The sequence below is a fragment of the Esox lucius genome, chromosome 21 (assembly GCF_011004845.1).
Source record: "Esox lucius isolate fEsoLuc1 chromosome 21, fEsoLuc1.pri, whole genome shotgun sequence".
Classification (NCBI taxonomy): Eukaryota; Metazoa; Chordata; class Actinopteri; order Esociformes; family Esocidae; genus Esox; species Esox lucius.
This window is the reverse complement of record NC_047589.1, coordinates 7,457,372-7,529,078: the sequence shown is the minus strand read 5'-3', so window position 1 is coordinate 7,529,078 and position 71,707 is coordinate 7,457,372. Positions and strand designations below refer to the sequence as shown.

Sequence of the window (71,707 nt, the reverse complement as noted above, 5' to 3'; positions counted from 1 at the left end):
GAGACAAAACATGTATAGTACTAGGGGACTTTACAAAAGAGGCAGAGACATTTGCAAGAGAAGAGAAACCGGCAAACACACCAATGAGGATTGGCTGTTATGGTGAACATAATTCTGATGAAGGAAAGTACACTACGATTGTGTGGTGCTTTTTGCAGGCTAAAAGGGAACTCTGTGGCAATGTGTTCCCGTAATAGGGATGGAGGACTTCCACTGTGAGAGGACTATGTGTTGTCTCAGTGTCTTCTTATTTCCTTCTTGTTCCAACTTGTTCTTTTTTTAGCCCCCCCTCCTCTTCCCCAACTCCCCACGCCCTAAACCTGGACCATGGCACTTTGAGAATGTAAAGAATCTTTACATATGTCACTTTTTACAGATTTTATAACAGAATATATTGTATGATTTTTCTATTCTATTACCAAAAAGTGCAGTGAATGTGTAAGATTATACTGTACTTCATTGTTACATATCACATATTTTCTTTTCCTTGCTAGGCTATGATTCATATTCACAAAATGAAAACAAAGTGTGAGTTTGTACAAATGCTAATATTCCTTGGGGTAAAAATGAATAAAGAAAAAGAGGGAAAGAAATATGTTTTAAGAGATGATTTCAAGTGAGCATGGACATGTATGTTGTGTTCGTGTAAAAAAAGATGTATGTTGTGTTCGTGTGAATATATGTAAACTGTTTACATTTTTACTGCATCCAAATTTGTTTCTTCAGATCCCTCTCCCATCCTCGTTCAGCCTGTGATGGTGTTGTATGGCTGGGTTGACCAGGCTCCATGTTGGGCTCCCCACAATGGGTCTCCTCAGTCCGGTCAGCCCCCACACCTGCAGTGCCCCATAATTACTCTTGGGTGGTTATAGTCTGTTTCTACCCTCATCCCTTTCTTTTCCTTGTCATTAAGACACCAACAGGTTCTTTATGATCAATCTAAATAAAAGAAAAGCAATTTTTCTGTCCATTACAATAACATAAAATGTATCAGAAATACAGTGCAGACTATCTTAATGTTATATATGACAATTGTATCTGGAAACAGCTGATTTTTTTATGGAATTTAGTGTACAGTACAGAGGCCCATAATCAGCGACAAACACTCCTGTGTTCAAAAGGCAAGTTGGGTTTGCTAATACAAGCGTATCATTTTAAAAGTCTAATTGAAAACACTTTTTCACGTATTTTAGCACACCTGAAAAATGTTGTGCTGATTAAAGAAGCAATAAAACTGGCCTCTAGACTAATTGAGTATTTGGAGCATCAGCAATTGTTGGTTAGATTACAGGCTCAAAATGGCCACAAACAAAGGACGTTCTTCTGAAATGTGTCAGTCTATTTTGTTCTGAGAAATAAAGGCTATTCCATGAGAGAAATTGCCAAGAAATTGAAGATCTCATACAACACTGTGCACTAGTCTATTCAGAGAACAGTGCAAACTGGCTCTTACTGAAATAGAAAGAGGAGTGGAAGACCCCAGAGAGCAAATTAGCAATACATTTGTGTCTAGTTTGAGAAACAGACACCTCACAAGTCCCCAGAGTTGCAAAGAAAAAAACATATGTCAGATTAACACGGGCAAAAGAACACAGACACTGGACAGAGGAAGATTGGGAAAAAAGTGCTACAGACAGACAAATCTAAGTTTGAGGTGTTCGGATCACAAAGAACAACACTGGTGAATTGCAGACCAAATGAAAAGATGCTGGAAGCGTGCTTGACGCCATTTGTCAAGCATGGTGATGGTTTAGGGGTGCTTTGGTGGTGGTGAAGTGGGAGATTTGAACAGGGTTAAAGGGATCTTGAAGAAGGAAGGCTATCACTCCATTTTGCAATGCCATGCCATACCCGGATGGCGCTTGATTGGAGCCCATTTCCTCCTGCAACTGGACAATGACGCAAAGTGCAGTTCCAAACTATGCAAGAACTATTAAGGGAAGAAACAGTCAGCTGGTATTCTGTCTATAATGGAGTGGCCAGTACAGTCACCGGATCTCAATTCTTTTGAGCTGTTCTTGAAGCTGCTTGACCGTATGGTACGTAAGAAATGCCCATCAAGTGAATCCAACATATGGGAGCTGCCAACAAATTGACAGCTAGAGGGCCAACGGTCTGCAAATTGCTACGATTGCTGAAAATGGAGGACTCTTTGCTGGAAGTTTGAAGGACACAATTATTATTTCAATTAATAATAATTATCTCTAACCTTTTCAATAAATATATTTCCAGTTAATTTTGCTATATTTCCTATTGAAACTAATTTAATGTATGTTCTCAAGGAAAACAAGGACATAAGTGAAAACAAGGACATAAGTGACATGAGTGAAAACAAGGACATAAGTGACATAAGTGAAAACAAGGACATAAGTGACATAAGTGAAAACAAGGACATAAGTGACTGTTCTAAGTGACTCCAACCTATCTGTCAATTACTCAATCGCCTGTCTGTCTGTCTTTCTGCCTGTCCATCTATCTTCTGTCTGTCATAGAGGCAAATGTTTACTAAGGTCATGTGGAGGTTAGAATAAGCGCAGTGCATTCCTGTCCTCAGACAATATAAATGTTTACAACATCTCTTGCCTCATACATTTTCACTACCACTCTTGCCTAAAGCATGACTAGCTTTCTGTTGGTGTATCATTCTGTACTTACTGGTCTCTCTATAATAAATTATTTTGACATAACTGTCAATTTTGTGAAATAACTTGATGATCCATAAGATCTTAATTAAGCAAGTAGTCACTGCTTTCCAAAAAGAAATTGTACTACATACTCTGTATAGGTCTAACAAATTGTTCAAAGAGTTGCAATGAAAGTCGTCCCTAGTCCAGTTGGATTTAATTTGTTGAAATTAGCCCTGCGGATAAGATGTCTTGTGACTTTATGATGGAATTAACTAGCTTGATACACTAACATTAAATACATGCCTTAATAAGGAACATTAAAAAGATATTAGGTAGCCAAGAAGGCATTAGTAGGAACATGGCTTCAAGCTACATCTTTTCTTTTATAACCTTCTTAGAGATTTTATAACAGGTTATAAACCAGGTTTTTGAATCCTGAATGTGGATTGGCTAAAAGCTGTAGCATATGAGATTGTGTTCAGCCAGTGATGGTGCAACGTGGCTGGGGAGACAGGGCTTCTCATGATAGGTCTGCACAGTCTGGTTGGTTCACCCTTCCTATTGCAGGAAGCAGGATATCCTCTTTTTTCCTGTCCTGGATTCTCTTCTCTGGATTGCCCTCCATCCATCCCTGCCCCACTAATCCACATAACCAGCAGAATGTGTTGGTGGAGAACACCTATTCCTATCACCATTATTTTCCCTGACCCTGCCAACTACTGTATGTACCTTACTCTTAGCTCTTTGTACATTGCCTTTTGCCAATTTGAGTAGCCACATTTGGAAGTAAAAGCAGATTCTTGGGCATTTGGCAGAGAGACATGTTGACAAGCAAATAAGTAGGCAGAGTTCTGGCTTTGGGAGTACCCAAGCCATGGATGATATTTGTACCAAGAGTCATTGCATGCCCTCTTCCAGTTACCTTGCATAGTTCTTGGAAATCCCTTTAAATGCGGCTGCACTGGGCTCGATGCTCTGGATTGTGAAACATCTGCAAATAATACATTATCAAGATTAGTAAAGTACACCTGCCGGGATTAGTAAAGTACACCTGCTGGGAAAGTGGTTGTGTTGGGCGTAGTATAGAGAGAATGTGTTTGTGTGATTTGATTATTTGGTTCATTGTTTGTAATGTAGACTTTTATTCAAGCATTATCAAAAACAAATATAACAACAGCATACCATAAGGTCTAGATACGGTATTGGGTGATGTGAGGTTTGATCCAGGTGTAAGAGGCTCACTTTCACAGTCACCACCTAACTGATGTGTCCTGGTAAAGGGTTCCTGTTCTCATCATCTGCATGTTGCTGGTCACTGCTCCGTAAAGCATCTAAAGACAAAAATGCAATATGTTACTAGGACACCAGTAGGTGAACTTAAAGATATTGTATTAAAATTAATGTTAGAAATATGAAATGTGAGATGAAAACAATAAAAATGGAAAAGGCGTATGCTAGTTACAGTTTTTTTCAGTCGCTAACAAGCGTTTGTCCAAACAGTAGTCACATTTTCAAAACTCTAAACACAATTAGCACAGCATCGGTCTTTTGTGGCTATACCATTCACACATTTAATGTCGTTTTCACACAATATGCAGTCAGTGAACACATTTCCACAATGCTTACATTTTCTTAACAGACAAGCTATACCTCCCAACAAAATTATGGATTGTTTTTGTAGTATTTACAAATGTTAACACACAACATCCCACAATAGCAAAAACAATATTCCAAACCTTAAATACAGTATAAAAACCTCTGCTTCTGAAATGATATCAGTTCAAAAACAAAATATATCAAAAATATATCTCAGCTGATAATAAACAAACAATTGAATAATTGACACAGCTGATTTATGTTTGGTGAATTGGGCCAACCACAGCTGATTCCAGTCTGGCTTAGACTCAGTGGCAGGGGCTTATTTTTTCTATTACTATAAAAGGAGGACTTTAAGGGGTGATGTTTTTGGAAACAGTAACGGAAAAAGACAAACATTGTAATGTCTGGACGAGGAAGAGGAAGAGCAAGGGGCCCAGGGAGAAGACCAGGTCCAGTGAGAGATGCAGAAGGAGGTGCAGTGAGAGGTGGAAGTGCAGTAAGAGGTGCAGTGAGAGGAGCAGTAAGAGGTGCAGTGAGAGGAGCAGTAAGAGGTGCAGTGAGAGGAGCAGTAAGAGGTGCAGTGAGAGGTGGAGGTGCAGTGAGAGGAGCAGTAAGAGGTGCAGTGAGAGGTGGAGGTGCAGTGAGAGGAGCAGTAAGAGGTGCAGTGAGAGGAGCAGTGAGAGGTGCAGGTGCAGGCCCAAGGAGAGGGCAAGGTAGAGGTGTAAGAATGCGTGGTGGTGGCATTCCAAGGGCTGCAAGAACAGTAGTCAGTGATGAAATTCGTGCCACTATCATTGACCATGTAATCAACCACGGTCTCTCACTAAGAGAGGCTGGTGAAAGAGTCCAACCCAATTTGAGTCGGTCAACGGTTGCCTCCATTATTCGCATCTTTCAACAAACCAACAGGTAAGTATTGCATTTTACATGGTTTGTTTCTATTCTCATTTGACATGTCAATAAGGTCATACAGTAATGCATATGTTGATATTTTTATTTTTCTCTACAGAATGCAACGTCTTCCACCCTCTGGGGGAAGAGGAAAGCTCCTCAATAATGATCAAGAGCTTGCCATTGTAGAAATGGTTGTTGCAAATAATGCAATTAAACTGCATGAAATCAAAACTAGAATTGTGGAGGACCATGAGATATTTGCCAATATAGAAAGCATCAGCCTCACAACCATTACGCGGACATTGTCCAAACACCGAGTGCGGATGAAGCAGCTCTACACTGTTCCATTTGAAAGGAACAGTGAGAGAGTCAAGGAGCTACGACGACAATATGTCCAGGTATAGTGTATATTCAATTCAATGTCCAGTTATATAACCTTTGCACTTAGCAAGTAGGTTACCTACACAGTAATAGGTTACAGTACAGTATGGTAGACACAGTAATGACATGACTTAAACTTTGTTTCAGAGAGTTATGGAATTGGAAGCCAACCAGGCCCCTCATGAATTCATTTACATCGATGAGGCAGGATTCAATCTGTCCAAAAGGCGTCGACGTGGACGAAATATAATTGGAAAAAGGGCCACAGTTGATGTGCCAGGACAGAGAGGGGCAAACATTACTATGTGTGCAGCAATGGCAAATACAGGATTACTCCTTCACAGATGCCAGGTTGGACCTTATAATACTGAGCGCCTCCTTGCGTTTCTTAATGATCTCCACCAGCGCCTGGTACCAGAGCAGGGTCAGGAGGGTGAAAACTTGAGGACCTTTGTAATTACCTGGGACAATGTTGCTTTCCATCATTCACAAGCAATAACAGCATGGTTTGAAGTCCACCCAGTACTGGTGAGTCTCTTCCTTCCACCCTATTCACCTTTCCTCAACCCCATAGAGGAGTTATTTTCTGCATGGAGGTGGAAGGTTTATGACCATCAGCCACATGACCAGATGTCCCTACTTGAAGCCATGGATGCTGGATGCAGGGATATCACAGTTCAAGATTGCCAAGGGTGGATCCGACATACCAAGCGGTTTTATCCCAGGTGCATCGCCTTAGATGATATCAGATGTGATGTTGACGAAAACATGTGGCCTAACCCTGAAGATCGCAGGGATTAGATACATACATTTTGTGCCATTTTTAGTTCCCCCCCTTTTTATTTGGGCTTTTTGCTGTTTTTTTTTTGGTCAGAATGCTCTTGTGTTTCATGGATATTTTGTAAATAAACCTTGAAAATAAAATAAACCTTGTCTGTTCTACTGTACCTTCTTTGGTAAACAGTTACTGTAAGAAATAACTGATTTGCTTTTTACTGGAATGCGTTTGAATGTGAACATTACTGTACATGTGCACATACAGTTCCAAACCAATAAATTTTGTGTAAACGGTGGATTGCATGTTACCTGAAACATAAAAATCTATGCAGTTTTTATAATTTTAACAATAGCCAGAATTTTGAAACCTGGTGTACTTCGTTTGACTGCATGTACCTTGTGAAGTGAAAACAAATGTTACTCTTTGACAGAATTATTTCATTTTGAGTCAGATTTTTTTTGGTAAAGTTAGTGTGTGTAGAGAAAAACATGTTCTGTTTTGAAATTAAGAGTTAGTATATATTTAACAAAATGTGTTTTTGAGAAGAAAATGAACAATTTGGCCAATTGTGTTTTGTAGGTGTGAGTCTGTGTTAAGAGTTTAGAAAAATTATCTAAAGTATGGGCAAGCGCTTGTTAGCGATTGAAAAAAACTGTAATGTACTTTGACCTACAAATTCCACAGCAATCTGTGGTGGTGGGATTTTATCATCTTGATGGTCACTCCAAGATAAAGTGCCTTAAGACCAACTATTATGATGACAACAATAGGTGTGCTTAGAACTATGACTTATCTTTTGCCATACTAAAACTTGAAAACTAAAGAACAGGTTGTGTGGAATGTGGTGTTTAACATTTAATATTGTTAAAGTATTCTTGGTTGGCTTATTCTACGAGTGAGGACAGGCTAATGTTGCCTTGGTTTATCTGGTGCCCAACTCAAAGCTAGATAGCCGGTTAACTAACCTGGCTGAGGCAACACACTAAGGTTACTGTGCTGCAGCGAGCTAGCTAAAATAACTTTGCTTACGTTACCTATAGCACCAGAGCCAGGCAACATATTATTTTTCGGAAGAACTATGATCATGCAAAACGAGCAACAAAGTCAACTTAAAGTCCGCTAGTTATCATTATTAGTTAAAACACCAACATGATATAGCTAAATGAAAAGGTAAAAAGTAATCCATACTAGTCAAGTAAAACATGACATCCCACCTGTTCAGTTTGACTGGTTATCAGGTGCTTGTTGGTCAGTCTAGTTTCAAATATGACACTGTGCTACAGAACCTCAAGGGGCACACTGCATGTCTAGAAGAAGTTGGCTTTACCGGAATCGGATTAAAGGGATAGTCTATCTAAAAATCTAATTTATCTAAAAATTCACTTAGCAAAAGTTAGTCCAGAATGTACATTGAGTAATGTTTTCCAACCATCCATTATTCAGCTCTGTCCCCAGCTTTAATTACAGTTTTTTACAATCGCTATGACAGTTTTTTCAATACATTTAACAAGTTTCCTAAACTCTTAACACGGCTAGCACAACATCCATCTTTGTAGGCTATACAATTTACACATTTCTTGTTGCTTTGACACAAAATGCATACAGTTAACACAAATTTAAAATGCTTGAACTTCTTTAAACACAAGCTCAACCAAGACCAAAACAATGTAATTTTACAGTCAAATTTACAAATGCTTTCACACTGTATGTCAGAACAGATAACACCATGTTCTAAACCTAACCTTACAGGCTAAAGTCAAGGTAAACAGCTGTTTATATTGTGAATTGAAACACAAATATATTCCCTGTATCTTATTCCATTGCTAATGAGAAACAGCTTATTGAAGTTATGCAAATATATAAAACACAGCTGATTCCCATCTAGGAAGCACACTCAGGTGTTGAGGTTCTTTCAATCGCATGATCATATGTTCTAAAAGAGTACTCTTTGGGCTGATATTGTGTGGAAAAGGAACAATATGGAGCAACACAAAGAAAGAAAGAAAGAAAGAAAGAAAGAAAAAAATGCCTGCACGACGGAGAGGAAGACGAGTACCAGGACAAGGGAGAGGAGTGGGACAAGGACAAGGACAAGGGAGAGGAGTGGGACAAGGACAAGGGAGAGGAGTGGGACAAGGACAAGGGAGAGGAGTGGGACAAGGACAAGGGAGAGGAGTGGGACAAGGACAAGGGAGAGGAGTGGGGCAAGGACAAGGGAGAGGAGTGGGGCAAGGACAAGGACAAGGGAGAGGAGTGGGGCAAGGACAAGGGAGAGGAGTGGGGCAAGGACAAGGGAGAGGAGTGGGGCAAGGACAAGGGAGAGGAGTGGGGCAAGGACAAGGGAGAGGAGTGGGGCAAGGTAGAGGATGAGAACATGTGGCCAAATGCAGAAGACGGGGCAGATTAGAAGATTACTTTGTTTTTGTTATTATTTTTCCAGTGCTTTTTCTGTTTGTATATCTTGCAGCAATGTCCTTTTACAAGTAAAGTCTTTACTGCAGCAATTCTGTCTCTGTCTTTTTTTTTTCATAAACTGTACATTCTATAAAGCTACCCTAAGATGGTCATTCATTTTTTGTATTGAATTTCTGCAGCAAAAGAAACAAAATGCATGCATTTACTAAACCCAACAAAACAAAAATGTAGAGAGGCATCAAAAGAAACTGCAGTGCAAAACACAATCTATGATCAATACAATATACTGTCTATTGTATAAGGGCAGACCTGATGCATAAAATAATGCAGTTTCTGTAATTTCAGCTGATGACAGTGTTTTTTTTGTCATTGTGTTATGATTGACTAAATGTTCCTGTTGGAAGAGAACATGTGTTAGTGTTTTGAATAATTATTTGATTTTGAAACATGTTTGCAGTGTTTTGTTAGACATAGTGTATTGTGTTAGTGTATTATTGTATTTTGTAAATTAGTTTTGGAGTTTAGTTTACAATGTGTGATTTTGAGCATGAAATTAACCGTTTTGCCAATTGTGTGTTTTAGGTGTGTTGGTGCGTTAAGAGTTTAGCAAACTTGTTAAATGTATTGAAAAAACTGTCATAGCGATTGTAAAAAACTGTAACGTTCTTAGCAACGTCCAAATTCATGCATGGAAACTGTTGGTCCCACTACAGCAATGCTGCACTCCAAGTGGAAAATTACTCCAAAATACTCCAAATTAAGACTAGTGGTGTTGTTTAACTCAAAGATCATGACTATGTTATATTCCTCGAAAAAAGTTGTATGTTTCGGGATTTATATTTGTCATTTCAAATAAACGGATTCTTCCTGTGTTTACCAGTCAGTTTTGTTCACAATTGCATCAACTCACGCATTCTTTCGGGAAGAGGAGATGTGTATGTCACAGTAAACAAAAGTTAGTATTCGCTAGCTAGGAAGCAAGTTTCCTAATTCTTCATTGATATTCACCAAAGGAAAGTCAACGTTTACTTGCTTGAGAGACAAAGGAAAATACATAAATACGACCTAGAAGAATACGTTCCGGGGGATAAGGACCTCCTTGAAAATGAGATGATACATCTCAAGGGGCTATCCAAAATAAAAGTAATAAAGAAAGAAAGATTGAACTTTACTTCGAACCAGAATATACAGAGGATGAATTGACTGGGCTAGAGGCTAGAACAGCAGCTGACGATGGGGGAGATGGTGAACCAGTTACAGTGGGGCAAAAAAGTATTTAGTCAGCCACCAATTGTGCAAAACCCCCTTAATGAAGAAAAACATTTTGAATACCGTGACGTCGCCCGGTATGGCGCAGCCGGGGCCCCACCCTGGAGCCAGGCCCGGGGTTGGGGCTCGTATGCGAGCGCCTGGTGGCCGGGCCTTCCCCCATGGGGCCCGGCCGGGCTCAGCCCGAACGGGCGACGTGGGGCCGCCCTCCCGTGGGCTCACCACCCACAGGAGGGACCATAAGGGGCCGGTGCGAAGAGGATCGGGCGGCAGTCGAAGGCAGGGGCCTAGACAACCCGATCTCTGGACACGGAAACTGGCTCTAGGGACGTGGAATGTAACCTCGCTGGCGGGGAAGGAGCCTGAGTTAGTGCGTGAGGTTGAGAGGTTCCGATTAGAGGTAGTCGGGATCACCTCTACGCACGGCTTGGGCTCTGGAACCACACTCCTTGAGAGAGGATGGACTCTTCACCACTCTGGAGTTGCCCATGGTGAGAGGCGGCGGGCTGGTGTGGGTTTGCTTATAGCTCCCCAGCTCTGCCGCCATGTGTTGGAGTTTACCCCGGTGAACGAGAGGGTCGTTTCCCTGCGCCTACGGGTCGGGGATAGGTCTCTCACTGTTGTTTGTGCCTACGGGCCGAACGGCAGTGCAGAGTACCCGACCTTCTTGGAGTCTCTGGGAGGGGTGCTGGAAAGTGCTCCGACTGGGGACTCTATTGTTCTACTGGGGGACTTCAACGCCCACGTGGGCAACGACAGTGACACCTGGAGGGGCGTGATTGGGAGGAACGGCCCCCCGGATCTGAACCTGAGTGGTGTTCAATTATTGGACTTCTGTGCTAGTCACAGTTTGTCCATAACGAACACCATGTTCAAGCATAAGGGTGTCCATCAGTGCACGTGGCACCAGGACACCCTAGGCCGCAGGTCGATGATCGACTTTGTTGTCGTCTCATCTGACCTGCGGCCGTATGTCTTGGACACTCGGGTGAAGAGAGGGGCGGAGCTGTCAACTGATCACCACCTGGTGGTGAGTTGGATCCGATGGCGGGGGAGGAAGCTGGACAGACTCGGCAGGCCCAAGCGTACTGTAAGGGTCTGCTGGGAACGTCTGGCCGAGTCTCCTGTCAGAGAGATCTTTAACTCCCACCTCCGGCAGAGTTTCGACTGGATCCCGAGGGAGGTTGGAGATATTGAGTCCGAGTGGACCATGTTCTCCACCGCCATTGTCGAAGCGGCCGCTCGGAGCTGTGGCCGTAAGGTCTCCGGTGCCTGTCGAGGCGGCAATCCCAGAACCCGGTGGTGGACACCGGAAGTAAGGGATGCCGTCAAGCTGAAGAAGGAGTCCTATCAGGCCTGGTTGGCTGGTGGGACTCCTGAGGCAGCTGACGGGTACCGACAGGCCAAGCGGGGTGCAGCCCGGGTGGTTGTGGAGGCAAAAACTCGGGCCTGGGAGGAGTTCGGTGAGGCCATGGAGAAGGACTATCGGCTGGCCTCGAAGAGATTCTGGCAAACCATCCGGCGCCTCAGGAGAGGGAAACAGTGCCCTACCAACGCTGTTTACAGTAGAGGTGGGCAGCTGTTGACCTCAACTGAGGATGTCGTCGGGCGGTGGAAGGAGTACTTCGAGGATCTCCTCAATCCCGCTGACACGTCTTCCATTGAGGAAGCAGAGGATGAGGGCTCAGAGGTGGACTCGTCCATCACCCGGGCTGAAGTCACAGAGGTGGTCAAGAAACTCCTCGGTGGCAAGGCACCGGGGGTGGATGAGATCCGCCCTGAGTACCTCAAGTCTCTGGATGTTGTGGGGCTGTCTTGGTTGACACGCCTGTGCAACATCGCGTGGCGGTCGGGGACAGTGCCTCTGGGATGGCAGACCGGGGTGGTGGTTCCTCTTTTTAAGAAGGGGGACCGGAGGGTGTGTTCCAACTATAGGGGGATCACACTTCTCAGCCTCCCCGGGAAAGTCTATGCCAGGGTTCTGGAGAGGAGAATACGGCCGATAGTAGAACCTCGGATTCAGGAGGAACAGTGTGGTTTTCGTCCGGGCCTTGGAACACTGGACCAGCTCTATACCCTCTACGGGGTGTTGGAGGGTTCATGGGAGTTTGCCCAACCAATACACATGTGTTTTGTGGATTTGGAGAAAGCATTCGACTGTGTCCCTCGCGGCATCTTGTGGAGGGTGCTTGGGGAATATGGGGTCCTGGGTCCTTTGCTAAGGGCTGTCAGGTCCCTGTACAACCGAAGCAGGAGCTTTGCATTGCCGGCAGTAAGTCAGACTTGTTCCCAGTGCATGTTGGACTCCGGCAGGGCTGCCCTTTGTCACCGGTTCTGTAATTTTTATGGACAGAATTTCTAGGCGCAGCCAGGGGCCGGAGGGTGTCAGGTTTGGGGACCACACAATTTAGTCTCTGCTCTTTGCAGATGATGTTGTCGTGTTGGCCCCTTCTAACCAGGACCTTCAGCATGCACTGGGACGGTTTGCAGCCGAGTGTGAAGCGGTGGGGATGAAAATCAGTACCTCCAAATCCGAGGCCATGGTCCTCAGTCGGAAAAGGGTGGCTTGCCCACTTCAGGTTGGTGGAGAGTGCCTGCCTCAAGTGGAGGAGTTTAAGTATCTAGGGGTCTTGTTCACGAGTGAGGGAAGGATGGAACGGGAGATTGACAGACGGATCGGTGCAGCTTCTGCAGTAATGCAGTCGATGTATCGGTCTGTCGTGGTGAAGAAAGAGCTGAGCCGCAAGGTGAAGCTCTCGATTTACCAGTCAATCTACGTTCCTACTCTCACCTATGGTCATGAGCTTTGGGTCATGACCGAAAGGACAAGATCCCGGATACAGGCGGCCGAAATGAGCTTTCTCCGCAGGGTGGCCGGGCGATCCCTTAGAGATGATCCCTTAGGGTGAGAAGCTCGGTCACCCGGGAGGAGCTCAGAGTAGAGCCGCTGCTCCTCCACATCGAGAGGGGTCAGCTGAGGTGGCTTGGGCATCTTTTTCGGATGCCTCCGGAACGCCTTCCTGGGAAGGTGTTCCGGTCCCGTCCCACCGGGAAGAGACCCCGGGGAAGACCTAGGACACGCTGGAGGGACTATGTCTCCCGGCTGGCCTGGGAACGCCTCGGTGTCCCCCCGGAAGAGCTAGAGGAAGTGTCTGGGGAGAGGGAAGTCTGGGCATCCCTGCTTAGACTGCTGCCCCCGCGACCCGGCCCCGGATAAGCGGAAGAAGATGGATGGATGGATGGACCAATTGTGCAAGTTCTCCCACTTAATAAGATGGTACACTTCAACTATGAGAGACAAAATTTGGGAAAAAATCCAGAAAATCACATTGTAGGATTTTTAATGAATTTTTTAGTAAATTCCTCGGTAAAATAAGTATTTGGTCACCTACAAACAAGCAAGATTTCTGGCTCTCACAAACCTGTAACTTCTTCTTTAAGAGGCTCCTCTGTCCTCCACTCGTTACCTGTATTAATGGCACCTGTTTGAACTTGTTATCAGTATAAAAGACACCTGTCCACAACCTCAAACAGTCACACTCCAAACTCCACTATGGCCAAGACCAAAGAGCTGTCAAAGGACACCAGAAACAAAATTATAGACCTGCACCAGGCTGGGAAGACTGAATCTGCAATATGTAAGCAGCTTGGTGTGAAGAAATCAACTGTGGGAGAAATTATAAGAAAATGGAAGACATACAAGACCACTGATAATCTCCCTCGATCCGAGGCTCCACGCAAGATCTCACCCTGCGGGGTCAAAATGATCGCAAGAACGTTGAGCAAAAATCCCAGAACCACACGGTGGGACCTAGTGAATGACCTGCAGAGAGCTGGGACCAAAGTAACAAAGGCTACCATCAGTAACACACTACGCCGCCAGGGACTCAAATCCTGCAGTGCCAGACGTGTCCCCCTGCTTAAGCCAGTACATGTCCAGGCCCGTCTGAGGTTTGTTAGAGAGCATTTGGATGGCCAAGAAGAGGACTGGGAGAATGTCATATTGTCAGATGAAACCAAAATATAACTTTTTTGTAAAAACTCAACTCGACGTGTTTGGAGGAGAAAGAATGCTGAGTTGCATTAAAAGAACACAATACCTACTGTGAAGCATGGGGATGGAAACATCATGCTTTGGGGCTGTTTTTCTGCAAAGGGACCAGGACGACTGATCTGTGTAAAGGAAAGAATGAATGGGGCCATGTATTGTGAGATTTTGAGTGAAAACCTCCTTCCATCAGCAAGGGCATTGAAGATGAAACATGGCTGGGTCTTTCAGCATGACAATGATCCCAAACACACCGCCCGGGCAATGAAGGAGTGGCTTCATAAGAAGCATTTCAAGGTCCTGGAGTGACCTAGCCAGTCACCAGATCTCAACCCCATAGAAAATCTTTGGAGGGAGTTGAAAGTCTGTGTTGCCCAGCGACAGCCCCAAAACATCATTGCTCTTGAGGAGATCTGCATGGAGGAAAGGGCCAAAATACCAGCAACAGTGTGTGAAAACCTTTTGAAGACTTACAGAAAACGTTTGCCAACGTCATTACCAACAAAGGGTATATAACAAAGTATTGAGATGATTTTTTGTTATTGACCAAATACTTATCTTCCACCATAATTTACCAATAAATTCATAAAAAATCTTACAATGTGATTTTCTGGATTTTTTTTTCTCATAGCTATGATGAAAATTACAGGCCTCTCTCATTTTTTTAAGTGGGAAAACTTGCACAATTGGTGGCTGACTAAATACTTTTTTGCCCCACTGTATTAATCCCCAACCATTGCCCATATGCCCAGAAAATTATGAGGTAGCTGTGGATTGTGCAATCTAATGACAACCAAAACGGAATGCTTTTGTAGCAAAAAATGGGAACTATTGATTTCAATGCTGGAGACCATGAATGACCCAGTCACTGAAGCTTAACCTGTTCCAAGATGAATGGTTGATCATCTGGATTTCGCCCCACTCTTAACTCCTGGGGTGTTGGAGACTTTTTTTTGCCGGAGTGCGTAATCGGAGCCGGCTAAAAAGAGCGAATGTCTCTCACTGACCGACCAACCAAACCTTGTTAATTCCAACCAAACCTGGAATAATAATAACAAAAACAAAGTAATCTTCTAATCTGCCCGGTCTTCTGCATTTGGCCACATGTTCTCATCCACATCACACCTGATATCTTCATTGGCAAGGCATCGTGGGAAGAATTGTTTGGCATGCCTTATCCACCCCTGGCAGTGTTCAGCTGTGATGTCTTGGCATGCAGCATCCATTGCATCCAGGAGGGAGATTTGGTCATGTGGACGATGGTCAAAAACTTTCCATCTCCAGGCTGAGAAAAACTCCTCAATGGGGTTGAGGAAAGGGGAGTAAGGGGCAAGGAAATGGGACATCATCCTTGGATGGGCGTCAAACCAGGCTGTGACTGCCCGGGAATGGTGGAATGCCACATTGTCCCATATGATCACATATATTGGCAAGTGGTCTCCCACCTGTCCCCTTTCTACCTCTGGCACCAGTCTTTCGTGCAGGTCTTCTAAAAACAGGAGAAGGCGGACTGTGTTGTAGGGGCCAATCTCACATTTATGCAGGAGTGCACCGTTGTTGGAGATGGTAATGTTGGCTCCTCTCTGGCCCGGCACGGTAACTGTGGCCCCTTTGCCAATTATGTTTCTCCCACGGCGACGCCTTTTTGCCAAGTTGAAGCCAGCCTCGTCAACATAGATAATTTCATGTGGGATTTGATTGGCCTCCAACTCCATGACTCTCTGAAAGTAATTAGACACAGTGTATGTAAATGCTGTGCTGTACTGTATATCTACTGTATGTCCTAATGTACTCCAGGTTTATAGAGTAGTTTACTGCAAAACACACTGTGTATAGTACAGTAATGACTGTATTGCATAACCTTACCTGGACGTATTGGTGACAGAGTTCTTTGATGCGCTCACTGTTCCTTTCAAAAGGAACTTTGTATAGTTGTTTCATTCGGACTCTGTGTTTAGCTAGAGTCCGAGAAATGGTTGTTATGCTGATTGCTGCAATGTTCCCAAAGACAAGGTTGTCCTCTACAACTCTGGACTGAATGTCCTTCAGTTTTATTTCATTGTCAGCAATCACCATGTTGACAATAGCACGTTCCTGTTCTTCATTCAGGAGCTTTCCACTGCCCTCTGAGGGAGGTAGAAGTTGAATCCTTAGAGGGACAAAATACAGTTACAAAATACAGAGACCGGAGGCATACAGTCACTCTAATACTGTAAATGGTAAAATTACTGTATTTACACTTTGCTGTAGGAAAAGCAATATCCTACCTGTTGGTTTCTCTGAAAATACGGACAATGGATGCCACTGTGACCCGGCTGAGATTTGGCTGTACTCGTTCACCAGCCTCTCTGTATGATAGCCCGTGGTTTATGACATGGTCAATGATAGTAGCTCTTTTTTGATCAGTTACCCTAGCTCTGGTCCTTCTTTGAGCGCCACCACGCATTCTAACTCCTCTCCCTCTACCTTGCCCCACTCCTCTCCCTTGTCCTTGCCCCACTCCTCTCCCTTGTCCTTGCCCCACTCCTCTCCCTTGTCCTTGCCCCACTCCTCTCCCTTGTCCTTGTCCTTGTCCCACTCCTCTCCCTTGTCCTTGTCCCACTCCTCTCCCTTGTCCTGGTACTCGTCTTCCTCTCCCTCGTGCAGGCATTTTTTTCTTTCTTTCTTTCTTTCTTTCATTCTTTCTTTGTGTTGCTCCATATTGTTCCTTTTCCACACAATATCAGCCCAAAGAGTACTCTTTTACAGTTTTTTACAATCGCTATGACAGTTTTTTCAATACATTTAACAAGTTTCCTAAACTCTTAACGCACCAACACACCTAAAACACACAATTGGCAAAACGGTTAATTTCATGCTCAAAATCACACATTGTAAACTAAACTCCAAAACTAATTTACAAAATACAATAATACACTAACACAATACACTGTCTAACAAAACACTAAAAACATGTTTCAAAATCAAATAATTATTCAAAACACTAACACATGTTCTCTTCCAACAGGAACATTTAGTCAATCATAACACAATGACAAAAAAAACACTATCATCCGCTGAAATTACAGAAACTGCATTATTTTATGTATCAGGTCTGCCCTTATACAATAGACAGTATATTGTATTGATCACAGATTGTGTTTTGCACTGCAGTTTCTTTTGATGCCTCTCTACATTTTTGTTTTGTTGGGTTTAGTAAATGCATGCATTTTGTTTCTTTTGCTGCAGAAATTCAATACAAAAAATGAATGACCATCTTAGAGTAGCTTTATAGAATGTACAGTTTATGAAAAAAAAAAGACAGAGACAGAATTGCTGCAGTAAAGACTTTATTTGTAAAAGGACATTGCTGCAAGATATACAAACAGAAAAAGCACTGGAATAATAATAACAAAAACAAAGTAGTCTTCTAATCTGCCCGGTCTTCTGCATTTGGCCACATGTTCTCATCCTCTACCTTGCCCCACTCCTCTCCCTTGTCCTTGCCCCACTCCTCTCCCTTGTCCTTGCCCCACTCCTCTCCCTTGTCCTTGCCCCACTCCTCTCCCTTGTCCTTGTCCTTGCCCCACTCCTCTCCCTTGTCCTTGCCCCACTCCTCTCCCGTGTCCTTGTCCTTGTCCCACTCCTCTCCCTTGTCCTTGTCCTTGTCCCACTCCTCTCCCTTGTCCTTGTCCTTGTCCCACTCCTCTCCCTTGTCCTTGTCCTTGTCCCACTCCTCTCCCTTGTCCTTGTCGTTGTCCCAGTCCTCTCCCTTGTCCTGGTACTCGTCTTCCTCTCCGTCGTGCAGGCATTTTTTTCTTTCTTTCTTTCTTTCTTTCTTTCTTTGTGTTGCTCCATATTGTTCCTTTTCCACACAATATCAGCCCAAAGAGTACTCTTTTAGAACATATGATCATGCGATTGAAAGAACCTCAACACCTGAGTGTGCTTCCTAGATGGGAATCAGCTGTGATTTATATATTTGCATAACTTCAATAAGCTGTTTCTCATTAGCAATGGAATAAGATACAGGGAATATATTTGTGTTTCAATTCACAATATACACAGCTGTTTACCTTGACTTTAGCCTGTAAGGTTAGGTTTAGAACATGGTGTTATCTGTTCTGACATACAGTGTGAAAGCATTTGTAAATTTGACTGTAAAATTACATTGTTTTGGTCTTGGTTGAGCTTGTGTGTAAAAGAAGTTAAAGCATTTTAAATTTGTGTTAACTGTATGCATTTTGTGTCAAAGCAACAAGAAATGTGTTAATTGTATAGCCTACAAAGATGGATGTTGTGCTAGCCGTGTTAAGAGTTTAGGAAACTTGTTAAATGTATTGAAAAAACTGTCATAGCGATTGTAAAAAACTGTAATAGATTTTACAACCATTGTTACTCTACGGTCACTCAGACCGTATTGACATGCTTGGAGATCATAGGTCGATATAATTTCGGTGGCTGGCATCTTGATTAGCTAACAGGTCTTAAATTGAATAATGAGGGGAAAACCTGTGGTTCTGGGTCGAGCAGTTACACGAATGATGGCAGAGCTTTCTATTTTAAAGGACTCTGGGCTGAGAAGTGAAAGGGTTACGTAACTTCGCTGATTTTGTCATGGAGAATAACGAATGGTTAATTAGCTGTTTCAGGCTATAATTTATGTTTAAATCTGTCAATTCATAGTTTGCTGATCGCAACACCCGCATAAATTACGGTTGTGTCATGTAAGCCATGGACATTCTCGCGTTCACAGCTTTAATCGATTTATCAATCTGAAATGACATCTACGCTCATTTCGACCAGGTACTACAGTTTCGTGAATCATACTTAGAGATTAACTTAAGTCTCTCCCATCTTTTCTGAGAGGGTTTCATGAATGAGGAGCAATGTCACCATACAATGTGTCACGGTTTAAGGAGGGAGACAGGAAAGAGATGCAGGCACAAACCAGAATTTAATAGATTTGCTAGGGCAAAGAGTACAAGAACTGGACAAGAATAAAAACAAAACAACTGGAACAACGACTACGACTACACTTGGGAAACACAAGGATACAAACACACAGGACATTGCCATAACTCCACAAGAGACGCAGGGGAACTGAGGGATTCATACAGTCTGGGTTCATTAGAATGATTGAGTCACCTTGGGTGTGATGGTGGTGAGGGTCTGGTGTGAGAACCTGGAGTGAAATGAAGCGCAAAGGTAAAACAGAACTGGAACTAGCCAGGGCCACCGAACACAGCAGGGGGAGGGCAGGTGGAATAGATTTTGAGTCTCTGTTTTTTTTAAATAAAATGTAATTGTAATTCAGTAAAATTAGAGAATTGGTTGCAGGTTTGAATACTTTTGCCAAGCACAGTATTTGGTGAATAAAAGAACACAATCTGATTCTGACTGGATTTTGCAGTCAGGGACAATATTATATATACAGTATATACAGTTCTGGGAAAAATTAAGAGACCACTGCAAAATTATCAGTTTCTCTGGATTTACTATTCATAGGTATGTGTATGTGTAAAATGAACAGTTTTATTCTATAAACTACTGACAACATTATTCCCAAATTCCAAATATAAATATTGTCATATAGAGTATTTATTTGTAGAAGATTACGACTGGTCAAAACAACTCAAACATTATGCATTGTTTCAGACCTCATATAATGAAAAGAAAACAAATTAAAAACAAAATACTAATGTTTTAACTTAGGAAGAGCTTAATAACAGCTTGCATGCATCTTGGCATACTCTCCACCAGTCTGTCATATTCTGTTGTGGGACTTTATGCCACTCCTGGCACAATTCAAGTAGCTCGACTTTGTTTGATGGCTTGTAACCATTCATCTTCCTCTTGATTAAGTTCCAGAGGTTGTTAATAGGGTTCACGTTTGGAGATTGGTCTGGCCATGATAGGTTCTTGACTAAGGAGCATGGAGCATTGTCCTGCTGGAAAAAACAATTCTCAGAGTTGGGGAACATTGTCAGACCAGAAGGAAGCAGGTGTTCTTCCAGGATAACCTTGTACTTGGCTTGATTCGTGTGTCCTTCACAAAGACAAATCTGCCCGATTCCAGTCTTGTTGAAGCATCCCCAGATCATCACCGATCCTCCACCAAATTTCACAGTGGGTGTAAGACACTGTGGCTTGTAGGCCTTTCCAGGTCTCCATCTAACCATTAGATGACCAGGTGTTGGCCAAAGCTGAACATTTGACTCGTCAGATAAGATGACCTTACTCTTCGGTCCAATCCTTATGGTCTTTTGCAATCTTCAGCCTGGCTCTTCTTTGCTTCTCATTGATGAAGGGCTTTTTTCTAGCTTTGCATGACTTCAGCCCTGCCCCTAGGAGCCTGTTTCGAACCGTCCTCGCCGTGCACTTCACCCCAGCTGCTGTTTGCCATTCTTTTGTAGGTCACTTGATGTCATCCTACGGTTGTTGAGTGACATTCGATTGACAGTTGTTCTCCCACTGCCAGTCTGTCGCTTTGTTGTCCCCAGTGTCTGTTGCTTGACCATGTTCTTATTAACCGCCATCTTTGAAATTTTCAGGATGGAAGCAACCTGATGCTCAATGTATCCCTCTGCCAGTAAAGCCAGAATTGAACCCTTCATTTCAAAGCTTTTCTTTTCAAGTCTTTTGTCACGCTGAATAGTTATTTTTTTTATTAATTAGTTCCTCATTAAGTAAAATGAGGTGTGCCTGTGTTGGAATTTAACAGACACTGGAATGGAATGGCTGCCATACATGTAGAGATGCTGATTTAAGAAAAATTAGGAGTTGTCTCTTAATTATTTCCAAAGCTGTATATATTTAAAAATCAGTTACGTCTGAACCAAATTAAAAGTTTGAAGATGTGAAGTTTTCACTCAAAGTAGTCTGGCAGATGAGCCCTCCCCCTCCTCATATTGATTGAAATTTAATTTGATCTCCTCACCTCACTCAAATTGTTGTGATATAATTTAGCAAACAGCATACAGTACTATGAAAAAGTATTTGCCCCCTTCATGATTTCCTCAATTATTGGATATTCACACAAAATGTAATATGAGACAAAGAGAACCTTCAGTTATATAATATGAGACAAAGTTATAAGACTTATAGTTATATAATATACACACTGAACAAAATTATAAACGCAACACTTTTGTTTTTGCCCCCATTTATCATAAGCTGAACTCAAACATCAAAAGGCCTATTTCTCTCAAATATTCTTCACAAATCTGTCTAAATCTGTGCTAGTGAGCACATCTCCTTTGCCGAGATAATCCATCCACCTCACAGGTGTGGCATATCAAGATGCTGATTAGACAGCATGATTATTGCACAGGTGTGCCTTAGGCTGGCCACAATAAAAGGCCACTCTAAAATGTGCAGTTTCACTGTATTGTGGGGGTCCAGGGGTGTCTGAAAACCAGTTAGTATCTGATGTGACCACCATTTGCCTCACGCTCATCTTTCCCAGTTACCTGTAGAATCATTATTGCTAGATCTTTTCTTCTCTCTGTGGTACAGGTGTTTATAACACAATATAAAAGATTGAAGTTGCATACATTAGTTAACAACTTGGTAAAAAGGCCACACACTATATAATTATCAGTGTATAATTGTATTGAATTATTTCGTTCAAATGTGTTTCATATTAGAGAAGCCAGGACTTTTCATCCAACATCAGCGCCTGACCTCACAAATGCGCTTTTGGCTGAATTGGCGCAAATTCCCACAAGCCTTCCTAGAAAAGTGGCGGCGGTTATAGCTGCCCCTACCATTCAACACTTTGGGGTCTCTTAGGCACTTCCTTGTTTTTGAAAAGAAAGCACATTTTTGTCCATTAAAATAACCTCAGTAATACAGTACACACACAATGTTGTAATGACTATTGTAGCTGGAAACAGCTGCTTTTTAATGGAATATCTACATAGGCATGTAATGGCATATTATCAGCAGCCATCAGTCCTGTGTTCCAATGGCACACTGTTTGCTAATCCAACTTTATCATTTTAAAAGGCTAATTGAGGTTTCCACCTACAATTGTCATTTACAACGTAAACAATGTCGGCACTGTATGTCTGATTAATTTTATGTTATTTTAATGGACCTTAAATTTGCTTTTCTTTCGAAAAACAAGGAACTTTATAAGCGACCACAAACTGTGGAACGGTAGTGCACACTGTAAACCCTAATGAATTTGTCACTCAAATGTTTCTACTACATGTAACTCAAATCTTGCAGTGGTTGATTATGTCTTTTTACACTTTCATAAAGTTGTCAACAAGAACTTTCTGATTTGTATGTTGATTCATTGGATGGTTGTTGAAAGAGAAGGAAAACATGTGGTGTCCTGTTTGACATTTTGCACTGTTTGATGCTCTCCAATTTTCTGCATTGTTCTCTTGCATTAGGTTAATAGTGTAACTACCACAAGTGTGTTGAACATGTAGGCTATGACAAATAGGCAATCTGGCATGTTGCTCGGCTAGATGTGCACAATGAGAGACTCTGAGAATAAAGTTCAAACATAATAAAACATTGTGATGTCATTCAGTAGCCCCGAATTAGTCTTCATGCATCACATTGTAAACAATACTGAATGCTGTATGCGGTGGTCACTTTAGGGAAATGCCAGTTCTATGTAAATAAATTCCAGTGCATGTTCGAGCAGTATGCAATACATGATTCTGCTGATGAGATGAATTACTGAACTTAGTTTAACATTTTTACTTATCATTAAGACTTCGATTAATTGAATCAATTGTGCTGTTTCAGGGTTAAAACAAAAGTCTGAAATGTCTGGGGAGCCCGAAAATATGTTTGTGAAATCATGATCTAGTGCCTAGGTGAAATAATCAAGTATTTTTCAAGTAAATGCGGCTTGGCTCATTGATGGTTTGGCTGGTCCCCCATATGCTCCTAAAATGTATGAGCTGGGACTGCACACTTCCCCTCTCCACACGTTAGTAATGTGAAGTACTCTGCCAGCCCATGTGACAGGATATGCATCAGATTTAGGGTCAGCTTCCATGTCTCTGTGGCAATGTTCTTCCATAAGAGACACCTGAACAGATCACAGCCAGATCCCACTCTCCACTCTGGACGGGACAGATACTGAACCTTTTTGCTTGGAATAGCAAACTGAGCACTGAATATGATGGCACCCTCTCAATTTCTCACAGTGCTCCTGTGTTTGACACAAGCCCTCTTCTGCATTGCCGAAATAGGTAAGTGGAGTGAAAATACTCTATATATAAATAAAATGCACCTGTTGGGACACACCCATTCATCATGTATTTTACTTAACTTGACATTGATGAGTCTGCTAAAGTAGTGTGTAATTATATTTCCGAAGATTGCAAGTACTTTTCCAGGATTTCCTAGTCTGTCAGTATGTGTAGCTTTGCTAGTAAATACTGGGAAATCTTTTCTAGGAGTCACAAGTGAACTATTTGCTATAGACAGCTGTTAGAACATTTCTAAAGCATTTAGAAGTCTCTAGACACCAGAATGAAAGTAGCTTTTGATCAGTGATTAAATTGTTGTGGTAGGCAGGTTGTGCTATATATATATATAGCAAGGTTTTGCGATCTTGACAATTCTATAAGTGTAATATAACATTTTACTCTACACTAATTTTACTATGCAATTTTGTCATTTCGATTTTTATCCTAAAGTTATTCATTATATTATTAGTGATATTAAATAAATATTTTGTAATAACAGTTCCTGTACAATAAGTCATAGTGCCTCAGTCACCGTTCAATAGTTTTACTGCTTGTACATGAGATCAGATGTGAAGCCCTACAGGAAGGGTTAGACCTTGGATTGATCACACTCTTATCCTTCTTGCAGACAGCGGCACCTTTCTGATCTACAATCAGGTTCACAACAAGTGTGTGTTGGCGGTAAGTGCCAGTGAGGTCACGGTGACCGACTGCAACCCCTCGGCCCAGGACCAGCAGTTCCGCTGGGCCTCTCAGTCGCGTCTCCTCAGCATCTCCCTGAAGCTCTGCCTGGGTGCTCAGGAACTGAAGGACTGGGTGAAGGTGCTGCTTTTCCCCTGCGACGAGAAGAGTGAGCTCCAGCACTGGCAGTGTAAAAACGAGACTCTGTTTGGCATCAAAGACAAAGCGCTGCACTTCAATTACGGCAACCGCAATGAGAAAAATGTTATGATCTTCCAGGGATCTGGAACTTGGAGCCGATGGAATATCTATGGTACTCAGAAAGACCTCTGCTCCAAGGGTTACCAAGGTAAGAGAAGGCACACACTCACTGTCATTGATAGAGGGAGAGATAGGAAAATGTCAGAATGCTGAAAAAATCATGTTGTTCACAAACAGTTGTGTCCTCTTCCTCAGAGGTGTTCACGCTAGGAGGGAATGCCTTTGGAAGCCCCTGCCAGTTCCCCTTTAAGTTTGGAGAGAAGTGGTACGCCGAATGCACACTGGTGGGCCGCTCAGATGGACAGCTCTGGTGCGCCACTGAGACGGACTACAATAAAGACAAGAAGTGGGGCTTTTGTCCCTCAAAATGTGAGTTAAGACATGTTGGATGTCGCACCGCAGTTTTCCAGTGAGCATGAAAAAACTCAGGAGCTGATGTACACTGAATTACAATTACACACAACTCCAGAATCAGTGGGCTATCATAGATATCCACATGATTCAAACAAGGGAAACGACCAGGCTTTTTAGAAGGGTTCCCCTGGCCAAAATATTTACATCAACAGAAAACACTTTGGGGACAGCATCCAATTCAGACAACTGCTTTCAAACTCCTTGCCAAGCCTTTGATAGGGACAGAATCCAACCCAGATTAAAACAGAGCCACATGGAATTCTTTGACTTTCCTGTTTTTCTCTGACCTTGTTTGAGGTCAGTGCTGACTAGGTCTGGTCTCTGACCTCCAAACAGAAAAACACAAAGACTTCCTTTGGTGCTTCTAGCTGTGGATACAGCTCTCTCTCTTTCCTTCCATTCTGCCATTGCCCTGACACGGCGACAAAATAGTACAGGAAGAGGAAGAAAGACAGACCCCTGTCAGTATATTACTACAGAACTGCAGTTTCATCATGAAAGGATAAAGATAGAGATAGAGATCAACAGTAATAATTCAGTTCTTGAGCAGAAATTATTGCGTTTTTTGTCTCAACTGTGTCCTAATGTTTCTGTGTCCTTCTCAGCATCCTCAGGTTGGGACACCGACCCAGTGACAGGAGTTCTGTACCAGAGGAACACCCAGTCTGTGCTGACCTGGCACCAGGCGAGGAAAAGCTGCCAGCAGCAAGGAGCCGATCTGCTCAGTATCGTAGAGCTCCACGAGCAGACATACATCTCAGGTATGTAGTTGGATCTGAGGCATGTACAGTCAGAACTCCTAAAGCTTACAGTTTTTTACAATCGCTATGACAGTTTTTTCAATACATTTAACAAGTTTGCTAAACTCTTAACGCACCAACACACCTAAAACACACAATTGGCAAAACGGTTAATTTCATGCTCAAAATCACACATTGTAAACTAAACTCCAAAACTAATTTACAAAATACAATAATACACTAACACAATACACTATGTCTAACAAAACACTGCAAACATGTTTCAAAATCAAATAATTATTCAAAACACTAACACATGTTCTCTTCCAACAGGAACATTTAGTCAATCATAACACAATGACAAAAAAAACACTGTCATCAGCTGAAATTACAGAAACTGCATTATTTTATGCATCAGGTCTGCCCTTATACAATAGACAGTATATTGTATTGATCATAGATTGTGTTTTGCACTGCAGTTTCTTTTGATGCCTCTCTACATTTTTGTTTTGTTGGGTTTAGTAAATGCATGCATTTTGTTTCTTTTGCTGCAGAAATTCAATACAAAAAATGAATGACCATCTTAGGGTAGCTTTATAGAATGTACAGTTTATGAAAAAAAAAGACAGAGACAGAATTGCTGCAGTAAAGACTTTATTTGTAAAAGGACATTGCTCCAAGATATACAAACAGAAAAAGCACTGGAATAATAATAAAAAAAACAAAGTAATCTTCTAATCTGCCCGGTCTTCTGCATTTGGCCACATGTTCTCATCCTCTACCTTGCCCCACTCCTCTCCCTTGTCCTTGCCCCACTCCTCTCCCTAGTCCTTGCCCCACTCCTCTCCCTTGTCCCTGCCCCACTCCTCTCCCTTGTCCTTGTCCTTGTCCCACTCCTCTCCCTTGTCCTTGTCTTTGTCCCACTCCTCTCCCTTGTCCTTGTCCCACTCTTCTCCCTTGTCCTTGTCCCACTCCTCTCCCTTGTCCTTGTCCTTGTCCCACTCCTCTCCCTTGTCCTTGTCCTTGTCCCACTCCTCTCCCTTGTCCTTGTCCCACTCCTCTCCCTTGTCCTTGTCCTTGTCCCACTCCTCTCCCTTGTCCTTGTCCTTGTCCCACTCCTCTCCCTTGTCCTTGTCCCACTCCTCTCCCTTGTCCTTGTCCCACTCCTCTCCCTTGTCCTTGTCCTTGTCCCACTCCTCTCCCTTGTCCTTGTCTTTGTCCCACTCCTCTCCCTTGTCCTTGTCCTTGTCCCACTCTTCTCCCTTGTCCTTGTCCCACTCCTCTCCCTTGTCCTTGTCCTTGTCCCACTCCTCTCCCTTGTCCTTGTCCCACTCCTCTCCCTTGTCCTTGTCCCACTCCTCTCCCTTGTCCTTGTCCTTGTCCCACTCCTCTCCCTTGTCCTTGTCCTTGTCCCACTCCTCTCCCTTGTCCTGGTACTCGTCTTCCTCTCCGTTGTGCAGGCATTTTTTTCTTTCTTTCTTTCTTTCTTTCTTTCTTTCTTTGTGTTGCTCCATATTGTTCCTTTTCCACACAATATCAGCCCAAAGAGTACTCTTTTAGAACATATGATCATGCGATTGAAAGAACCTCAACACCTGAGTGTGCTTCCTAGATGGGAATCAGCTGTGTTTTATATATTTGCATAACTTCAATAAGCTGTTTCTCATTAGCAATGGAATAAGATACAGGGAATATATTTGTGTTTCAATTCACAATATACACAGCTGTTTACCTTGACTTTAGCCTGTAAGGTTAGGTTTAGAACATGGTGTTATCTGTTCTGACATACAGTGTGAAAGCATTTGTAAATTTGACTGTAAAATTACATTGTTTTGGTCTTGGTTGAGCTTGTGTGTAAAAGAAGTTCAAGCATTTTAAATTTGTGTTAACTATGCATTTTGTGTCAAAGCAACAAGAAATGTGTTAAATGTATAGCCTACAAAGATGGATGGTGTGCTAGCCGTGTTAAGAGTTTAGGAAACTTGTTAAATGTATTGAAAAAACTGTCATAGCGATTGTAAAAAACTGTAATTTGAAAGGGAGAACTGGGCCCAAAAAACATACTGGGCATTAACGACACATTTAGACAAAGATCCCTATGGCTATCATGTCTCTGCTGTTGTCTTATCTACAACATCACGCTGGTTTACAGTTGAATCAAATATTATTCTACTGTTGTGGAATTGGGTATCTATTGTAAGGATTTTCACTGATGCAGGTTTGACCAATATCTTGGGCACATCTTTATGGATTGGACTAAACAGCCTAGACTTCGAGGCTGGATGGCAGTGGAGCAATGGGAACCCGTTTAGATATCTAAACTGGGCCCCAGGTGAGCGCAACTCCATGCAACACATTATTTTATTTTGTAAAGCTTAGGGATCAACTGATGTTCTCCAAGTTTTCTGTGTTTCAATGGTGCAGGAAGAAAAATGAATGAATATATGGGAATCACTTTTTCTTAAGGACATCCATCAACTGAACCTGGCCTCAACTGTGCAACCCTGAACGCTGGCAAAGCCACAAAATGGGAGTCCAAGGAATGTTCCAAGAAGCTGGGATACATCTGTCGCAAAGGCAACTCCACCACTCTGGCCCCAGCTCATATAAGTATGAACCGAATCATACCAGTCAAGAATACATTTTCTCATACAACTTGGTTGAATTTCCATCAAATGTAAACTAAACAGTGAATAAAAAATTCAGGTTTAATTTCCAGCCAAAATAGGTACTCACAAAATAAAAAATGACAACAAAATGTATGCACTCAAACCTGTAAGCCACTTTGGATAAGAGTGCAGCAAAATTATTGAAATGTAACCACCTAAAATGTGTGTACCACTGTACATCCTATTTGGGTCCAGCATGTGCAATGCCAAATAAGTTTTAGGGTGAACAGAACCAATACATCTGAGGCTGTGTATAACAAGTAGAATGAAATGGCCCTGTGGTTTGGTAGTCTACCACTTCCTGGATTTTCAGCCTTATCTTTTACTACTGAACTTTGTTTCCTCCTTGTAGGCATAGACCAGCCCACCTTCTGCCCCAATCACTGGATTCCCTATGCAGGCCACTGCTACTATCTGGAACGTACCAAGACAATGTGGAGGGAAGCCCTGGCTGCCTGTCATAAAGATGGAGGGGATCTGGCCAGCATTCACAACATTGAGGAGCAGAGCTTCATAATTTCTCAGACAGGATACAGTGAGTACACAATTCATGTCTGTTTTCCAGGTGGCACTGTATTACCTAATGATTTCACAGATTTCTAATTCCATTTTGGGCTGGATGGCAATATGTTGTGTTAATGGTTTGGTGGGCAACTTTGCCAAAAACAACACGTGGGAACATTGGGAAAAAAGTCTGAGTAGAGAAGTGTCTTCTGTTCAAGCTCTCAAAAGTATTCACCCTTTTTGGTCTTCTTCATATTATGTTGTGTTACAACATGAAAGTACTATAATTTTAATTACTTTTTGCCACAGATCAACGAAAAGCAATTCCATAATGTTGAAGTGAAAAAGAAAATCTTCAAAGTGTTCAAAAGTAATTATGAATATAAAACAACAGAAAATAAAAGTGTTCACCCCTTTTGCCAGGATTCATCTGAATCAGCTGTGGTGTAACAAAGTGTCTTCAAATGCACCAATCAGGGGTAGAATATAAGAACTTTTCCAAGGCACTGAATATTTCCAGCAAATACTTAGGCTCTAGAAAGTATTCACCCCCCTGAACAAAGGAACCAGGAGAATGAACATTCAAAGCAAATCCAGAACTAGGTACTTCAAAAGGACCAATCAGGGGTAGTATATAAGAACATTTCTAAGGTATTCAATATCCCCTGGAACACAATAATGCCCATTATTAAGAAAGAGACAATACGGCACAAGGAAGCCATACTCACAAATTGAGTATCCGGGTGAGAAAGGCATTAATCAGGGAGGCAATCAAGATGCCTATGGCAACTCTAAAGGTGTTGCAGTCTACCACGGCTGTTCTGGAGGACACTGTGCATCCTGAAACAATAGGCCAGGTGCTTCATGAAAATGTGATAGTTGCAAAAAGAAAAGCCACACACATCAAATCTTGGCTATGGTTTGCCATAAGGCAGGTGTTAGACTGGTCTGATTAAGAGATTTCCAAAAAAGTTGAAAAGGAAGGTTTTGAGTGAGGAACAGAAGGGTTCAAAACCTTCATTTTTTACTTTTTTGGAAAGGAAAGAAAAAGGTGCAGTGGTCTCTTAATTTTTTCTGAATGTGAAAAGAGGAGATATTTGCTGTTCACCAAAGCTCCACATCCAACTTGACGGGGCAATTTTGCAAAGAAGGCGCAAAAATTGCAGTGTCCTGATGTGCAGCTTGTAGGGTCTTATGGAAACTTGTGGCTGTAATTGCTGCAAATGTTGGCTCTAGAAATTATTTAACATTTTGAATTTTTAATTGATTTAGAAAGATTTTGCTGTGCAATGTTTGGACTCTGAAATGTGTCTGATAAATCTATTCCACATTAGTAGAATTAGAGGGATGTCTTTTCTGTTGGCTTCTACCAAGATTCTTACAGGATTTGCTATAACACTTCTACTGATGGTCTGCTTTCTTGACTACTTTTTGGTTTAGTTTTTTGTACTTCTTGAGGATGCAAATTTGATGTGGTAAATCTAATCTAATCTTATCTGCAGACCTCTGCTCCAAGAACAGTATATCAAAAGCGTTTTTGCAGAGTATTTGGTGTCATTATTGCATTATCAAGTGGTTGTTTTCCTGATTTCTAAAGATGTAATTGTTTTCTTTTGTCCATGATGACTCTGCCAGATCCTAAGCAAGCACTTCACTGGATCTCCTTTTGTACCTCAAATGACCTTTATTCATTTGATACAGAAAGCTTTTGGTGTCTTCCATTGCAATATCTTTCTTAAGATTGTACAGTTACTTCAAATTGTTAATATTTTTTTTCTAGACATCTCTAGACATTTTCTAGACAAGATATTTATTACCTTTTGTACAACAAGAAATTCATCTTACTTTTTCTGGTATCAATACTTTATCAGTTTTCTAAGTTAAATTAACATGTTTGTAAATCACTGTAAATAATGTGTTTTCTGCAAAATGTCTCACTCTAGCTGCAACAGATGAGCTGTGGATTGGCCTCAACGACCAACGAAACGCGTTGCTGTTTGAATGGACCGACCGGTCTCATGTGACATTTAGCCACTGGCAGGCAGGGGAGCCCTCCCATGGTTCCAATCTCCAGGAGGATTGTGTCTTGATTAGAGGAAAGGTACTATTCATTAAATGGATGGACAACGTTAATGCTTATTAATACTTGGTAAATGTTGACTCTTATGCTTATGATAGCCCATAGGGTAAACTGTAGAATTAATGATGAAGATAATGATAACTTTCAAGCATATTCCAGCTTTAGCGAGCTAAACCTTCTAATCTAAATAACACATCGTATCGGTACTAAAAGCTAGAGCCTTACTGGATAAATTTTTAGCCACTCATAGATATATTTGTATCTGTCTTTCTTATACAGATGAGGTGCATTACATTTTAGTAATTTAGCTGATGCCCTTTTTGCTTAGGACTTGTCACATGTGACTTGGTCACATGTCTGCTGTGTGAAATGATGGGCTGCAATAATATATTTCATTAACAAATGGCAAGTGCTGATAACTGAAAACATTTATGGGGGAATGCTTACGACACTGGTTTTAACCACACATTCAGAACCGATCCAGATACCATGATTGCTAGTTCTCAGTCACGTCCAAATTGATGAAAACAGCTGAACGCTAGTTTGAGCGACACTGAGAAAAGTCCAGTTAGAGTCAAGTATTGTTGTCAAGTCAAGGATGAAAGGATGGTGCTGGGAAAATCTAAGTCTGTCGAGCAAGTGTTTTCTTTTTTTTACCAAGTCTCAAGCCACAAAATGTGTGAACTGAGTCGTACTCATGTCCAATTCATGTGACTTGAGTCCACAACTCTGTCCCACAGTTTTGAATGTTGAAGGGCGACGTATTCTAATGCATTGTCAGTGGATGCTGATGAAGATTTGGTTTGAAGTGCATTATGGGGACTTAAAAACACGATACCATGTATAAATAAATAATCATCATTTTGATTTCACCTGGTTGATATCAGATAAAGTATAATGTTAGCTAGCTAACTAAAATTAAGGTGAGCATCAAATTTGGTGAAGTTAGCTTTGCTAGCTAATGACAACATTGCCTATGGACTTTTATGACATGATGATGATAATGGTAAAGCTGTTATCAGAAATCTTGTGAGATATCTGTGTTGTCAAAGAAACTCAAGAACCGGATAAGTAGAAGGCACAACACAACAGAAGACCCTGATGGACCAGTACATAAAGATAATTTCCTCAAACGACAGAAGGAAACCATGCTTATCTGCTAGCTGTGTCATCTGGCACCAAAAATGTTGGCCACCTTAGAGTCCCAACCTCAACATAATTAAAAACTGTTTCAAATCACAACTTTTAAAATCCCACAGTAGAATTCAAACATTTTGAAGGGGTTTCAAGCACCTGTAACAAGTCTGCGTATTCTCTTGACAGGATGCGAAATGGGCTGACAATTTGTGTGAGAAAATGTACGGGTACATCTGTAAGAAAAAAGCCTCGACCAAACCAGTTGCAGGTGCCCCGGAGGAAGTCAGTCCAGGATGTAATATGGTCAGTCATCTAGTTTCTTGGTTTTTGAGAGAAAGTATTGTGCATGCTGAATTCAGAAAGAAGTCAATAAAATATTGATACTAATTTTAGACTATTAACAGTCAACAGTTTCTAAATAATATTTTTTTTATCTAAAGGGCTGGATACGGTATGGTTCCTATTGTTACAAAATTGGATCTGAATCCAAAACATTTGATGAGGCCAGTCAGACGTGCCAGCAGAGTGCCTCGAACCTGATGAATGTGGCTGACAGGTACATTGTCATTTCATTGTTAATTGTTCAAGATAAGATACAGGGCTGTGAAAAATGATTTGCCCTCTTCCCCTAATTTCCTCTATTATTGCATATTTTTCACACTGAATGGTGTCAGAGATTCATATAAAGTGTAATATAAGACAAAGAAATCCCAAGTTAACACAAAATTCAGTGTTGAAATTATACATGTAATTACTTATAGTAAACAGTTGTCCAACACCAACTGGCCTTGTGTGTAAAAGTGATGACACCCCTGAACTTAAAAAGTGGTGGGCCACCTCCAAACGGACGCTTCCTATAATTGGAGATCAGTCTTGCACATCGCTTTAGAGGAATTCAGCTGACTCTTCTTTGCAGAATTACTGTAATTAAGTGACATTGGACAGTTTTTGTGCATGAACTGCTCGTTTAAGGTTCCTTCAGATCCTGGACTGATGACCGGACATTCTCCTACAGAATGTTCTAGTAGAGAGCAGAATTCATGGTTCCTATAATGATAGTCTTTCAGGTCCTGAGGCCACTACCACCAACATGCCAACATGTTTGTCTGTTGTTTCTTATTGGGAAATGCTGTGGTTGCTTTTTGCCAGACATAACGGAACCTGTGTCTTCCAAATAGTTCCACTTTTGACCACAGAACATTATGCTAAATGTCTTTCGGGTCATCAATATGCTTTTTTACAAATGTGAGATGAGCACTAAAGTTTCTCTTAGTTAGCAGTGGTTTGTTCATTTCATTTTTGGCTGGTCTCTTTCCTATTGTTGAATCATGAAAGCTGACATTAGCTGAGGCTCGAGAGGCCTGCTGTTCCTTAAATATTGCCCTGGGAAGTTTTGTGACTTCCTGGATGAATTGGAATTTTTGTGACTTCCTGGATGAATTGTCTTCCTGGATGGATTTTGGTAGACCGGCCACTCCTGGGATGATTAACCACTGTTTCATGTCTTCTCCATTTAGACATAATGGTCTCTCACTGTGAGACTGGAGTCCCTGATTGTTAGAAATGGCTTTGTAACCCTTTCAAGACTGTTATATCTTAATAGCATTTTTTTGTATCTATTCTGGAATTTATTTTGATTTATTTTGATTGTTGTGCTAATTGTTGAGACCTTGTAGCCTACTTCACATTGATGGCGATATTCTATATAAGTCGTGTTTAGAATAAACAGGTCTGTCAGTAATCTAGCCTGGGTGTATGTGATATAACTGAATTGAAGATCGGAAACCATTTAGTGCAATAAATATGCAGGAATAGAGTAATTTAAGAAGGGGCCAAATGCTCTTTCTCAGCACTGTAAATACACTCAGAGTTCACTTTATTACGTACACCTGCTTATTAATGCATATAATTGAACAACAAATCATGTGGCTGCAAGTATATAAAGCATGCAGGTGAAAATACCTTGCTAATATGATCAGAATGGTCAGACCAGAATGGTCAGATCAAAACGGCCAGACTTGTTCAAGCTGTCAGAAAAGCCATAAGGCATCTCTAAATTCACAATGCATTGAACCTTGAAGTGGTTGTGCTACACTAGCAGAAGATTGGATCACCTTAACTGGATGCTTGGAAGATTTCAAAAAAATTGGTCTGACAAAACTCTGCAGTGACATGTAGATAGTAGGACCAGAGTTTGACGCAAACTGCATAAATCCATGGATCTAACTTCACTTGTGTCAGTGGTACATGTTGGTGGTGGTGTAATGGGGTGGGGAATGTTTTCTTTGCAAACTAGGCCACTTCATACCAAGCAAAACAGTTAACCCTAATTGCTCCAATGTCATTGCTGTAAATAACAATGGGTTCTTAGCCTACTTACCTGGTAAAACACTAACAATACTACATAGGTGTACATAATGAAGTGACCACTGAGTGTATATTTGAGGAATTTATTTAATTGTCAAAAGACGATCCTGGGACAGACATAATATGTATAACGGACTAAAGTGTGTGCCTGTGCTGTTGTTAAGGTATGAGAATGCATTCCTGGTGAGTTTGGTGGGTTTGAGGCCAGAAAAATACTTCTGGACTGGTCTATCCAACATGGCGGATGTAACGACCTTCAAGTGGACTACTGGCTCAGAAGTCAAATTCACCCACTTCAACGTTGGAATGCCAGGTACAGTCCTTGTACCACAATCGTTAAATGTACAATAGACAGCAGCTCCAAAACCCTGAAGTACATCAACTGATGATCAACTGTAGCATGAATTGCCCTTGGTATAAGGTTAAAGTATTAGATGTGTACCAACACCATCCTTAATAACTTGTCAAATGTCCAAACTAAACTACGCAATTTTCTCATTGTCTTTCTGCCTGTTTGAAAAAAGACAGAAAACAAGGGTGTGTGGCTATGACAACTGGAATGTTTGCGGGACTTTGGGATGTGGTCAGCTGCAGCAATAAAGAGAAGTACATCTGTAAGAAAATGGCAGAGGGTGTGATGTCAACAGCAGCCCCTCCCACTACGCCAGAACTGAGCTGTGCGTCGGATTGGTCGCCTGCTGGTAAAAGGAATGTCTGTTACAAGGTAGAGTACACAGCAAATTATTTGGGGGTGAATTGAAATTTGACCATAGGGTGCTGACATGGGTCCACACTCATTGTAAAATAACACTTTTAGTGAGATGAAATGTAAAATGTTTGTGTGTGTTATGTAAAAACTCGCAAGTGGCAATGAATTGCTCTGTTATCACTTCAACCTCCTGTCATCTAAATGTAAGGGGGGTGTCAAAAACATCTGAAATGCAGAGAAGCAGCAATGAGGTCCCTGAGGTAGACGTGTATGTAACAACTGTAAATAATATATACTGTATATAATTAATTGAATTATTGTTGTCCGAATATGTATATTTTCAGGGATTGTATGCTTTATTAGAAAGAGAGTCAGGAAAGATATAATTCTGTTCAAAACGGTATTGGTCCAGATTAAAACCCATGCTGCAGCAGTTCAAGTACACCAGTGGCTTATCCCAAAACGGAGAAATTGAATTATTTTGCAGTGAATTGATTATTTAAAATGAATTAATGTACGTTATTTCCTATCAATAAGATTTACAAAAAAGTAACAGAGAAAAAGAAGTCATGGTCAGAGGCGCAGGAGTTTTGCAAGGCCATTGGTGGTGATCTACTGAGTATTCACAGTGCCCAAGATCTGAACAACTCTCCGTAAGTGATCATCACAGCTGTCTCTGTTCCCGCGACTATAACCACTGTATGTGGGTAATATAAAAAATCTGCATCATAATAACTACTGCCTGTGTGTGAAATCGGCACGGACATTGTAAGCACGGATTCAATCCTCACAGTCATATTGTACTTGTCATAACCACAGTCTGTGTCCCCAGTAAGTATGATCAAAAGAATGTCTGTGGAATCAGTAAGAACATAATAACCACTGTATTTGGTTCCCATTCTCCCAGGTATCACAACTCTGATGCAGCTTGGATCGGCCTTAGCCTTCTGAACCCCAACGCAGGTTTCGTCTGGACTGACGGTTTACCAGTGAGTAGCATATCACCTGTTCTTAGTTGTGTTAGCCATTTATCTTTGCAGTAGTGTATCACACTCTAATCTTTTCAAAATATACACTCACCTAAAGGATTATTAGGAACACCTGTTCAATTTCTCATTAAACATCCAGTATGCGGCAGTCCTGTGGGCGAAAATGCCTTGTTGATTCTAGAGGTCAGAGGAGAATGGGCCGACTGATTCAAGCTGATAGAAGAGCAACTTTGACTGAAATAACCTACTACAAATAGGAAAAAGAGGCTACAATTTGCATGAGCTCACCAAAATTGGACAGTTGAAGACTGGAAGAATGTTGCCTGGTCTGATGAGTCTCGATTTCTGTTGAGACATTCAGATGGTAGAGTCAGAATTTGGCGTAAACAGAATGAGAACATGGATCCATCATGCCTTGTTACCACTGTGCAGGCTGGTGGTGGTGGTGTAATGGTGTGGGGGATGTTTTCTTGGCACACTTTAGGCCCCTTAGTGCCAATTGGGCATTGGTTAAATGCCACGGCCTACCTGAGCATTGTTTCTGACCATGTCCATCCCTTTATGACCACCATGTACCCATCCTCTGATGGCTACTTCCAGCAGGATAATGCACCATGTCACAAAGCTCAAATCATTTCAAATTGGTTTCTTGAACATGACAATGAATTCACTGTACTGAAATGGCCCCCACAGTCACCAAATCTCAACCCAATAGAGCATCTTTGGGATGTGGTGGAACGGGAGCTTCGTGCCCTGGATGTGCATCCCACAAATCTCCATCAACTGCAAGATGTAATCCTATCAATATGGGCCAACATTTCTAAAGAATGCTTTCAGCACCTTGTTGAATCAATGCCACGTAGAATTAAGGCAGTTCTGAAGGCGAAAGGGGGTCAAACACAGTATTAGTATGGTGTTCCTAATAATCTTTTAGGTGAGTGTATAATGTAATGATTGTCATGATTTGACAGTTTATTCTTGATGCAGAGTTTGAGGCTGTCCTATTTTGGAAACGGTTTTCAGGGCTACTGTTTTATATTTATTTGAATGTTCTCCAGCTCGAATATGAGAATTGGGGATTTGGAGAACCGAACAACTACAATGATAATGAACACTGTGCAGAGGTCCAGTTCTTCTATGGACGCCACTGGAACGATCGACACTGTGACGCCTACAATGACTGGATCTGTGAAATACGCAAAGGTACAGTAGATTCCTGCTGACAATAACTTCCCAATGTAACCCATGTAAGTCATGGAACTAGTAATATACATAGAATTTAATAAGTGTTTGTGACTTGCATTTGTGCTCACCCATACATTTTATTTTTCTATTTACAGGGGTGACCCCAAAGCCCCCTCCAACTCAAATTGTTCCAGGTAATAAACATGATCTGGGGTCTTATGCAAGATATTATTTATGAAGATTTGCTGTGTGAGGAGCTATCTTTTTAAATAAAAATGTATATACTATAAGGATGTTTGCAGCTTCTCAGATGAAATCTACACATTCAGATATTAACCAAATAATTAGTTACAATTACATTTTTATATTAGTTAAAATTTCAACATTAATATTGGATCATAGAGTATGGATAGTACCTCTTGTCAATGACAAACTGATGAAAAGTACTGGCTGTAAATGCATTTAGATTAGATTAGTTGAATCTAATCTAATTTACCTAATTGGAAACAAACTCTGCTTGTTTTGCATTGACTGCTTAACGCATGGTATTTGTGATATCAGGGGCATGGCCATGTGGCCTTTAGGAGGTGCCCAGTCTGCAGTTGTATGCACAGGATACACAAGGCAAATCAAACAACCACATTCTTAGTTACTGGTTATAGCTTGACAATGCTAGAGAAATAAATACAAATCTGATTGAAAAAAAAAAATATATATATATATTTTGAAATAAATAATACTAATTCTAAAATCAGAACACTGTACCAATAACAACCTAATAACCTAAGACAAAATGTACTCATAATTTACTTATTACTAATTTACCACAGTGTACAACACCACAAAAGATGGCTGGATCGAGTACAACAACACTCAGTATTTCATCAACACAGACAGCCTCCCGATGGAAGAGGCAAGAGCCTTCTGTAAAAAGAGTTTTGGTGACTTGGTAGACATCACTGGGGAGAGTGAGAGGAAGTTTATATGGCAGCAGGTATTGACTTCCAAGAGATGATTTATAACAATAATTACAAAACAATTACACTAAAAGGTCCAATGGCAAATCTAGCAATACCTGTTTCATCAAAGAGATATTAACATTTTTACAGATATCCAGACGTACTGAAGGACAATACTACATTGGAATGACTGTCAGTTTGGATAAATCCTTTAGGTATGTAAAATGAATGCATATCCAGGACAGTAGAAAACAACCTGAAATCCTACCACCTTTTTTAGGGGAATAGGTTATCATGAGCATTTATTCTTTGCCAGTCCATTTTTGCAATGAAATGCCTGAGGTCCGTGCCTCACTGTGAACTGGTCTGTATGTGATTGACAAGATGCGCGCAGTTAAGATTGTGTTTCTGTACTGTGTTTCAGCTGGTTGGATGGGTCACCTGTTGTATACACAGCATGGGATCAAAATGAACCAAACTTCGCCAACAACGATGAGAACTGTGTAACAATATATAAGAGCATGGGTAAGTGAGATTCCTAAGGGATCTGAAAGTTAATTTGCATCAGCTTCAAAGCTAAACGGATCTGTCTGTCATGCTTTTATTACCATGACCTCTCACTGCAACTTATTCCTTAACTTTCACAACAGTAAGAGTTTGTTTCCGAGTGTGACTAGTAAGCTGGGTCTATGTCATGTTGGGTATTTCTTTAGGATATTGGAATGACATCAACTGTGGCGTAGAGTTACCGTCCATTTGTAAAAGAACCACCAGCTTTGTTAACACGACCATGGTCCCTACCACTGTACCCAAGGGAGGATGCTCCCCGGAATGGATTGCTTTCCAGGGCAAGGTAACTACTACCATGCTCTTGTCCCAGGCAAAAGCACATGAACCAAACACAAACTGCATTCAATAGCTCGTTAATGGATCATCGTATGTAAGGCTGAATTGAACTGGGTGTGAATCATTGTTTACGTACCGAAAGGAACCCTATTGCATTTGCGGTGTGCTACTTTTGACCAGGGAATATGGGGCTTTCTGGAATGTAGACAATACACTCACTTTCATCCATTTAGTTGGCTGTGGTAGCGTGTGTCATTTTAAGTTGCTCCCATAACACAGTGCTCCCATGTTATGTTTCCACAGTGCTACAAATTCATTCGAGACAATGATAAAAAGGCATGGCAAGAAGCCAGGACCTTCTGCATCAACCAGGGAGGGAACCTGGCCTCTATCCTCAGTGAGAAAGAGCAAGGTGGGTCATAAGGCTATCGCTTTAAACCTCACCACCAAGATTCAGTACCTGACGCCTTGTCACTGCCCAAAAAATAAAAAAATTCCAAAGCCATTAATAATGTTAGCTGAATATTATCCATGGTGGATATTAATAATGTTAGCTGAATATTATCCATGGTGGATATTAATAATGTTAGCTGAATATTATCCATGGTGGATATTAATAATGTTAGCTGAATATTATCCATGGTGGATATTAATAATGTTAGCTGAATATTATCCATGGAGGATATTAATAATGTTAGCTGAATATTATCCATGGTGGATATTAATAATGTTAGCTGTATATTATCCATGGTGGATATTAATAATGTTAGCTGTATATTATCCATGGTGGATATTAATAATGTTAGCTGAATATTATCCATGGTGGATATTTGGCTTGGTGAGATAATAAGGATTTTAACATCATCCAGACAAATGCTGCAATCATGTTTAGATAAATGTGTTACATTTAAATTTATGCTAGCCAAAACAATAAAGCTTGAAACTGTTTTTGATAATGGCCTGTTTGCCAGAAGAAGTGTCTTGAGCATTTACTTGGAGAGTCCTTAGTGACACCCTATTCCCTTTAGGGGCTGTGGTCAATAGTAGTGGACTATATCCTGGGGATAGGGTGCCGTTCGGAACATGCCCCTTGTTCTCAGTTATCTTTTCCCTTTCCCAGCATTCCTCACAACCCAGATGCTAGGGAATCCCCAAGACATGTGGATAGGACTGAACGATGTTAACTGGGAGATGCGGTTCCTGTGGACAGAGGGGAAAGGGGTTTCTTATACCAACTGGGCAAAAGGGCATCCAACATCAGTGCCAGACGGACGATATTCGTTTATGGATGAGGTACATAACACATACAGATGCACTACAACCTGCTACTTGATGATTTCATAGAGTTCCTGAACATTGATAATAAAATAAAAAAATCTCATTCGGGATAGGTAGATTAAAAAAATGTTTTATTTAGAAGGAATAGCTAAAAACATGTGTTGGGGAAACTAGCATTTTAGATGTTTGCTTTGACGTGTGGATTGTGTGTTAATGCAAATGTGATACAGCCCTAATCAGTCAAATGGGAATTCTACCTTTACATCTCCTCCCCAAAATCTCCCCAGGTGTTTGACTGTGTGATTCTGGTGGGAAGTACCCCAAAACAGACAGGAATGTGGAAGGTTGAGGACTGCTTAGCCAAGCGTGGTTTCATCTGCAAACGAAATATCGGTACGAATGACGAGGCTGCTCACTTCCAATTATTAGCTGCTCGAGTCAAAACAGTATTCCCTCTCTGACTCTAAGTCTCCTTTTGGTTCAGATTCTCAGATTGTGGTCCCTCCAACCACGTTGTCACCAAAGACTTTCTACAAGCTGGGAAATGACTCCTACAAACTGGTGACGCAGGAAATGAACTGGGATGAGGCTAGGAGGCAGTGTAAAGCAGACGATGCAGAGATGGCGAGCATTTTGAACCCTATCACCCAAGCCTTCATCACAATGCAGTTACACAAATACAACAAGCCAGTGTGGATCGGCCTCAATAGCAATCTGGTAAAAGGCTTTAGTTCAAATGGTTTCAGGTCTATGGGGTTTAATATTAACTGATGGGTAGAACTCTGGCTTTGGTGCAGGTTGAGAAGATGTATGATGATCACCTGGTGTTGTGATAGGAATATTCTAATCCGAAAGTATTGTATCATGTTCTTTTCAAAAACTGAAGGGCTGTGGTGTTTGGGAACCTGCACGTTTTTGGCTGGACCTTGCGCTCATTGTGTGTTTTCATCAATGTTCTGTCTTTGTCTCTAAGACTGAAGGGAGTTTCAAGTGGGTTGACAACTGGCCTCTGTCTTACACTAAATGGGACCAAGATGAGCCAAAAATCAACAGGGCCTGTGTTTACATGGATGTGGACTTGAAGTGGAAGACTGGCTCCTGTAGTAACAACTACTATTCACTGTGCAAAAAATCACCAGGTTAGATGAAGCCTTTAACCATTCTCATGTCAGACATAGGGATGATTACATGGATACAGATCAAGCATAGTCCTGGACTAATAAATCTCCATTGAGCTTGGGTTTTTTTAGTTCACAACTTAATATATATTTGGTTGAATATATATATATATATATATATATATATATATATATATATATATATATATATTGCCATTAACGAATGAAACCAAAACAAAAAATATGAATAAAACAAATATCTCAAATACAAAAGTATTCAGACCCTTTGCCTTGACAATCAAAATTGAGCTCCTTGAAGATAGAATGTGCAGAGAAGTTTACAACAAAATTGCTAAAGCATTGTAAATTCCCAGGAGCATATTGGGCTCCATCAATATGAAATGGATGATGTTTGGAACCAGAAAAACTTTTACTAGAGCTGGCCGTCTGGCCAAACTAGTGGTGGTGATCAAGAAACCAATGGCCATACTAACAGAGATTCATAGTTTCTCTGCAGAAATAAGAGAACCCCTCAGACAAAGTTTACAAAAGTCACCAGACAAATGTGGTGTTGACAATGTCAATATTTTTAGGTACTCTGTGAATAGGTTTTCAGATGTTTTCTGAAGTTTGCAGAAACCCTGAGAACCTAGCCTCCAATGGAAGCTTGTTCCACCATTGATGTCCCAGGACAGAGAAGTTTTGAACATTAACCTGAAAGAGCCGGTTCATTTGGCTCCTGAATATCTTTTAATTTAAAATGCAAAAGAATAACAAATCTTCAATGTAAAGGCTAAAAGGTAGGGCTACAATTGTATTAGAGCATGCTTTTCATGGTGAAATACTTTACATCTTACCTGTCCTAATAATCATCTGCAGTTTTTTTCAGTGATTACCCTACTGGAAAATTGCATGTGGAACACAAAGACTTGCTCTCCCCACTATTTGTTAATTCTGCAGTGCGGATATACAATCTTTAGTGAATGTTTTCACCTTATATGCAAATAATTGTTTTTTGAGCTTGATCGCCAAATGAACAGCTCCCTTGACCAATGCAATTATTTGCCCTGCATTTACCTAAAAGAGTAGTTCAAAAAGTTGTTTCGCAAATGACCCATCCCTACTTTATTGTAAAGTGGCTAAATCTAAGACACTCCTGAGTAAAATTCCTAACACATTTGACCTGAAGGACTTTGAGAGCTTGAGGAAAAAGATTCTGTGGCCAATATTGAACTGCTCTGGAGAAAAAACTCCTCACCCAGCTATATACCATCCCTATGTTGAAGCATGGTGGTGGGAGCCTTATGCTATTACATTTTTATGAAATACTTTGTCATTATTAAGTTTATAACACAAAACAATTTGGAAAAAGTGAATGGGTCTGAATATAAAATCTTTTGTATATCATTTGTATATATTATCATACAAATGCGGTGAAAAAGTATGATTCATTGGATGTAAAATGTATTATGTATACTTCATTTTACCATATTTATTCAAGTCTTTCCATGTTTATTTGAAGTATACTGGAGTTGTAAGATTTTGTGCTACAAATACATTTCTAATTAACATTACAACATATAATTTTTGCAATTAGGTGTATTTACAAACAAATATAATTCCATTTAATTTCCTATAGTTAATTACCAATTACTGTGCACTTCAATTATATGAAGGGCACATTAATTGGGTGCACTTCAAATATATATTTTTTCGCTTTCGAAAAAAGGATATTCCCTGTTCTTCATGTGAACTTTTATGACTTTTTTTTATAGACCTAGCCCCAACCCAGCCCCCTCAGCTCCCTGGCATCTGCCCTGAGCCCAAGAAACGCAAAACATGGGTCCCCTTCAGAGGCTACTGCTACGCCTTTCTCAACTCTGTGGTCGACAACTGGGCCCACGCCACTGTGGAATGTCTCAGAATTGGTACATTATTTTTCGCACCAACTGAATTTCAGTCCAAAACAGTATCCTAAATGGCACTCTTTTCCACTGGTCAAAACTAGTGCTCTAGATAGAGAATGGGTGCCATTTGGGACATTTGTTTTTATTTCTAATCAAATGTAAACCATATGTATTTACAAAGTTTTATGAAGGCTAAATGACAGGGATTGATGATGATGAATAGTAAGAGTTTGTTACTCTGACAATAGGAGCGTCCCTGGTGAGTATTGAGGATTCCTTGGAGGCCAACTTTATCCAGCAGAACCTAGAGCTGCTGCAGGATGGATCAAAGTCCTTCTGGATTGGTATGCACAAGAGCCAGGAAGGTCAGTCATCAATTGCAATTTTCCCAATATAAACAATGAAAATACAAAAAATGCAGCAATACTTGCCTGGCAGTGAGATTTTATTTGACTTTATATTCAATTCTGTGTGGCTCAGTAAGTAGAGCCTTTCACTTGCAATGCCAGGGTTGTTTAATTCTCATGGGAGACCTGTACAATAAGTTCAAATATATGTACTCACTACTGTGCATTTCACTGGATTAGAGTTTCTGCAAAAGGACAATAATGGAAATGAATAAAGAATTCTCATCTTGTAATTCACTTATCTTCCACTTGGGGGACAAATCTCATATGTATTACTTTGGAATTTTGCAACCCTTTCTATAACTCTTAATGGTGACCAATACTATTTTCAACAGATAGTATGTATAGTATGTCCAGGACAAGTGTTTTGCTGTGGTCCAATTTTTTAAATATACATGTTAAAGCATATTTGATTGACTAGTATTCTTGTCTCAGGTGACTGGATGTGGGTTGACAACAGTGTGGTGGATTATATTAACTGGAAACAAGGGATGCCAAAGAGTGGAGACCTGTGTGTGGAGATCCATTCTGATAGTGGTCAGTGGAGTACCAATAGCTGCAATCGGTACAAGTCCTACATCTGCAAAACAGCAAAAGGTGAGTCCAGCTTCACAGAAAGATTTGACTATTTAGGATGGGAGGATGTCAGTTTTCAAGTCATCTTGTTTTTTTTGTGTTATATAATAACAGTTTTTGGTTTACAAATCTCTTTTACAGTCATCCCACCAACAGAGAAGCAACCAGTTCCTGGTGAGTGTCACATAGCATATAGAATTGCTTGAAGTGTTAGTTGTATTATGACAGTCAAATGCATGCTTTCAGGCACTGGGTACAGATTTAGGATCAACTTCCCGAATTTCTTGGTATTAACTAACCCTTTTCATGACAGCCTAAACAGGAGTACTGTAATGCATTTAAAAGTCCCACTCACCATGCAGTATAAACATCTAAGGCACAAATTAAATTATACAAAATGTATTCTTGTCATAATGAAAGTATGAACCCAACAGTGTCAGTCTGCATAAGCGTTATGCTTAACTGGCATTGACACACACTAGTCTACACTGGACAGACAGCCAGCGGGCTCCGTCAAACAATGATGTCATTGATTAAACTCTGGTATTTCAAAAATACTGCTGTTGGCGTAGTTACCCATCATTTTCTAGGGAGACTGAAAATAACACACCAAATAGTGTCTAGCGTGGATCGTTTGTTATTTAAATAGTGTCTAGCATGGATTGTTTGTTATTTAAATACTGTCTAGCAGTGGATCGTTTGGTTTTTTGCATCGTTTTTAGAAGCATTACATAGCATACTCATTTGTTTAAAAAAGACTCCAAACAGCCTCCGGCTCAGCCAAGAACATCCACCAACCTCCACCAGGTATTTGTAGTGCTGAGCAACATTAGTAGTTGTTTTGGATAGCTGGATTATAAGATTCTCAAACCAGTTAGCTTGTAATGTAAACATACAGTCTAAGCATCATACCTCTCTAACATGCTCAGGAATTCTTCATCCACACCAGCCAAATATGTAGTTTTAGTAGATGGGGACACAATTTGTTCAGAAAGAGCCTGTCTTCTGGCGAAAAAGTAATTGTTTACCATAATCCTAAAAATACATAATAAGCGGTGCCCTTTCTGTCCTCAGGAAAATATAATTATTAATCTTGTGTACCATAGTGGAAATGTAAATTCTAAAAGTAAAAAAAGGAGTGCAGGTGTCCTTTAACCCTTAAAAATAGCTGAATATTTATATTGAAAGGGAACACCTTTTGTCAGTGAATTTACATGATTCTTGCCATGTCCCAAACTTTTACTCATCAACTTTGAGGAGAAATATAAGGAATAAAGTAATAAAATCTGAATAACGTCTTCTTATTGCTTTCCACCCTGTTGTGCTTCAATCCACTCCAATTAAGCTGCTATTATATTTTCTGCATATTTGTGCTTAACTGTAGAAATGTAACGGTTCTAAACATACACAAATGCTGACCAAATTATATTGTTATTCATCCTTATTAGGATAATTAGGGTGCAAATCAAGTACTGGTTTTGAAAAAACACATTTTACTTCATACAGAAAAGATGTATCAGAATGAGGGACATTTGATGATACATGCATTTTTAGTGCTTTCTGATCTTAATTTGAATTTCCACAACATGGTGGAAATATCTTAGAACCCACCTTGATTTATTAGGAGTTAAGTACCTGAGTTTTACCAATGTTATGTTTTTCTGACAGTTAAACATAAAAAAAAAAAAAAATGACTTGCAAAAATGTTGAGGTACAAATGGCACACTGTAATAGGAATGACACACCTAATACTAAATCTACTTTCTTGGATGAATTGCAGTGATTCAATACAAATCATTTTAAAAGTAGTCCGGAAATACAGCCTGTTTAGTAGTTATTTCAACATAGTTGGATGTATTGCAGCCTGTAATTAATTCAGAGACAAGTCGCTTTTGTAATGGTCCATGAGCAGTTGTTCAGACTGTGCTCGGGTACACTGACTATAACACACAGGTTACAGGTCATGATGTACCTCTGCCACTTCTCTTCTTTAGGTATCCTTATGTATTACATTCCCTCTGAGTACCTGCGGCCTCCACAATGAATAAGTCCACTGATGGAGGTGCAAATCAGACCAGTGTCTCAGAAAAAAAGATATAACTTCAACTGCTCTGCAAAAAAATTATTGGTCAAACCAAGAACTTAACAGTGAATGAGCCAACTTAATCATGTCAGTTATGCATTGCCTTTTTTGTGAAAGGTGTACTAGCATATGTTTACCAGACTAACCCCACCTTATTTCTTGTCTTCTAGTTCATCAAGTGGAGGAAGCTCCCCATGGCTACGCTGGCATCATTGTGGCTGTTGTCTTGGTGATAATCGCAGTAGTAGGACTCAGTGCCTTCCTGCTCCGCAAACGGATACCTACACCTGTCCTCGGAGAGTGTACGTTTGACAACACCTTGTACTTCAACAATCCCATTCGACAAACAATCGCTGTGGACACTAAGGGCTTGGTGGCCAACATAGAGCAGAACGAAACAGCCTAAATAGAAGAGAGAATCATCAACTGGTGAAAACACTTTAAAGAAATGCTTTGGTATGAAACATACCTGCTGCTGCTGCTGGGTTTTTGGCCTTCCAACTCTGACGAACTCTAAACCAAACTGAGCGTCTTCAACGACAATACATTTGAAAGCATTTTCAAATCTCCATCCATTTTCAAGCATTCGGTCCACATTTATAAATCCTATCCAGATTGCAGAATTGAGGACATTCCCATATAAAATGTAAAAATTGGTTTAATTCAGTTTAGCAAAGATTGATTTAATGGGGAAGACTGAATTAGTTCAAAAGGCAATCACTCTGCTTGGTTTTAGCCAAATTATATTGTAAATAGATGCTCAAAATGAGAGAAATAAAGTTTTAAAACAAATCTTTGTCTTTGGTTTTATACTATTGCAATACATTTCTAATTTACAATTAATTATAAATCAATGGGCATTCATGGGGTTAAGACAAATTAAAATGTAAGGAGTTAATGCAACATTAATGATCAACTTAACTGTACACCACTGCACCTTTTACTTTCCTTTCCAAAAAAGTTGAAAAGGAAGGTTTTGGATGAGGAATAGAAGGGTTAAAATTAAGAGACCACTGCAAATTGAATGCTTCGGTTCCTCACTCAAAACCTTCCTTTTCAACTTTTTTGGAAAGGAAAGTAAAAGGTGCAGTGGTCTCTTAATTCTTTCCGGAGCTGTATAATTGAGGTCCACTTGGCAGACTAAAGGGGCTATGAGGTTAGAAAGGAGAGCCACTTTAATGCTCAGTCTGCCCTTTAGGCTGTCCAACTACACAAAGGAAACACAGTGTTTCAAAACCCTAATTTATCCTAACTGTCAGCATGCCCTTAACTAAGCACCAGTTACTGATTCAGTCATTCACCAAGTTGGGTTCATTCTCTTAAATTTCACATTTCATAAGTATATTTTTTGATTATATTTTATAACTCGGATTACTGGGATCTCTATGTTTTTATTTCATACTTAAAGTTGTTTTTTGATAAGAAATTCGAAAGTACACCCAATGAATCGTAATATAATAGAATCTCTGGGTACAGCAATGGGTGCATAAATTCTGGCTAAAAGTGTAGTCATAGAATGTCAGTTTAGTTTTCATTTATGCCAGTAAAATAAGTCATGTTTTGCTTGTGGATACTGGAATTATTTTGAGTGTTCAAATATGTGGGTAGCAAAAAGTGGTGGAACAATTAGATAAAAACATAATTAGTGGTTGGGATTTGACCACACTAAAAGGCAATGATAAAACATGATACATGCAGTTAACTTTAAGGGCCAGTTTCTCCATCACAGATTAAGCCAGGTCCTCGACAAAAAAACTAAGATTTTCAGTGAGCTTTATTTTTTGCTCCAGTGATAGGATTAATCTGTGCCTGTAAAATTGGCCCTAAAAGCATTTACACAATGACATTTGAATCCAACTGAGCATGTCTTACTCAAATTACAGATGACTGTCTGCCCCTTTTCCCCATAATCATTGTATCATTTTAAATCCAAATTGTTGGAATAAAGAGCCAAAAAATACATTACTGTTCAAATACCTTGGGAGTTCATTGTATTTCTTGTCCAATAGAGATCATAGGTTACTAAACAAATAAGGATTGTATTGAAGATAAGATATTAAATGCTATGTAATTCTATGACTAAAACAATAAATCGTGTCCACATGATGTCTTACCGGTAAGAAATGTAATCTATTTTCACTAGTACTATTGCCTACATTGTCCCACTTATCCTATCCTGTAGATTAATAGAAATGTACAGTGGGCAAGTGAGAGTAAATTAGGTGACGCAGAGGAAGTGGAACATGCGTCTTATGTTGCTTTCCAAAAATTAACAATATAATCCTATTGCAGCTACTTTGATCATTACGGCTTGAAATAAAAATATTAACTGATCTTAATCACAATCAGAACGTGTTTTATTGTCCAGTAAGTTTCACAACAACCTAAGAATTTGTTTTGGTCTGTTGGTGCAGCAATTTAGTACAAAAGTAATCAAAACAAGTAAGAATAGTGGACTGAGAATAAAAACAGTAGACTGAGCATTAATACTTAATACTAAGAAATGACACTTGGTGTCAATACCAAGTGAGTCTCAGGCCATCAGGGCTCTACCCTTTGAGTCTCAGGCACAGCTCCAGAGGGACCAGACAGGGGTTCTTCTCTCCACTGTCCTCCAAGCTGTTCACTGTGCAGAACCGGCTGGGGGGATCGCAGGAGCTCTGTGACAGGGTAAGGCCTAGGACTTTCTATAACACCATACTGTCAGAATCAAGGGGCAAAGCAACAGTTAGAAGGTGCATTTTCGGAGTATTCCTATGTTAATTGCCAAATTCAGGTACGCCAGCAAAATACTTGATTACAGTGATCAGTTCTCCAAATACAATATATACCTAAAATAACAGAATTGGCCTTATGCTTTCAGGTCTTCACATTATTAGTATAGATCAAATATTTGAAAATGTCTCATTAAATAAAATGAAAACTTTCCCTTATCAGCTTCTGGTAACAGGCTCAGTGACCTGTTTAGAAAATACATCAAATTTTTTTCATTGCTAAAATAAGAGATATTAGGAGTATATATTACTTTGGTTCCTGGCGCCAATTTTGATAAGAGAATGGTATACACTACTTTACATTGTAGCAAAGTGTCATTTCTTCAGTGTTATAATAAAATTATAATTAAGTATTTACAAAAATGTGAGGGGTGTACTCACTTTTGTGAGATACTGTATATGGGGTTTATAGATTTGTCCACTTGAGGGTTGTGTGTATATGTGGGGAGTGGGCTCTAGTCAATTTGGCTCCAGGGGCATGTTAATGAGAAACATTTCTCATGGCAAGACGTTTTGGTCCTGATAGACCTCAACCTTCTACCAGAGGGGAGAGTTTTGAATAGTCCATTTCCAGGGTAAAAGGGATCAGCCCCAATCTTGCCGCTCTGTTACACGTCCTGGAGTTGTGTAGGTGATGCGCTGCAGTCTGCCCTTGTCCTTGGCAGTGGCCGCAGCGTATCAGAATATGATGGAGAAGGTAACAGTGGAATATATGATGGCAGTGTAGATGTGCACCATCATAGTCTCTGACTTGGCTTTCTTGATGGCCAGTGTAAAAAGCACAATATCTTCAAGGAATGAAGGATGATTTTTTGGCGGAAAGAGACATTTTATGCGGATAAGGGTTACCATTCTCTTATCAGACTGAACTAAAAAATTTATATAGGGTCTCCAGATATGGGGACCTTATGTTTAAGGTGCTTTAACCTTTTGTTTTCATTTTGTTTGATTTTGGCAATTAACTTGGTAAAATCGACTTGAACTAGTAAATAATCACAATTTAATTTAAAAACAACTATTTGAACAAATATTTGATTTTAATTTTAACTAGTGTTATTTGATAATTGTTGGATTGACTGGGTCACACAAGGAAAATGCCATTAAGAGCTTCCCATTCTAATACACTAGATAAGGCACCCACATAAAACCACACCCAAAACAACTCATGTTTGGCTTTCGTGTTGGTAGTTTTATTTCCTCATGTGCAATCAATCAAATTTATTTTATGAAGCACTTTTTACATCAGCTGTTGTCACAAAGTGCTTTTACAAAAAACCCAGCCTGGAACACATAAGGTCATCTCAGTCAGTCAGTCAGTAAGTCATTGGTACATTTATTTACTTTCAACACAAGTTCAACTGCAAAGCTAAGAATATTGTGTTGCATAACCCACAGGCTGCTGTCTATTCAGAGTGTGCATGATTGCTCTGTGTCACAGAGGGGGGCTAAAGCATGCAAGAATGATCCATTCTCTGAACAGTGCTTTCTCAGGCATCAATCATTCAACTGATTCCCCTCAACCCCTCCTCTCTTCCCTGCCCACCCCCCTTCCTCACCCCCCCAGCCTGTGGTCTACTGGTCAGAGTGCCCTCATTGTTGACAGGAGGCAGGTTTCTCCATGGCAACTGGAGCCCTATAAGGCAGTGGCACTGAAAGCTAATCCTCTAGAGCTTACACAATTTTTACTCATAAGTGGGTCTTACCAATGCCCTGGATTTCTCAACAAACACAACACCTTTCTCTCCATCCACCAGAGGAAAACAACATCAGCTCTAAGTACTACAGCTGCAGAAAGGTGGACAGAGAACAGCAGTAGGTAGGTCGGTTCAGGTTTCATCAATTTGTTGTTTTATTTATTGCCAGTGATAGTTTTGGATGTGTGTATAGTTTCATCCAGGGTGTGTTGCTCAGGTTTGTCTAACATACATGGTACATGGTGTGTGGGAGGGTGTTGAGAGTTTTCGAAATCGTCAGAGGTAGCGTTGGCGTGTATGTACTCAGGGCGTTTGATCTGTGATGACTCAGAGATCATAAAGCATAAATAGAGCATCAATATTTTCATGTTAATGTCCGGAGAGTTTCAGGCATCTGGGACTATAACTCAGTATGCTGCTGGCTGCTTTCACCATCCTCTTTATGTGGTGGGATTTATATTTTGTGTATTCTATGATTGTAGTTTTTATTTAAATGTGTAAGCACCTCACATTTCTATATAGCAGGCGTGCATCTGTTTGTGCAAAGTGTTGTACCAGATTGTGTATTAGCCTCTGAGTTCCTGTAATATGGCTTAACTCACTAATCTGCCACATTTTTGTAACCAGTGAAGGAATGCTAGTGTTAGGATATGGGGCTGTGAGTTCGGAAAATATTTTGGTATTTTTAATCTGCAGCGAAAGGATGATTTCCATCAAAATGTGACTCAGAGTGAGTTTCTCTTTACGTTTTGCACTTGTCTCATCTGGAGCAATTACTGTGTTTAAACTCAAAGGTCCCCCCCCCTCCTTTTTTGCACCATCTCGCTGGCCCCGGTGCTCTCTCTTGCTTGCGCTAATCCCTTTGTTTTGGAGGACTGAGAGGCCAGTGCTTTGGGCTGACTGGCCATCTCTGTGTGATGGGGGCTAATTCGGGTGAAGGGTGCCCAGCCAGCCCTCCTGCTGGCTGTCCTCCACTAGATTAGGCAGGCGGGCCCATTATCAACGCCCCCCTCCTGTACACATTCTCTCTCTCCTTGCCTCTGGCCTCGCTAGGAACGCTCCTATCTCTCCATCTCTTTCTGCCTGTCTTTCTTGCACCTACTTTCCCTGCCTGTTAAAACTTCTCTCTTCCTCTCCGTCTTTCTTCGACTCTTCGCTGCACTTTCTCCTATCCTGTCGTTACAGTCTCACCACCAGGCTATCCGTGATTGGCAGGGGTTCCAGCACGGAGATGGGGGCCCCAGATGGAACCACGCGGTTCTGGGGCTATGCCATCACTAAATTGCTTCTTCTACACCTGTGTCTGCTGGGGAGGATCGTGGAAGTTCAAGCCCAGGAAGAGAGCCAGAAAGGGGGCTATCTGCAGGAGGCCATCAGGGCACTACCCTTTGAGTCTCAGGCACAGCTCCAGAGGGACCAGACAGGGGTTCTTCTCTCCACTGTCCTCCAAGCTGTTCACTGTGCAGAACGGACTGGGGGATCACAGGAGCTCTGTGACAGGGTAAGGCCTAGGACTTTCTATAACACCATACTGTCAGAATCAAGGGGCAAAGCAACAGTTTTTGGAGTATTCTAATGATAATTGCCAAATTCAGGTACGCCAGCAAAATACTTGATTACAGTGATCAGTTCTCCAAATACAATATATACCTAAAATAACAGAATTGGCCTTATGCTTTCAGGTCTTCACATTATTAGTATAGATCAAATGTAAAAATGTCTCATTAAATAAAAGGTTAAGGATTTCAAATTGAAAACATTCCCTTATCAGCTTCTGGTAACAGGCTCTGGGTCACAGTGACCTGTTTAGATTATACATCAAATTTTTCTCAAAGTAATGATTGGTAAAATAGAGATATTTGGAGTATATATTACTTTGGTTCCTGGCTTTTCCTAATCTGTGCATAACACCTGTACCTGGCACCAGACAAAACATTCATGAATTTCACCTAACAAGATTCCTTCAACATAATACAGAAATGCTTAAAACAGCATGACATACAGTGGGTATAGAAAAAAATAACCCCCTTTAAAATAATAAAATTTTGTGGCTTTGCAGCCTGAAATTAAGACGGACACAGTTTTTGTTTCATTCAGCTATATTTACTCAGTGCAACTTATAACATCCAAGTAAAAGATATAACACCAACATGTCAGAAAAAAATTTAAATAAACTAATCACTGAGTTGGAAAAAGGACCACCCCCTTGTGTCAGTATTTTGTTGAACCACCTTTTGCTTTAATTACAGCCTTTAGTCTGTTGGGATATGTCTCTACTAACTTTCACATCTAGACGTTGCAATATTTGACCACTCTTCTTTACAGAACTGCTCAAGTTGAGTTAAATTTGATGGTGACCATTTGTGGACTGCTGTCTTCAAGTCATTCCACAGATTTTCAATGGGGTTTAAGTCCGGGCTCTGACTAGGCCATGCAAGGACATTCACTTTTTTCTCCTTCAACCACTGTGTGGTCAGTTTTGCTATGTGCTTTGGGTCATTGTCATGCTGGAAGGCAAATCTTCTTCCCATTGACAACTTTCTGGCAGAGAACAGCAGATTTTCCTCAAGAATTTGACAGTATTTAGCACCATCCATTTTTCCTTCTATCCTGATAAGTGCTCCAGTCCCTGCTGCAGAGAAACAACCCCATAACATGATATTACCACCTCCATGCTTTCCTGTAGGAATGGTGTTATTTGGATGCTGAGCTGTATTGGATTTTCGTCAGACATATCGTTTGGCGTTGAGGCCAAATAATTCAATTTTAGTCTCATCAGACCATGACACCTTTTTCCACATAGAATCTTCAAGGTGCATTTTGGCAAAGCTCAGTCGTAACTGCATGTGGCCTTTCTTGAGGAGTTGCTTTTTTCTTGCAACCCTCCCATTCAAGCAGAGCCGGCCTGTCCATTAGGCAATATAGGCGGTCGCCTAGGGCCCCACCTTTCAAGGGGGGCCCCCAATCTTATGACATTCATAATAAATACTTTATTAATAATGTTACTAAAAGCTCAGATGAGCACTTTTAGATGAATCATTGCATGGTCCTTCCTAAACATGATACAGTTCACAAAGACGGTAGCTACAAAAATACCCAGACCCACTACATACATTAAAAGGATAGCTCGGTAGGCTATAGTTCATACATGACAAATTTCAGAAAAATATGATAAATACATAAGAATAGAATGAATAAAATACGAAAACATAAGTAGCGCGCCACACACTAATTTGCATAATGCCGCCAGTGATATAGTGGGAGACCTCGAGTACCGTAATTATCACAGTATTCACACACACAGACTCCACCAAAATGCTCACTTTTTAGAAACAAGAGACAATTTTTTTTTATTTGTGGCGCTCTAAACTTTAGTAATGCTTAGTTGCTTAGGCCTATATATTAGGCATTTTGCATGACAAAAATGTGCTGTCAAAAATAAAATACCAAATATTATCATCTCTATGGTAATATCGACTTCACATATTTGGATTGCCTCTTGTCTGTCATAACGTCACGAAGTCTCGTCAGAGTCAAAGTCATGTCAGCAACTCAGCTATGCTTTTTAGTTAATTGAATTGAAATCAGAATTTTAATAGAAATGGCATCCAAACGCCATCTGTCTGGTGCTGAGAAGAGGAAGGGAAAAATGTTTTTTTTTATGTACAATTCATAGATTTTATTTTATTTATTTGAGTTTCATCGTGTAAATATTTTTTCATATGAAGGCTGTTGCTACACTTAATACACATTTATAAACTTAATATTGAAATTGTCATCTCATGTGCTTTCTCTTCCTTCATAGAATTGTAATGATAGTTTTTTACTCAAGTGGGGCCAATTTTCATGATCTTGCCTAGGGCCCCACAACCCCACGGGCTGGCACTGCATACAAGCCACATTTGTGGAGAATTTGTGATATTGTTGTCACATGCACACAATGACCACTCTTTGTCATGAATTCCTGCAACTGCTTCAGAGTTGCTGTAGGTCTCTTGGTAGCCCCTCTGACCAGTTTCCTCCTGGCTCTTTCATCCAGTTTGGAGCGACGTCCTGTGTTGTACCAAATACCCTCCATTTCTTAATAATAGTCTTCACCGTGCTTCTAGGCACTGATAAAGCCTTTGAATTTTTTTGTATCCATCTCCTGACTTGTGCCTGTCCACAACTTTATCCCGGAGATCTTTTGACAATGCCTTGCCACCCATAGTTGATTGTTTTCTTCAGTTGCTTTACCAAGGACTGAAATGCTTCAGGAAAAGCATGTTTCATGCTGAGCTAATCAAAAAGACCACAGCTGATCACAGTTGAAAGTCAATTGGCTTTGTGTGCTATTGAGAAGGTGATTAACCTTAAGTCATTTTTAGGAGTGGGGTGATTCTTTTTCCAACTCAGTGATTCTGTTTTTTAATTTGTAATAATTTTTTTCTGACAAGATGGTATTATATCTTTCACTTGGATGTTATAAGTTGTAAATACAGCAGAATAAAACAAACAATTATTTTGTCAGTTTTCATTTCAGGCTGCAAAGCAACAAAATGTGATTATTTTAAAGGGGGGTGATTCTTTTCTATACCCACTACACACCTTGGCCAGTTTATTAGGTGCAGTACCTTTAATAGGTTCACAAAAATGGAGTAACACGGCCTTGGCTTGTTATGCAGGTAGAGCGGCAGATTGGGATTCAGTTGCTAATGGCAGAGTGGACTAAACAAAGGAACTTTCACCGTGCTATGGTACAGTTGTTGGCACCTAGCATAGCAGTTCCAGTCTGTATCAGTAGTCACTTCACTCCTGGGCTTTTTAACCTCGGAGTGTGTATGTTTTAGAACATCAACTCAGTGGCAATCCTATCGGCAAAAATAGGTAATTGGTGAAAGATGTCAAAGGCGAATGGCAAGTGTCATGCAAGCTGACGGGTCACAACCAAGCCAATAGAACCACAGTGTAGGCGAGCTGAAAGGCATCTCGGACAGCACGATACATCACTCCTTGTAACAGATTTGGTTCCACTCCTATCAGCTATAAACAATAATAGGCAACTTCATAGAGCCTACATTTTACCAACACTAGACAATTGAGGAGTAGAAAAACATTGGACGAATCCCAAGTGAGTTTACTTGAGTTTCCCCCCCAGTCCTCAGACTTCAACCCAATAGGTTTGAACAAATGTACCTGTGTCGAATCTGCACAAACCACATGATTCCATTGTGTCAGCATGGATCAGCATCCCTGTAGAATGTTTCATCATGTTTTTATAATGAGTTGATGTAAAGGTGATATGGGCAGAAGAATTTCAGGTTCACAATAGATGATATGATTCTATATAGAGTCAGGCATCCCTTATCTGGCCCATTAGATCTGGAGAATAAAAACATTGTTCTGATGTGTGTGAGCATTTGTTGAGCAGTTGTTGTGTGAGCGTTTGTAAGGAATGTAATCTGGTCTGAGTGACCTCTTACCACTCCTGAATCTGTGAATGTGCGATAGTCTTTACAGTTGTGCTCATAAGTTTGCATACCCTGGCAGAAATTGGGAAAGTTTGCCATTGATTTTGAAAATATGACTGATCATGCAAAAAATATATTATATTAAAGGAAAGTGACCATATGAAGTCATTTATCATCACATAGTTGTTTGGCTCCTTTTTAAATCATAATGATAACAGAAATCACCCAAATAGCCCTAATCAAAAGTTTACATACCCTTGAATGTTTGGCCTTGTGAGATACACAGGAAAATAGCAATTAATGGTGAATTTCCCACACCTGTGGCTTTTTAAATTGCAATTAGTGTTTGTGTATAAATAATCAATGAGTTTATTAGCTCTCTCATGGATGCAGTGAACAGGCTGGATACTGAGCCATGGGGAGCAGAAAAGAACTGTCTAAAGACCTGCGTAACAAGGTAATGGAACTTTAAAAAGAAGGAAAATTATATAAAAAAATATACAAAGCCTTATAAATGCCAGTCAGTACTGTTCAATCATTTAATAAGAAGTGGAAAATTGGTCAGGTAGACCAAGAAAGATTTCAGCCAAAACTGCCAGAAGAATTGTTTGGGATAGAAAGAAAAGCCCGCAGGTAACCTCAGGAGAAATACAGGCTGCTCTGGAAAAAGACGGTGTGGTTGTTTCAAGGAGCACAATACAACGATACTTGAACAAAAATTAACTGCATGGTTGAGTTGCCAGAAAGAAGCCTTTACTTTGCCAATGCCACAAAAAAGCCCGGTTACAATATGCCAGACAACACCTTGACACGCCTCACAGCACATTTCATTTTTTTCTTTGTTACCATGTTTTGTTTTATGATTGTGCCTTTCTGTTATAACCTACTATTGAATAGGAATCGTGTTTTGCCTAGTCACTCGTGTTTTCTTAAAAAAATAAAAACTTTTGAGTACAACTATAGTTTCAATCCATTAACAATAGCAAATACTTTTACCATTACAGTAATGCTGATTTTTTTTATAACTTATAATAGTTTTGATCTCCGTTCACTTCCTTTTGTTCATTCAAGCAACACTGATTGTAACGGCTGGAATTTGAGTGTGTGGAGGCTTCAACCCTTGACCCCTATGCAGGACTCATGCAGAGTTGCTTTTGAGGCCCCTCAATTTGAAAGAACATGACATACTCTATAAATGTGCTCTGTGATGCACTGGCTTTTGGGTGTATTTGTGTGTGTGTGTGTGTGTGTGTGTTTTCGTGTATGTGTCTAACAGTGTAGCTCTCAGTTCAGTAGGGGATATAGAAATGAGGTAAGCAACTCCATTATTGGAAATAGACACTTTTGACACTGAAACATTTGGGCTTTGTTCAGTTGAAAATATTTGGAAGGTTTAGTTCAGCCACTATTTGCCCTTGTGTATTTTTGTGTTTGTGTGTCAAACAACCAACGCTCCACATTTTACAAGGAGCTGTTGAACAGGTACAACAGGCGACATGACTGGTGTCATTGAAATCACAATTTGCACTATACGCAATTGTGTTTCTGAATCTGTGTTTTTTAAAACAGACCATCAACCTTTCCTGTTTCTTAGCAAACCACAATATCCAGTAATATCCAGTGCAATAGCAATCTCACAATGCAGAAACACCCTGTATCGGTGGAGATAATGAACGATTGGGGGTCATCATCACTATCTAGTGTCCAGCCCAGCACTGGACTGATTTCAAAACCAGGACCTAAAGCTTCAATTTCTGGACCTACCCATTTGCTTCACAATGTTTTTAGTTTGTTTGTTGGAGTAACTATTAGGTCTGATATGGCCAAATCAATCACAAAATATAAGACAGTGCTAAGTTTAAAATGAGAGCTCATATGTAATACAAACCTCTGAAGTATATGGAGAGCCAAAAAGCTAAGAAGTATTTCGCTGACTAAATAGTTATGGAGGGTACTGTAAAATCTTGTAGACACCTTTTATGGTTACTTAGCAAGAATATTCAAGTATCCTGTTTTTGGAGAGTTAGGAGAATATTCCATCAACATCCCACCAAACATTTACATAACATGTTTGCCATTTTTTCTGAAAGTTAAAGTTATTCTTTTGCACAAACTGTTTGCTTGTTGGCTTTCATTCCTTTCAACCACATTGACTTATTTTTATGAATCATTGTATTCAGTGCTTACTGGTCAGTTTAATCTGGATTCAAATGTGTCACATTAAACAAGCTTCTTTGCAACTGAAGTGTTTACTTGTTTGAAACCTATCTATCTGGTCAAAAACACTCTTGATGACATGTTTCATTGTTGTTTACAGTGCCTGAATACAGATCTATTCCTCTCTGTCTTGGAGGATAACGGGAAGGCTTACCTCACAGAGGAGGACTACCACAGAGTTTCCACTGCTCTGCTCTACTACATGATCAACATGGAAGACGTGTGCATTTCCAATCCTTCTCCTTCCTCTTCCTCTTCACCAAGCTACCAGTACTACCTCCTAGCCCTGACCAGCCTCCACCCCACAGAAGACAAAGGCTTTCTTTCCTCCAATGAGACAGAGAGCATTCTGCAGCTCATTAACCAGCACTACCAAGCGTCCTCTCAAGACTCTTCTAGCTCTTCCCACTCTCAGGTAAGACAGCTCCATACCTCTAGCGTAGCAAAAGTCATTGTCAGCATATGCACACAATGCTTCACAATATAATTTCAAAACACATTGCAATAAAAGCCAAAACTCACACACTGAAATGACTGCCAAAACCGGAGATATTTCCAGATGTGATCCAGTAACTTATTTTCAACAACCTACAGTGCATTGACGCCTCCTATCTAATGGATGAGGTGGGGATCACAAATAGCCAAGGTGCTGGTCCATCCTTTGTGTCCCAACTGGCTGCAGCCATCGTCACCCACACCCTGCATGGCCACTGTTTCAGCAAGAGGAACCTGCCCTCCCCCGCGTTCTTCACAGACTACATATTCCAGTCCCTCAACCGCACCAGCAACCTCCAAATCATGGGTATGTGCATCAGGCGTAGCGTTTCCTAAAATTGGATCTAATAATGTTGTTGGATTTTATTACATCATCAAAATTAGATGATGTTAGTGCTCTTTCTGTCGGATAATGTTGGTGCTCTTTCTGTCGGATGATGTTGGTGCTCTTTCTGTAGGATGATGTTAGTGCTCTTTCTGTCGGATGATGTTAGTGCTCTTTCTGTCGGATGATGTTAGTGCTCTTTCTGTCGGATGATGTTAGTGCTCTTTCTGTTGGATGATGTCAGTACTCTTTCTGTTGGATTATGTCAGTGTTGTTTCTGTTGGATGATGTCAGTGTTGTTTCTGTTGGATGATGTTGGTGTTGTTTCTGTTGGATGATGTTAGCGCTCTTTCTATTGGCTGATGTTAGCGCTCTTTCTATTGGCTGATGTTAGCGCTCTTCTGTTGTGTAGATTTGGAGCAGCTGCTGCACCTGCTTGGTGTGGGAGGCGGTGAGGGAGAGGCCTCTCACTCACATGGCAGGGAGAGGCGGAGCATCACAAGCCCATCTCATATAGGTTGTGTCTATGAGCCTTTGAGGATGAACACAGACTGGACACAGGTGAGGCATAAAAAAAAGATCTGTGGCCTCACATGTTTATATTTACCTAAAGTACTTCAACAAAATGGCACATAAATAGTGTAAAAGTACAAAAAAACACTATTAACAAGGGAAAAACTAAAATACTACACATACCACCATACCTAATGATATACATTCAGATAGATGTACTGCTCAGCACGTGAATTGATCAGATTGCAGGTGGGTTTTAATTGTTAAGGATTGAAGTGTGACGAAAGTAGAAAGTTATAAAACTAAATCACATTTGTTCTGGTCATTTGTGAAAATGAAATTAAATGAATGACGGCAAAAGTGTGGGCTACCGGAGTGACCAGTGTAAGACATATACCAGAGCCCAAGTTATTATTGCTATAGCAGCTGAAGAGGGGTAAGCCGAAGTAGAGGGGGGATTTGCCTACATACAGTGGGGAGAACAAGTATTTGATATATTGCCGATTTTGCAGGTTTTCCCACATTACAAAGCATGTAGAAGTCTATCATTTTTATCATAGGTACTCTTCAACTGTGAGTGACGGAATCTAAAACAAAAATCCAGAAATTCACATTATATGATATTTCAGTAATTATTTAGCATTTTATTGCATGACATAAGTATTTGATACATCAGAAAAGCAGAACTTAATATTTGGTACAGAAACCTTTGTTTGCAATTACAGAGATCATATGTTTCCTGTAGTTTTTGACCAGGTTTGCATACACTGCAGCAGGGATTTTGGCCCACTCCTCCATACAGACCTTCTCCAGATCCTTCAGGTTTTGGGGCTGTCGATGGGCAATACGGACGTTCAGTTCCCCTCCAAAGATTTTCTATTGGGGTTCAGGTCTGGAGACTGGCTAGGCCACTCCATGACCTTGAGATGCTTCTTACGGAGCCACTCCTTAGTTGCCCTGGCTGTGTGTTTCGGGTCATTGTCATGCTGGAAGACCCAGCCACAACCCATCCTCAATGCACTTTCTGAGGGAAGGAGGTTGTTGGCCAAGATCTCGCGATACATGGCCCCATCCATCCTCCCCTCAATACGGTGCAGTCGTCCTGTCCGCTTTGCAGAAAAGCAACCCCAAAGAATGATGTTTCCACCTCCATGCTTCACGTTTGGGATGGGGTTTTTTCTTCTTCCTCCAAACACAGCGAGTGGAGTTTAGACCAAAAAGCTCAGACCACATGACCTTCTCCCATTCCTCCTCTGGATCATCCAGATGGTCATTGGCAAACTTCAGACGGGCCTGGACATGCGCCAGCTTGAGCAGGGGGACCTTGCGTGTGCTGCAGGATTTTAATCCATGACGGCGTAGTGTGTTACTAATGGTTTTCTTTGAGACTGTGGTCCCAGCTCTCTTCAGGTCATTGACCAGGTCCTGCCGTGTAGTTCTAGGCTGATCCCTCACCTCACGATCATTGATGCCCCACGAGGTGAGATCTTGCATAGAGCCCCAGATGCTTCTTAGCCAAAAATATGGACACAGTGCTGCTTCCAGTCTGAAGAAAATATGTTGTTCACAACCTTCATTGTTATTCATATACACCAATTGCCAGCTTTTTGTTGACTGGGCTTTAGACTGGCATGTGAAAGGGCGATAGGCCTTGAAGTGACTGTTGAAGCTGCGTTTGAAATGCATTGCATTTTACTGATTGTCACTGAGGGAAGCTTGTGGAAGCCATAGCTTTTTTACTGGAGTGTTTTCACTGGATCAACTCTGAAAACTTTGTGCTAAACCAGGGCCTGTAGTGGTTCTTGGTTCTGATTTCCTTAGTGGAGCTTGTTTTGATTTTGAATTGATGCAAGGTACTGTTGCAAAAACAGACAATACTACAATGATCACTAAGACCTATTGGTGATAGTAAATTTCTTAATCATAATGCTCAAGCTACTCCTTGGGATGGGCTAGGTATCTGCAAGCTGGGGTCAACAGTGGAAGTATTTTCTACCCAAATTGGTTGGTCTGATTTTGTGGTAAAGCAAGTAGGGTGATAAGAAGCAGTGTGGCTTGATGGAACTGTTTCAGGCAGGAAATGTCCAGGTTTTTGCCTCTCACACGTCCACCTGGTGTTACCACTATTAGACCAGCTCATAACTACAAAGTGGAAACGACAAAATTGGGGAAACCGCTAACAGATTCTGCTATACAATTCTTCTGTTTAAATAGGTGTGTTTCTCAGCCAATCAGTTGGTGGATATTTTTGTTCTGGACCCTCATTTGCCCATCTCTCGAGATCACTTCAGACAAATCTGCCCTGCTATCATCCAGCAGTTGCTAGGCAATGCTTGTGAGTCCACAGAGCCAGCTTCACGAGGATCTCCACCAAGCCCCATTGAAAGTAAGACACTATACCTGACAACCCATGATTAGAAGTATGTACAGTGGATTTAAAAAGTCTACACACCCCTGTTAAAATGCTAGGTTCTTGTGATGTAAAAGAATGAGACACAGATAAATCATCGTCAGAACTTTTCCCACCTTTAATGTGACCCATAACGTGAACAATTCAATTGAAAAACAAACTGAAATCTTTGAGGGGGGAAAATAAAAATGTTTAAACTCACAATAAACTGGTTGCAAAAGTGTGCACACCCTTAAACAAATATTTTATTGCAGCACTCAGTTATTTTGGGTAGGAGTCTATTAGCATGGCACATCTTGACGTGGCAATATTCGCCTACTCTTCTTTGCAAAGGCACTCCAAATCTGTCAGACTGCGAGGACATCTCCTGTGCACAGTCCTCTTCAGATCACCTCACAGATGATCAATTGGATTCAGGTCTGGGCTCTGGCTGGGCCATTCCCAAACGTTTATCTTCTTCTGGTGAAGTCATGCTTTTGTGTATTTGGATGTGTGCTTTGTGTCATTTTCTTGCTGAAAGGTGAACTTCCTCTTCATCTTCAGCTATCTAACAGACGCCTGAAGATTTTGTGCCAAAATTCTCTGGTATTTGGAACTGTTCATAATTTCCTCCACCCTGACTAAGGCCCCGGTTCCAGCTGAAGAAAAAGAGCCCCAAATCATGATTCTGCCACCACCACGCTTCACTGTGGGTATGGTGTTCTTTGGGTGATGTGCAGTGTTGTTTTTGCACCAAACATACCTTTTGGAATCATGGCCAAAAAGTTTAACCTTGGTTTCATCAGACCATAACACATTTTCCCAATTGCTTTTGGGGGACTTTGTTTTTGCAAACTTAGCCGGGCTTGTAAGAAAAGGCTTCCGTCTTTCCACCCTACCCCATAGCCCATTATAGGAGTTTGCTGTCACATGTAGTACACACCCAGTAGTCAGAAATTCCTGCAGTTCCTTCAATGTTGCTGTAGGCCTCTTGGAAGCCTCCCTGACCAGTTTTCTTCTCGTCTTTTCTTCAATTCTACGTCCAGTTCTACGTCCAGTTCTTGGTAATGTCTCTGTTGTGCCATATTTTCTCCACTTGATGATGACTGTATTCACTATGTTCCATGGTATATCTAATGCTTTGGAAATTATTTTGTACCCTTCTCTAGACTGATATATTTTAACAATGAGATCCCTCTGACGCTTTGGAAGCTCTCTGCAGACCATGGCTTTTGCTCTGAGATGCAACTCAGAAATGGTCAGGAAAATCCTACTAGAACTGCAGAACTTTATTTGTAATTAATCAGAGTCACTTTAAATGATGGCAGGTGTGTAACGACTTCTATTTAACATGAGTTTGAATGTGATTGCTCAATTCTGAACACAGCCACATCACCAGATATAAGAGGGTGTGCACACTTATGCAACCAGGTTTTTTATTTTAGGTTATTTATTTTTTATTTTCCCCCCTCAAAGATTTCAGTTTGTTTTTCAATTGAATTATTAACACATTATAGGTCACATTAAAAGTGGAAAAGGTTCGGACATGATTTATCATTGTCTCATTCTTTTACATCACAAAAACCTGGCATTTTAACAGGGTTGTTTAGACTTTTTATATCCACTGTACCTTATCTGCTGTCTACACTTTGGCTGATGTGTCTAAAGAAAGCCCACATTTTCAGCAGGCACCACACCACATACAATCCACGTCACAGATTTTGTATTTTCTTAATTCTCATCCAAAATATTTTGTGACATTTTGCTAAATCCGTACAATACCTTGTGACACTAAAGTTTCACAGCAGTACGATGTTGAGCATTACTCTGCTCAACATCGATACAGTGTTGTTTGGGTAAAGCATACACAAACACTCAGCAGTGCTGTCCCCAGTTGCTAGTGGCCTGCCCCTGTGAGTTGTCACTAAGTCTCTTCTATAGTCTTGAACACCTCTATATCGATCTCTGCTCTCTGTAGAATATGGCTACAGCACGGCTGCTGTGCTCCTCATCACTGTGGGCTCCATGTTGGGCATCTGCCTAATCTTCTTCAACTCGTGCCGGGAGACCTACGCCCTCATCCTGCAACTCTTCGTAGGCTTGGCCGTGGGCACCCTCTCAGGGGACGCCCTCCTGCATCTCATACCACAGGTATACAGCACAGAGGTCATACTCGTGCACTGCATGAGGTAATTCACATCAAGTTTCCGCTTTGATTTGTAAGGGTAATAACCGTATGAATAGCACACAAGGCAAACCGCATAATTAAGTTCCAAATAGCAGGTTCCTTCCCAAAAATGCTGTAGAAAATATACTTAAAAAAATAGCATTTATTGATTATATTTTACTGTTACTTAACCAGGTAAGTCCGTAAACAAAATTACGTTTTATATGATGACCTGGCGTAAGGCATAAAACTGCAACAAGACAGTAGAGGTCGCTTCCATCTGATCAGTCAGACCTATTTTGTCAAAAACAGTTAGGTCAATGATATTCCTCCATTTAGATTCCCCTTTTCTAGTAATTACGAGACATCCGTAATTGACTGATTACAGTATCCTTCCATCATATATTGAATGTGTAATTGTTTTCTCTCCATCTCCTCTGGAGATCCTAGGCCTCCACGATGACAGTAACCATGGCAATCATCCCTTTACTGAGGGAAAAGAGTATCTGTGGAAGATTTTGGGAATCATCTCTGGAATCTACGGCTTTTTCCTTATTGAAAGGGTCTTCTCTTTTGTGATGCCGTCACAAGGCCATGTAAGACAACAGTTAGACGACTGCGTTTTTAACAGTTAGACTAGTGTGTGCCAGTCTTCTATGTAAAACAATGTATTGAATATTCAGTCCAATAGAGAGTGATAGAAAACACAGTTGAACAACATCCTATGTAACTTCTAGATACATTCTGGGATTTTGGGCTGTTGGCTGTAAAAGTGATGATATCAGGCCAAAATGGGTCCATAAAAACCACTTACATGGCTAAGTGATTGATTATATTAATAATACTTATTCATTATGAGCATATACATGTAACATATCACATCCAGCCCAAAAGGGCAGGTTCAAAAAATGGTATTGTTGTTGTGACTGTAGTGCCATTTAGGACAGTCTACTGACTGCAGGTGGCTCTGTCCAGCTCATAGCCTCTGGAGTGACTGGAGACTGATTACTTTTTAATTTTTTCTGTCAGGGTCACCAGGGTTTGGGCCATTCTCATGACCTTCCCTTGGAGCTGAACTGCAACGGCCAGTCACAGAGGGGCAAGTCCATCTCCACCATGCAGCTGGTGAGTCTGTTTGTCCCTCTCTGGCACCCATACAGTTATTTTCCTCATAGTAACTGTGTAACGGGCAGCAATGACTGCATTATGGGATTAATATATAAAGGAACACTATATTAACCTTTCTTTCCTCAAATGAGAGAAAAAATGGAGAACTCAATTATTGAGAGTGCAACCTTAGGCATGTGTCCCATGGTGGGTGTGTTTGGTCTCCGTGTCACCACTGGTGGTCAGGTTCAGAGCTGAGGACAAATCTATGAACCCAATTTGAAAGGGTTGGACACAACTGATGTGGGACCGCAAACAACTGTCCTCCATCTTAAGAAATATGTGACATTTTAGCAAGGAAACTATTAGGCATATCAAAGAAAAGAATGGAGTCTAGAGTGGAGACGAGGGAGGTTTGGATTGGGAGTAGGAGTCTTTGTCGACTGCCAGTGTGCTGTGATCACTTATCGAAAAAGGTAGGCCTTAAGAATTCCACATTACTTTGGCAATATTTCAACCACTTTGTGCTATGTAGACAAGTACTGAATGCCGCAGTGCTGGGAAAAGGAGCAGGGCTGTGGGTGGGAGAATGTGTGGAACAGTGCTGAGAGTGGGAGTACGTAGAACAGGCCGTGGCGTGCATTAGCAGGCATTGAGTCATTCAGGTACACGGATAGTGTGAGGAGAGGGACAAACTGAACTGTTATTGTGAACTTCCTACAGTGTGCTGTTCTCGACATAGGCCAGTGAAACTGTGGTCCTTGAAGAGCTACTTTTGAAATGTTTCTGCTATAATGTGTATGTGACCAAACAAACAATGAAACCTGAATGGGACCGACGAGATGTAAGGAGATGTAGAAGAACTCTGCTGTGTTTGTCTCTCCTACAGGGAACAGTGGAGGATTTAGAATGTACAGAAATGCAACCAGAGGATCGTGAACCGAGAACGCCTACACGTCAGACGAGTAAATAACAGATTTCATCATCTTCCTTTCTCATTTACCTTCACTCAATATCGGCCCTTTTTAGTTTGGTCTGGTTCTGTCCAGTGTGTCGCGGGTAATTGCCGGGGCTAGGACCGGAACTGTGCTAGGGAGCGTAGCAGAGGGGCACTCCGTACTGAGCCACCAGACAGACTCTCTTTGTGTTCACAGGACAGGGTATTCCTATGCTGGCCATGATGGTAATCGTTGGAGACAGCCTCCATAACTTTGCAGATGGCCTGGTGGTGGGGGCAGCCTTCTCCTCATCCACTGAGACGGGAATGGCGACCACCGTGGCCATCCTCTGCCACGAAATCCCTCATGAAATGGGTAAATGGTTAAAGTTCACAGAACAGTGGGTAAAAATTGAGCGGCAGTGGTTTTGGGTCTTCTCCGGGTACATTCGTCAAATCAAAGGCAAATACTACAAATCCTAAAATAAAGTTACAAAAAAAATCTTCATCCGTTTCCTCCCAATGCTTTTCTTCTCCTCTTCAGGTGACTTTGCGGTGCTGCTCAGCTCAGGTCTCTCTGTGAGGAATGCTGTGATGATGAACCTCCTCAGTGCTATGACGGCATTCATTGGCCTCTACATTGGCCTGTTTGTCTCCTCAGAACCGGAGGTCCAGCAGTGGATCTTTACTGTTACAGCAGGGATCTTCCTCTATCTGTCACTGGTAGAGATGGTGAGTCTAAGCTAAGGCTGTTAACAGTATAACAAACATTTTAGTTAGGTACTGTGTGATCTGTCGGCTCACACTGTAAAGAATAAACTAATTGGTCCTATTGAAATGTAATGTATTGTTACGGTGCGCAAGTTTAGGATATATAGAGAGTTATCCAGGAGTCAACCTCCCAAATTCTAACGTCTCCCTCTACCCTTTCTCTTTCTCAGCTCCCAGAGATGAGTCGTGTGAAGACCAAGCGGCCATATATAATGTTCGTCATGCAGAACATTGGCCTCCTAATGGGATGGTCATGTCTTCTGCTCCTCGGCCTATTTGAGCACAAACTGAAGCTTGGATGAAAGGATGCTTGCTCGTACTCTCATCCTATATGGTATCCAGCAAACAATATTTTAAATTGATGGCAGAAGTGATGGTACTCATTTTAGAATCTTGTTTATTGATTACTGTTGTTTACTCCTAAAGTACTTGTAATAATTCTATAAAGCCAGATATTAAGTTGGTGAACAGCACCTTGGAAATGTCACCAATACAGAACATTTCCTTTCAAGTGACCATCATAGTGGTGTGGATAAGAGCTGTGACGATGTGAATCAAACATAACTTTAGATCCAGTGGTTATGTGGAAATGTTTAAAGTCTGAATCCAACAAATCAGATGCATGTGAAGCTTTAAGACACGCAGACCTTTTCTATGTGATTATTTCTTTTTGTATGATGTACTGTGTATCATAGAAGGCTTGCAGTCTAATCTGCTGCACCTGTTTCTGGAAATGATGGCTTCTAGTTTACAGTTCTGGACGAGACTTTTATAACAGGAACATTGTTTTTACAGGGTGTACGTACAGTATTTTCTGTATTATCATTATGATATAATGCTGTTGCCTTGACAATCAAATCATCCACTGATCCAGACACGCTTAAAATAAACAAACCAAGATTCAACATATTTATTTCAATAACTCGGGGAGTCAGAACAAAAGAGGCCCGAGGGGATTTGGTAGCTGGCTAATATATGCCTGGATGTAGCCTTTTGCTGCGTTATATTGGTCATTCAGTGCATTCGAGGTCCCACAGTTGGCAGTGTATGTCAGAGCAAAAACCAAGCCATCAGGTTGAAGGAATTGTATGTAGAGATCAGAGACAGGATTCTGTCGAAGCACAGATCTGGGGAAAGGGTACCAAGAAAATTCTGCAGCATTGAAGGTCCCTAAGACCACAGTACCCTCCATCATTCTTTAATTTGGAACCACCTGCCAAATCCCATACTCAAAAGTAATATATTGGAATACATTTTTACAAAATGTACAGTATCAGTGAAAAGGTCTCGACACACTTCACTTGAATGGGTATGTGTGGCCAACTTTTTGACTGTTACTACCTGTGCTTGGATTTACATCTATTTAATTGACATATCAAAATATATACTTACAGTATGTGTGTATATTTAAATATATGTATGAAAATATCTTGAAATACTACAGTTTAGGCCACATTCTTATATTGTCACATATGTTTTTATTTAAATACAGTTGGGCTCAAAAAGATTGTCATGCAATCACCCAATGGGCAACTGCAGTTCAATTCCTTATACAACCAAGAGCCCTGAAGACGGATGGTCAGCCGCCATGCTGTCATGCAGCACCTGTCATGCTGACCAGGTGCTGTTTACTATTGGCATGGCTGGTCAGGCATTGTTTGCTAAAGTTGTCAGTGCCTTTGTAAAAATATCCACATTTGTCCGCTCTAGCCGGCAACTTAGGACAGACGAAAGTACACCGGAGTTCCATTGATGTCGAAACAGGTAAATAATTTTTTGCACTAAGGTAAAAACTTTCGTAATTATACTTCACTGCCTTTTTCAATTTAGTGACTCGTGCAAGTTTTTAAATGGGTTTATCAAGCCTTGATGCTGCATTCATCTTGCCATCAATTTTCACAAGAAATTTTTTTTGCAACCACAAAGCTCTATTTTGGTCTCGTCACTCCAAATTACTGTGTGCCAAAAGCTGTGACGTGTGTCAAGGTGTTGTCGGGCATATTGTAACCAGGCTTTTTTGTGGCATTGGCGCAATAAAGGCTTCTTTCTGGCAACTCGACCATGCAGCTCAGTTTTGTTCAAGTTTCGTCATATTGTGCTCCTTGAAACAACCACACCATCTTTTTCCAGAGCAGCCTGTATTTCTCCCGAGGTTACCTGTGGGTTTTTCTTTCTATCCCGAACAATTGTTCTGGCAGCTTTGGCAGAAATCTTTCTTGGTCTACCTTTCTTGGTCTTTCTTGGTGGCTTGGTATCAAGAGATCCCTGAATTTTCCATTTCTAAATAAGTGAATGAACAGTACTGACTGGAATTTGCAAGGCATTTGATATATTTTTATATCCTTTTCTATGTTTATAAAGTTCCATTACCTTGTTACGCAGGTCTTTAGACAGTTCTTTTCTGCTGCTCATGGCTCAGTATCTAGCCTGCTCATTGCATCCATGTGAGAGCAAACAAACTCATTGACTATTTATACATAGACACTAATTGCAATTTAGAAAGCCACAGGTGTGGGAAATTCACCTTTAATTGCTATTTTCACCTGTGTGTGTCACCTTGTGTGTCTGTAACAAGGCCAAACATTCAAGGGTAAGCAAAACTTTTGATAAGGGACATTTGGGTGATTTCTGTTATCATTATGATTTAAAAAGGAGCCAAACAACTATGTGATGATAAATGGCTTCATATGATCTCTATCCTTTAATATAATATATGTTTTGCCTGATCAGTCTTATTTTCAAAATCAATGGCAAACTTTAACAATTTCTGCCTGGGTATGCAAACTTATGAACACAACTGTATATGGAAAGGGAATACATTTCAATAGGAGGATGAACCCGATGTGCTCTGTCCAGACCTTCTATTCCTTACAGGGTAAATAATCCTGCACACTTTTCTAAGGTATTATTTGTATTAGAAGACTACGCAGTGACTTGAGTCATTGATATTTATGCCAATATGTTCACAATAAGTACAAAGTGTATAAACGTCAGTACATTTTCATAGCTATGGAACAAACAAACGTAGTAAAATATAATCTGAAGTTCTTCTGGCAAAGATTTCTTTTACGATGTAATTAGATAGCTATCTTTATTTACAAGGTTTTATCAAAAAAAAATTACAGTAGCTTGCTTGATAGGTAACACTGAGTAGTTCCTATAGCTGTGTGAAAAAGAGAGAATTAATCATTTGAAAGGAAGAACACCTGCTAAAATTATTTCCGCAATCTCTGTCTTAGGCTTGCAGAGCCTATCTCAATATCACACCACAGCTATTTTTTTTCTTCAGTTTAGATGTTTTGAATAATCTAGATTGAGACATGGGTCCTAAAAGTGTGTTCAATATTTTAAGAACATGGTTGATGCTGTTTATGATCACGACAGGAAAGTGATAGACATGAACAGGCAGAGGCCACAAACCAACAGGTAAAATCATTGATAAGTGCCACGCCAAGATAGACTGTTGATCTGTCATCATGTAAATCAGTCAATCATTGAATAGGATCTCTGATAAAGGGCCAGCATCTGGATTTAGGGGTGTACTGTCTGTTTTTACTTCATGCAGGAGAGGCAGTCATAACAATGTTATGATGTTATGTTAACACTGGTCAGAAGGGCAGGCAGAGCGAGGGAGAGAGAGACAGGACACAAACCAACAGGTAACATAGTGAGAAGTAGTAATTCAAGCCGGTCTATAAGTATTAATTCAAGCCGGCAGATTGGAAAACTTGAAGCTGGACTAACATGCCTGACTGACATGTTACAAACATCATTGTAGTTTTAGTCGTTTTAAAAATGCCCTCTGGTTACATTATCATCTATCTGAAATGCCTTTCCAGCTGAAAAGTCCCACTATGCAAAAATCACACACGGTATAATTTACCTGTGCTAGTTAGCACTATTGCATGTTCAGAAATCACTACTTTCTTAAAGTCTGATTGGAATATTTACACTGAATGCTTGAGTCCTGTCAAACCACATATAACAACATATTAAATAGACATTTTGGTGAATACATTAAATACACTGTAGTCAAATGTGTCCCCCATTATCAGAGTCACTCTGACACACCCTTGGATGGACCAATAACTGTGATGTAAATCCATTGACAGACACTCTTAAAGGAGTAAGTACAGAGACTGTTCATGTGGCACAATTAACAGTTTATTTGCAAATAGAGAGACGTGTCAAATGATTACAGAATTATCCTCTGAGGGATCTCTGAGGTAGTTACATAAACAGTCCGTATGTATTACAGTTAAAAGGGGTGTGGTAAGTTGCTGCACAGCTGACCTAACTCAATAGAACACATTCCCTTTGTTCTATTACTACGTAGGCTTCACACAAGGGGCAGGCTGTCCTTCCCCACATGGGTAACCTCTTCAACTCCAGGAGAAGATTTACAGCATCTGGACAGACACTAGATGCCCTGATGAGTTATACAGATGTGCAGATTAATGACTAAACCTTATAATCTGCCAATTCCAGTCAATGATGGCCCCTAGGCAAATAACAGATCCCCCTCTCCTACAGGAAGGAACAAAGGACAGATAACATTATTGCTCTAGGCAGATGAACAGATGGTCAGAGTACCTAGTGATGCTCTGATATTATACAGACGTGTGTCACAACCAAAAACAAGAGTTACATACCAGGTAATAGAAAAGCAGACATTTCTCAAATGTACATTAGTTCAAGAATTTCCATAACATAACCCAATGCTCATTCTGACAGAGCTTCAGAGTTT

General features: G+C 40.7%; 4 protein-coding genes across 9 annotated transcripts in view; all 4 read left to right on the top strand.

Moving 5' to 3' along the window:
• LOC105019347 (transmembrane protein 236) overlaps positions 1-777 on the top strand; it is a 4,023-nt gene extending 3,246 nt beyond the window's left edge. Inside the window, exon 4 of the mRNA XM_010885462.3 lies at positions 1-777. This exon is cut by the window's left edge and continues 770 nt beyond it. The gene's annotated coding sequence lies outside the window, so the exon portion shown is untranslated.
• Positions 778-4,867: 4,090 nt separating this feature from the next.
• LOC114829940 lies at positions 4,868-6,240 on the top strand. Its single transcript, XM_029116453.1, has 4 exons — positions 4,868-5,135; positions 5,236-5,518; positions 5,649-5,954; positions 6,148-6,240. The coding sequence occupies exons 1-4, from the start codon at positions 4,954-4,956 to the stop codon at positions 6,238-6,240; spliced, it is 864 nt and encodes a 287-aa protein (XP_028972286.1). The 5' UTR covers positions 4,868-4,953.
• A 16,809-nt stretch (positions 6,241-23,049) lies between these two features.
• On the top strand, positions 23,050-46,913 carry mrc1a (mannose receptor, C type 1a). The gene is made up of 30 exons (XM_010905766.4): positions 23,050-23,211; positions 23,840-24,241; positions 24,349-24,522; positions 25,173-25,328; positions 27,526-27,639; positions 27,774-27,917; positions 28,329-28,511; positions 30,424-30,581; positions 31,884-32,000; positions 32,138-32,253; positions 34,229-34,377; positions 34,589-34,788; positions 35,311-35,426; positions 35,681-35,762; positions 36,821-36,965; positions 37,103-37,141; positions 37,778-37,941; positions 38,057-38,121; positions 38,331-38,431; positions 38,620-38,759; positions 39,056-39,164; positions 39,873-40,045; positions 40,318-40,423; positions 40,515-40,747; positions 41,004-41,169; positions 42,924-43,076; positions 43,304-43,420; positions 43,898-44,059; positions 44,180-44,212; positions 46,292-46,913. The coding sequence occupies exons 1-30, from the start codon at positions 23,139-23,141 to the stop codon at positions 46,525-46,527; spliced, it is 4,326 nt and encodes a 1,441-aa protein (XP_010904068.2). The 5' UTR covers positions 23,050-23,138; the 3' UTR covers positions 46,528-46,913.
• Positions 46,914-48,780: 1,867 nt separating this feature from the next.
• LOC105031375 (zinc transporter ZIP12) lies at positions 48,781-67,865 on the top strand. Of its 6 annotated transcripts, none has more exons than XM_010905765.3 (13): positions 50,514-50,711; positions 51,805-52,090; positions 58,357-58,671; positions 58,851-59,058; positions 59,489-59,637; positions 61,804-61,975; positions 63,957-64,129; positions 64,589-64,741; positions 65,175-65,270; positions 66,142-66,217; positions 66,407-66,565; positions 66,734-66,921; positions 67,131-67,865. In XM_010905765.3, the coding sequence occupies exons 2-13, from the start codon at positions 51,821-51,823 to the stop codon at positions 67,260-67,262; spliced, it is 2,091 nt and encodes a 696-aa protein (XP_010904067.1). In that variant the 5' UTR covers positions 50,514-50,711; positions 51,805-51,820; the 3' UTR covers positions 67,263-67,865. The 6 variants fall into 6 exon arrangements, with proteins under 6 accessions (XP_019900041.1, XP_010904067.1, XP_010904066.1 ...); XM_010905764.3 differs by having other exon boundaries at positions 51,775-52,090; XM_010905763.3 differs by having other exon boundaries at positions 51,463-52,090.
• The last annotated feature ends 3,842 nt before the right edge of the window (positions 67,866-71,707 follow it).

Coding starts and splice junctions, on each gene's coding strand:
- LOC114829940 (XM_029116453.1), top strand. CDS start 4,954: ATGCGTGGTGGTGGCATTCCAAGGGCTGCAAGAACAGTAGTCAGTGAT. Junction 5,136..5,235: donor ATCTTTCAACAAACCAACAG/GTAAGTATTGCA, acceptor TTTTCTCTACAG/AATGCAACGTCTTCCACCCT. Junction 5,519..5,648: donor TACGACGACAATATGTCCAG/GTATAGTGTATA, acceptor ACTTTGTTTCAG/AGAGTTATGGAATTGGAAGC.
- mrc1a (XM_010905766.4), top strand. CDS start 23,139: ATGATGGCACCCTCTCAATTTCTCACAGTGCTCCTGTGTTTGACACAA. Junction 28,512..30,423: donor AATTTCTCAGACAGGATACA/GTGAGTACACAA, acceptor GTCTCACTCTAG/CTGCAACAGATGAGCTGTGG. Junction 32,001..32,137: donor TCAGTCCAGGATGTAATATG/GTCAGTCATCTA, acceptor TTTTATCTAAAG/GGCTGGATACGGTATGGTTC.
- LOC105031375 (XM_010905765.3), top strand. CDS start 51,821: ATGGGGGCCCCAGATGGAACCACGCGGTTCTGGGGCTATGCCATCACT. Junction 59,059..59,488: donor CAGCAACCTCCAAATCATGG/GTATGTGCATCA, acceptor TCTGTTGTGTAG/ATTTGGAGCAGCTGCTGCAC. Junction 64,742..65,174: donor TGATGCCGTCACAAGGCCAT/GTAAGACAACAG, acceptor TTTTTCTGTCAG/GGTCACCAGGGTTTGGGCCA.